General features: G+C 34.2%; 6 protein-coding genes across 6 annotated transcripts; 5 read left to right on the plus strand and 1 right to left on the minus strand.

The window, feature by feature from the left end:
• Window positions 1-30,680: 30,680 nt before the first annotated feature.
• Window positions 30,681-32,250, plus strand: LOC131178599 (secoisolariciresinol dehydrogenase-like). The gene is made up of 2 exons (XM_058143668.1): window positions 30,681-30,811; window positions 31,352-32,250. Exons 1-2 carry the CDS (start codon window positions 30,777-30,779, stop codon window positions 32,139-32,141), a joined length of 825 nt encoding a protein of 274 aa, XP_057999651.1. The 5' UTR covers window positions 30,681-30,776; the 3' UTR covers window positions 32,142-32,250.
• Window positions 32,251-35,122: 2,872 nt separating this feature from the next.
• Window positions 35,123-36,072, plus strand: LOC110639696 (tropinone reductase-like 1). The gene is made up of 3 exons (XM_021790745.2): window positions 35,123-35,157; window positions 35,280-35,671; window positions 35,783-36,072. Exons 1-3 carry the CDS (start codon window positions 35,123-35,125, stop codon window positions 36,070-36,072), a joined length of 717 nt encoding a protein of 238 aa, XP_021646437.2.
• A 1,914-nt stretch (window positions 36,073-37,986) lies between these two features.
• On the minus strand, window positions 37,987-46,076 carry LOC110639700 (short chain aldehyde dehydrogenase 1). Its single transcript, XM_058144752.1, has 2 exons — window positions 45,992-46,076; window positions 37,987-38,886 (listed from the first exon to the last, which is right to left on the minus strand). Exons 1-2 carry the CDS (start codon window positions 46,074-46,076, stop codon window positions 38,036-38,038), a joined length of 936 nt encoding a protein of 311 aa, XP_058000735.1. The 3' UTR covers window positions 37,987-38,035.
• Window positions 46,077-54,128: 8,052 nt separating this feature from the next.
• LOC110639702 (secoisolariciresinol dehydrogenase) lies at window positions 54,129-55,756 on the plus strand. Its single transcript, XM_021790752.2, has 2 exons — window positions 54,129-54,285; window positions 54,846-55,756. The coding sequence occupies exons 1-2, from the start codon at window positions 54,251-54,253 to the stop codon at window positions 55,633-55,635; spliced, it is 825 nt and encodes a 274-aa protein (XP_021646444.2). The 5' UTR covers window positions 54,129-54,250; the 3' UTR covers window positions 55,636-55,756.
• Window positions 55,757-62,156: 6,400 nt separating this feature from the next.
• On the plus strand, window positions 62,157-65,059 carry LOC131178809 (uncharacterized). The gene is made up of 4 exons (XM_058144753.1): window positions 62,157-62,241; window positions 62,367-63,355; window positions 63,554-63,643; window positions 64,100-65,059. The coding sequence occupies exons 1-4, from the start codon at window positions 62,157-62,159 to the stop codon at window positions 65,057-65,059; spliced, it is 2,124 nt and encodes a 707-aa protein (XP_058000736.1).
• Window positions 65,060-67,770: 2,711 nt separating this feature from the next.
• LOC110639697 (short chain aldehyde dehydrogenase 1) lies at window positions 67,771-69,278 on the plus strand. Its single transcript, XM_058143669.1, has 2 exons — window positions 67,771-67,901; window positions 68,378-69,278. Exons 1-2 carry the CDS (start codon window positions 67,864-67,866, stop codon window positions 69,180-69,182), a joined length of 843 nt encoding a protein of 280 aa, XP_057999652.1. The 5' UTR covers window positions 67,771-67,863; the 3' UTR covers window positions 69,183-69,278.
• The last annotated feature ends 2,811 nt before the right edge of the window (window positions 69,279-72,089 follow it).

Below are 72,089 nucleotides of genomic sequence, written 5' to 3' on the forward strand. Positions count from 1 at the left end.
ACATCCTGACTGTCCGGATAGACACTAGTTGCCGGAACAGTAGAATGTATAGACTACTTAATATAGGGGTGTTACAACCTCAACTTTTGTAAACATTTCACATTGTTTTTCTCCTGTTTTCTCATTTTTCCATATTTCCACAATCTTTGGAAGTAGTTATTTTCATAAGATCTTTCCTTTTCGTTATTTCGATATTCAACTTGCTTAGTTGAGTTTGGTGCCCAAAGTAACCTTTAACAGGACTGTTTGGACTGGATACACAGGTTTTACTGGCACTGGACACTCGATGCCTTGGGCTGTCATACCGTCGGACACGTCGGTGCCTGTCGGATATGTAATATAGTGGGCTTAAAAGCCATGGGAATTATCATATTCGACACTCGGTGCCTGCCAATGATTATTTAAAGTAATCATGAATAAGGGATAACCATATCGGACACTTGGTGCTTGCCAATATTATCCGAGCATAAAAGCCATTGGCAATACTGCTAATCTCATCCCTTCTTGGCATGCCATTCTATCCAATCTAGGCACTACTGTCTAGGCATATTCGGGCTAATATATTATCATTAACAATTCAAATTTCTCATTATGTTGTCATCTCATGCATCATGGGAACATAAGTCCCAAATACAAATTTCACATTTTAAGCAATTATGCTTACATCTCATAATTTTCAGATTTGGTACCTCAACTTCCTTAATAGATTTGGCCAAAGTACAGTAGGAATTAGGTCATACCTTTTCCATGAAAATTATAGATCTATGTTTTATGTTTATTTTAGCTTTGGAATCATTTAATTTATATTTGCGAAGCTTGAGTTATGGCCATTTGGCCAAAATTGTTCAGGTGACCAAATGTCAGGTTTCAGGTCATTTTCAGAATCCAGGCAGATTTCTTAACTCATTTTATCAAGCAAATTTAGATAGGATACAGTCATAATTTAGTATTATGGTCTTCATATGAATTGTTCCCCTGTGTCTCAGAATTACACAGATTCAAGAATCACTCAATTTGAAGTTTTGTAGAGTGAGTTATGCTTAATTTAGTGTATACTGTTCATTTAGTCATTTTTCAGGGTTTTAGTTTTGCATTGCCGAATTTCAGCCCTATTTTAAGCATCTTCCAGTCAATTTCAGGTCAAGGGTTCATATGAAAGTTGTTCCTCTATGTCTTAGCTTTCCAACAATGTAAAATTTACCTCATTTGGAATTATATACAATGAGTTATGTCTAAGTAAACGGGACAGGTTCGAATACACTACTATATTAATCGCAGGACAGGTTTTGGGCAATTTTTGGAATCCAGATTTGAGCAAGTTACTATCATAATTTGTCATTATGTTCTTCAGGAAAGTTGTTTCTTCATGTCTTAACTTTTCAAAAAATAAAAAATTACCTAATTTGATGTTTTCTAGAGTGAGTTATAATCATTCTAATCCAGACTGTCCATGGTACCCTGCACCTAGGTTTCAGGTGTCGTAACTCAACTTCTAGCAATTATTTCAAGTATCTACATACAAAATTAGGGAAACTTGTCTTCATGAAAGTTTTAGAATATTGTCTTATCTTTAATTTGCCGTTAGTTTTACATTAATTGGAGTTATGTAGCTCAAGTTATAGGTATTTAACCCCACTGAACTCAAGCTATCCAGAATTTCCACTTAATGCACAATTCCAATTCATTTGATTTCTTCACCATGTCTTTAATGTTTCTCAATAAATACATATCAAATAGTCATAATGTAAACAAAATAGCATTAAATAGGCTTTATATAATAAAAATCCTAATTGTATATAAAAAAACCCTAACTTGATAGTAAAAGCTTTGAAATTTTAAGGGATTTCTTAGCACTAACCTTGATTACAAGCTCTAATCACTTTCAATAAACCTTCAATTCCCCAAAAATTTGATTCTCCTTCTTGGTCTCTCTTTATCAAAATTCCTTCCTTCATTAATCTTCCAAATTTCTTATTTCTTGCTTGCTTTCTTCAATTCAAAGCTCAATCCAAGGTTTTCTCTTGATTTGCTATAAATTTTATGGAGGAATTTAAGGGTTTTGAAGCTTGAAAATGAAGCTTCATTGGTGGATTAGAGAGAGAAGGGGACGGTAAGAGGGAAGAAAAGAAGATGAAGATGATGTTTGTCATCTTTCAATGGATATTTATATTAATTTAATCCCTAATGGCAATGTTATAAATATGTGAAAATGGCAAACTTATAAATATGAGGAAATCTTTAATCATTATGTTTGACTAATTAAATATTTATGTTTAATTTTTCATAATCATGATTAATTAAATTAATCCACTTCATTAACTTAATTACTCACATATTTAGTTAATATTTGACCTTTAAATTTAATTGACCAAATTTTACTCTTACTGAGTTTCTGTTCATCTTTTCCCAGTGAAGTTTCCCATCGCTAGGACTTGTGCTCATTTAACTGATTATACACTTCTTTTATTTGTTCTTCAACCTTACTTGATTTTTATTAATTTAAATTATGACTCCTTACTTAAATTTAAGGATAGTTCCTGACAATTCAGTCTGTCCGGACAGATGTTAGTCGTTGAAACATTAAAATGTACGAACTACCTATAGTGGGGGTGTTACAGACTGGGCGGAGGAGGAAGGTCAACCCGACTCACCTAAATATTATATCAAAAATTTTATCAATATTTACTTAAAACAAAATTTTAAAGAATCAAGGAACAATCCTAAGTTTTATCGAAAATCCGGCAGAGTTTTTTTTATACCTAGGACCTACCTAACCTGCAAAAAAATCTAAATAACACTTTCAAATCACAATTTCCACAACCACATCTCATCAACATTATATGGCCCCTCCTGGGCCCTCCAAAATAGTCAATACTCACAAATTTAGAAAATTATATTTTAGTCCTTATAACTAACATTTTATTATAAATCATTCAAACGAGCTCTAAAATTTTTAAAATTTTGCCCTGCGGTTCTTAGTAATATTATAAAGCTAATATGAAAGGAATTATAATTTTCTAACCTCTCACGAATATTTTATAGATTTTTAATCTAAACCCAGCACTAGATAACTGAAGAAACTATAGGGTTCGAGTTTACTTACGCCAATTCTGACTCTTGGAATGCATCCGGGGCATTTGAAAATAGTGGGTAGCCTATAACTTTGACCTAGTTCCGAAGTGGTTCCAATAACTTATCTGCCGGGCCCGAAATTGTAGATCCGAGTGACGGTCGAATTTCTATGAAACGAAAGTACCTATGAGAAGCCCACAACACCAGGGGTTAGAATAAAATTGTTACAAAATTAAATAAGCTCATTTGAAACTCAAAAAAATACTACGAAATTTGTGGGACCCATTGAAATTTTGGTATCAAAAAATTTTAAAATTTATATTGCCACGAAGCTCTTATCATCTAGAGCATACTGGTACTCTCAAAATCTCCGTGGGGTTCCCGGTTTGTGAGAAATTTAGCCCAAAAGTCAAAATGGGCTAAAATTTCCCGGGCAAAAATTTGATAATCTGCTCAATGAAATCTGTGTTCTTGGTGTCTATGGAAAGCTCTAGAGGTGTAGATGAGTTTTGAGACAAGACCTGGTCTGATTGGTGGCTGGATTGGCCGAATTTTGGCTAAAAAACTCAAGGGTCGCGCACATGAGAGAGAGGAAAAAGACGTGTTTTTTGGCGATCTAGGCAGTGGCTAGCGAGGGAGAGACTCCCAGGTGGGGCACCGGCAAGCTGGGGTGGAGGGGGAGGTGGTTGGCCAGCAAACGGAGGAGGGAGGAGAGAGAAATGGGAGAGGAGGTCGACGCGCAAGAGAAGGAAGGGGGGAAGAAAAAGAGAGCGGTCCGATTCCACTAGTCTGATTCGGTCTGGTTTTATTTGGGATACTCAAAATTGAATTTTTACTCTGCCTTGAGATAAAAAATGAGGCCTAAAAATTAGAGTCTAAATATATTTTTATTTTTGCCACGTGGTCTTTAAATAAATTTTTAAAAATTAATAAAATTTATTATTTCTAAGAAGTCAAACCCGATTCTAAAAATTTAGAAAAATTCCAAATAAATTCTCATAATATTTAATGAAATAAAATATTAATATTTACATATAAAATAATTATTTGAAAATTAGGGATGTTACATTCTTCTCCCCTTAGAGAAAATTCGTCCTCGAATTTTTATACAAGGTAGAATAAAGAATTACACGATTACACAGTGAACAAGTATGGGTACTTGTTGTGCATATTCCGCTCTAACTCTCAATTACACTCTTCCACCGATTGGCTCCTCCACAAAACCTTAACCATAGGGATCTGCTTTGACCTTGATTGCCTCATCTGATAGTCCACTATGGCTACTGGTTATTCCTCTAGAGTCAAGTCTTTATTAAACTCTACAGTATTAGGTTGTAGCACATGGGAAGGATCAGGTATGTACTTCTTAAGCATAGAAATGTAGAATACTGGATGGACATGAGAAAGGCTTGGTGGTAACTCTAATTGATAGGCCACTGCTTCGACTCTATCAGTAATCTCAAAAGGCCCTATGTATCGGGGTGCTAATTTACCTCTCTTCCCAAATCTCATAACTCCCTTCATGTGGGAGACCTTTAAAAATACATAGTCACCCACTGTAAACTCTACATCCTTCTGCCTAGGGTCTACATAACTCTTCTACTTGCTGAAAGTCTTCCCCATCATATACCGCACCAGGTCCACATCATGTACCTTTACCTCTCCAACCTCTATCCAACACAGAGGGGACCTATACTTCCTGCCATATAATGCCTTATAAGATGCCATCCTAATGCTAGAATGATAGTTGTTGTTGTAGGCAAACTCTACTAAGAGCAGCTGATCATCCCATTGTCCCTCAAAGTCCAGGACACACATACGAAGCATATCTTCTAGCGTCTGAATTGTTCTTTCAGACTGCTCATCTATTTGAGGGTGAAAGGTTGTACTAAAGTTTAACTTTGTGCCAAATGCCTCTTGCAGTTATCTCTAAAACTAAGAAGTGAACTGGGCCCCCTGTCATATATTATGGAAGTAGAAACTCCATGTAATATGATTATTTCATGAATATACAACTTAGCATATTGATCAACAGAGTAAGTGGTCCGTACAGGTAAGAAATGAGCCGACTTGGTCAAATGATCCACAATCACCCATATTGAGTCATACCCATGTGTAGTACGAGGTAACCCAGTCACGAAATCTATAGTAATCATTTTCCACTCCCACTTTAGGATAGGGATCTCTTGCAACTTTAGGATAGGGATCTCTTGCACTTGGACATAAAATCTACTATGTCTCTCTTCATACCATTTCACCAATACCTATCCTTCACATCATGGTATATCTTGGTGGAGCCTGGGTGGACATTATAATGTGTGTAGTGTGCCTCTTACATGATCTTAGCTCTATGGTTGTTCATATCTGGCACACATATCCTGGAGCCTTACATAAGAGCACCATCTGCACCAAACCCAAATTCACAATCTTCTCCCTGCTGTACTCTTTCCACAATTCTTGTTAATTGGGGGTCTCAGTGTTGGGAAATTCTAATTCTGTCTCGCAGTTCTAGCCTCACCCTAAAGTGGGCTAGCAAAGCACCCTTATCTGAAATATCCAAAATCAGGCCTTGATCCATCAACTCCTACATCTTCTGAATCAATGGTCTCCTTTTCACTGATATATGGGCCAAACTGCTAGAAGACTTTCTGCTCAAGGCATCTACCATTACATTTGCCTTCCTAGGATGGTACTGAATGGTACAATCATAATTCTTCAGAAGTTCCATCCATCTCCTCTGCCTCAGATTTAAGTCCCTCTGTTGAAAAATGTACTTTAGGCTTTTGTGGTCAGTGTATATCTCACACACTTCACCATACAAATAGTGCCTCTAGATCTTTAATGTCAACACAGGGGCTGTAGTTAGACATTCTTTAAACTTTGGAAGTTTTTCTCACACTTATCTGATCAAAGGAACAGAACATTCTTTCGAGTTAACTTGGTCAATGGGGTTGCTATTTTGGAGAAAATTATCACAAAATGTCTATAGTAGCCTACTAGGCCTAGAAAACTCTGCACCTCAGTGACTGTTATAGGCCTTAGCCAGTCAGTTACCACCTCAATTTTCTTGGGATCCATCTGAATACCTTCACTAGAGACCACATGTCCCAAGAATGAGATACTCTCCAGCTAAAACTCACATTTTGAAAATTTAGCATATAACTGGTGCTCCCTCAAAGTTTGCAACACCATTCTCAGATGCCATACATGCTCTTCCTCAGTCCAAGAATATACCAGAATGTCATTTATGAATACAATGATAAAATAGTCTAGGAATGGCCTAAACACCCTGTTCATCAAGTCCATGAAGGCCGTTGGTGTATTAGTGACTCCAAAAGATATCACCAGGAACTCATAATGACTATACCTAGTCCTAAACGCTGTCTTTGATACATCCTCACTTCGAATTCTCAGCTGGTGATAACCCGACTGCAAGTCTATTTTTGAAAAGTACCTTGCACCTTGTAGCTGCTCCTTCAGTACTTGTTCTTAATTGTCACCTTGTTTAACTTCCTGTAGTCTATTCACAATCTCAAAGATCCATCCTTTGTCCTTACAAACAGAATAGGAGCACTCTAAGGTGAAGTACTTGGCCAGATGAAACCCTTATTCAGAAGCTCTTGTAGCTGCTCCTTCAGTTTCTTTAACTTTACTGGTGCCATTCTGTACAGTGGCAGCGAAATGGGGTTGGTGCCTGGCACAATGTCTATACAGAACTCTATTTCCCTTTCTAGTGGTAACCCTGGAAGCTTCTCAGGAAACACATCTATGAATTCTCTGACAACAGGAACATCGTCTATACTTATACCTTCTGCAAATTTGTCCCTTACTAGTGCCAAATAACCTTGACACCTCAATATTTTCCTGGCGCTAATAACTGACACGAGATTATAAGGAGCAACACTTCTATCACCATTAAAACTAAACTTTTCTACCCCAGGTATATGGAAATACACTTTTTTATTTCTGCAATCTAAGGTGGCATAATGAGTTGACAGCCAATCCATCCCCAAGATTACATGAAAGTCTATTACTGGCAAAGAAACCAAGTCTACCAAAAGGATCTTTCCATCTACTACCATTGGGCTACTCGAAAAAACCATATTTACATCTATGTTGTCCCTAAGAGGAGTAACTATAGACAAAGGACACTCTAGAGCTGTAAGATTCCTACCTAATCTTAGGGCAAAAACAGGGGAAATAAATGAGTGTGTAGCGCCTGAATCTATCAAAACACGTGCCTCAAAAGAATAGACTAGAAGAATACTTGCCACTACTGCATTTGAAGCTTGAGCATCCTGATGAGTCAAAGTGAAAACTCGGGTTTGACCCCTGCCTTAAGCTGCAGAACCCTAAAGTTGACTCCTACCTCCTGATCTATCTCTAAATCCACATTCTCCTTATCCATGGCCTTGTTGGTCACTGTACTGACTACCTGCCATACTGGATGTGCCAGGGTGCATCTGACGGGGCACATTACCAACAAAACCTTGTGACCCCATTACGTGTTCGCTGAACATGGGACATTCCTTGGCAAAGTGGCCCTGTTGGCCACACTTGAAGCATCCTTCAGAGCTTATCAAATAAGGCCCCAGGTATGATCTACCACATTGTGTGCATGGCGCCAAGGAAGAACCTGAGCTAGACCCAAAACTGTTGTAACTTGAACTCTGACCACCGCTTGAACCATAACCTGGTCTAAATCCCTTGGCTCTATGTTTGTGGCCTGGTTTCTTACTCCCCCTAATCCTTTCACTGTGGTGGCTCTGGCTGCCACCCATGGTGTGCATCTGTGGAAAACTGGATGACCCTTCAACTTGGTTTTTCTTTTCTCTGCTTCCCTCATTTCTCATATAGCTAATTTCAATTTGTCTGACCCTGTCCACCACTACATCAAAGGGTTGATTTGACAACATAGCTAGATTTGAATACTTCTTGTCTAGCCCTTTTAGGAATTTCTTTACCTTCATGCTTTCTGCAGCCATGGCTATAAGGGCATACCTGCTCAACTCCAAGAATTCTAAAGCATACTCATCCACAAATCTACCATTTTATTTTAAGGCCTCAAACGCCCACTGCTTTTGGTCTCTGAAGCTTTCTGGTACGAATTTGATGATAAACAATTTTACAAATTGCGTCTAAGATAACCTTTCAATGAGTAGAAGCACATATTCAGACATCCACTGTCTAGGAACGAGCCCCAATACATGTTGTATGTATTCTATTAATCTCCTATCAATTAGCTGCAGCCCCATCCCTGCCTATCTGCAGGAGTCTAAAAATTTATAAGCATCATCTATCACATCATAAGTATCAGGCACTAACTTTTTGAAATTTATAATTTGCTTGTAGTGTTCTACTCTTTGTTCTGTGGGCTACTGTTGTCATGGAGGGTGGATCATGTACTATGCCATCATATCAATGGTCCTCTATAGACCAGCTAAAGTAGTTGTCATTGGATCCATAGGACCCTAGGCCATGAAATACTACTCCTAAACTATTGGTTGCTGCTCTTCTACTTGAGCAGCTCTAGGTCTCTTGCCTTGTCTCCTTGGGGCAGGTGTCTTATCCTGTGCCGACACCTCGTCCGACACTTTCTGTTCTGGTGTTGTGGTAGCTCTTCTACTTCTACGCATATTCCTGAAATTTAGCAGCATTAGTGCACAAAAATCCAAAATAGTATGCTACACATCTCTACAAACACATAATAACACATAGGTATATGAAGTAGAAACTAGATGCAAGGATGATAGTGCAAGAATGAATATGGACCTTATACTTCGCATATGACTCCTAACCAAACTCTTCTTAAGGTCTTAGACATGTATTTCCCTGAATCTAGAGCCTAAGCTCTGATACCATATTTGTCACGACCCAAATTATGGACCAGATCGGCACTAGGACTTGGGTCAGCATAAGGCCCCTAAAGCCCATAGTAAGCCCAACTGATCTCTAACCAGTCCATAAAGCCCATACTTTAGCGCAGTTTCAAAAAATAATCAGACGGAATCCGGCCAAAACATAAACTATTCAATGAGGAGTTCTTAACTCACTCGACCTGTAATCTCAAAAGAAAACTATTTGGGGAGCTCAGCTCACCCTTACAATCATCCACAATTCAATATAAAATAAAATGGGAGTCCAACTCCCTCATCCAACAAGCCATTCATCCACACATTTACACATACATAAATTAATAAGTTTGCAACTCCAAAATAATTAATCTTATAGTCCCAAGCTAAATAAAATGGTTCTACACACGCAGAGGTCTAGAATTCAAATTTAACAATACAAATTATGAAAATAGAAATTAATGGACTTGTGAGGAAGAAAGCAGGTTAAACACAAGAATAAGCTCTCCTGCAACCTAGAAAAATAGGATAAACAGGAGTGAGCATTCGACTCATAGAGTAAGATATTGATTTTAATTACAATTTCTATAACTATCTAAGTCTAGTGCATCCTAAGAGTGAAATGCATCATCTTCACACATTTCCAAGAAATCAAGTCATAATCACATCAAGGGCAATCTGGAGCACTCACACACCTGTGTGTCACGCCTATAATCACACATATATATATGAGAGTTGATCCCCTAGACAGCTCTCTTAGTTTCAACCTCTGCCAGTGAGATCAACTCAAAGCCGCACTTTCTCTTAATATCCAAATGTGGGGGCCAACATGATCAACTCAAAGCCGTGCTTACCCCGACTTAACCATAATAAGAATCGAGTTCCAGTGAGTCAAGCTCCAGCCGTGTTTACCCGTCCTATCCATATCCATATACACATAATATACACACTAACTCACACACACAGCTCCAGATAGCCATAAAACAACAATAACAACAATATAATCTAGAACAAATATAATATAAAGCGTGTCTAATTTTTACTACATACATATATGTATAAGTAATGCATGAGCATGCCTTGAATATATATAATAATATTGAAATTATAAATAAAATCAATATTTACTCACTAATTAATCGATAGTCACTGCGGCAGCTGTGCGGAGGAGGAAGGTTGACCCAGCTCACCTAAATATGATATCAAAAATTTTATCAATATTTACTTAAAATAAAATTTTAAAGAATCAAAGGACAATCCTAAGTTTTGTAAAAAATCCGACAGAGTTTTCTCCATACCTAGGACCTACCAAACCTGCAAAAAGATTCAAATAACACTTTTAAATCATAATTCCCATAACCACATCTCATCAATGTTATATGGCTCCTCCTGAGCCCTCCAAAATAGTCAATACTCACAAATTTGAAAAATTACATTTTAGTCCCTATATCCAACATTTTATTATAAATTATTCAAACGAGCTCTAAAATTTCTAAAATTTTGCTCCGCAGTTCTTAGCAATATTACAAAGCTAATATAAAAGGAATTATAATTTTCTAACCTCCTACGAATATTTTATGGATTTTTAATCTATACCTGGCACTAAATAACTGAAGAAACTTAGGGTTTGAGTTTACCTATGCCAATTCTGATGCTTGGAACGCGTCCGAGGAGTCTAAAAATGGTAGGGTAGCCTATAACTTTGATCTGGTTGCGAAGTGGTTACAGCAGCTTATCTGCTTGGCTCGAAATTGCAGATTTAGGCGACAGTCGAATTTCTACAAAATGAAAGTATCTATGCGAAGCCCACAACATTAGGGGTTAGAATAAAATTATTACAAAAATAAATAAGCTCATTTGAAGCTCGGAAAAATACTGTGAAGTCTGTGGGATCCACAAAAATTTTGATATTGAAAAAATTTGAAATTTATATTGCCACGAAGCTCTCATCGTGTAAAGTACGCTGATACTCTCGGAATCTCCTTAGGGTTCTCGGTTTGGGAGAAATTTAGCCTAAAATTCAAAATGGGCTAAAATTTTTCAGGCAGAAATTAGACAATTCGCTTGATGAAAATTTGTGTTCTTGGTGTCTATGAAAAACTCTCGAGGTGTAGATGAGTTTTGAAACAAGACCCGATGCAATTAGTGGCCGAATCGGCAGGATTTTGGCCGAGAAACTCAAGGGTTGTACGTGCATGAGGGAGAGGAAAAGGGCATGCTTTCTGATGATCCAAGTGGCGGCCGGCGAGGGGGAGACTCGTAGGTGGGGCGCCGGTGAGCTAGGGTGGAGGGGGAGGTGGTCGGCTGCAAGGGGAGGAGAGAGAAGAGAGAAATCAAGAGAAATGGGAGAGGAGGTCGACGCGCAGAAGAAGGGAGGGAGGAAGAAAAAGAGACCGGTCTGATTTGGTCCAGTTCGATTCAACCGGTTCGATTTAGGATACCTAAAATTAAATTTTCATTCTGTCTTGGGATAAAAAACGAGACCCAAAAATTCTAAAAAAAATTTAGAGTCTAAATATATTTTTATTTTTGCTATGTAGTCTTTAAATAAATTTTTAAAAATTAATGAAATTTATTGTTTCAAGGAAGTCAAATCTGATTCTAAAAATTTAGAAAAATTCCAAATAAATTCTCATAATATTTAATGAAATAAAATATTAATATTTACATATAAAATAATTATTTGAAAATTAGGAGTGTTACATTTGCACTTTTGAGCCTTAAAGAAGGGGTCCAAGGAACAAAGCCGTGAGGCCTAGTGGGTCAAAGCAAATAATACTATCCAGTGGGCCAGGAGGGGGCGTTACATATGGTATCAAAGCTGACCTCCCTCAATATGGTGTGGTTCGGGAACAAACCAGGTGGAAGCTGGTGGGCCTGTAACAACCCGTCTCTTCGGGATGACAGTGGTCACGTAGAGAATGTTGCGGTAAAGGACTGGGCATTGCTTGAGGTCTAGGGCAAGGGGTAAGAATGAACCAAGTCCTACATCGAAAAGGGAGGAGAAAGTGAAGGGCCATATAAGTGTCAAGTCTCCTAACTTGCATAGTGCTCTTTTGGGTCTCAAAAAAAGGGTCCAAGGGACAAAACCGTAATGCCCAATAGTTCAAAGCGAATAATACTATCCAGTGGGCCAGGAAATGGCATTACAATATTTTCAAAAAAAATTAAAAATATAGCATTAATTTCTTATAATTGAACTCAACCTTTGAAAATTATAAAAAAATACATCATTATATATATATATATAATTAAAATTAAAAATCATTTATCTATTTATCACATGTATAATTATACAATTTTATTTTGAGAAAGTCAATTATTAAAAAATTTATATTAAAATTTTAAAAGTTAATAAAATTTTGAGTGCACAGTATTTTTTTTTATCTCAATTAATTTTAAATTTTATTAAAAAATATTATAATTAAATTTGTAAGGGATTAACAAATAAAATTATGTATACATAAAAAATATTTTAAAAGAAAAGAGGATCACTTGGCCCCTTTTTTAAGCTACATCCACCAATGATTATTCCTACAAAAGATATGAAAAAAAATAATGTAAAAAAATTATGATAATAATCTATAAATATACATACTTTTTCGTAAGTAAGAAAACTGAGAGAATAGAAATTTTGAACGTGATTTTATCAGGTAAATAATGTACTTTTAACAAATGTACTAAGCTAGGCTAGGTATAAGTAAATACAAACTTGAAAATAATTGACAATAGGAATGCATTTGATTTTTATATTTTTAATCACAGAAGGAGCAAGTGAATATAAAGCCTCATATAGTCTTAAAGGCATTGGCATCCAATTACGAAATAGCAACAGTAGCAGGATACTTGATCTGTTTTTTCAACTTAAAATGTTCCATCATAAAATGGATGTTTTAGAGAAATTTAATGAACAAATCTTAGCCAGATAATACAAGTTATATTTTTCCAGAATATTTTATCAAATAAAATTGAATTGCTTATTTAATAAAATTTAGCAGAAGAGTAGCTCGAATGGAAGGATATCTACAACAAGAAAAGAGTATGGTGTATGCATTCTCTTAACTGTTTTTCCTCTGGTTTTTTATTTTTGTAATTACAAGTATTTAAAAAATGGTATATAAAGCTTTACTCATATCCTTCATCTCAAATTTAAATGATAACCACTCTTTTATTTTTTTTGTTATTATTAGCTATTAGCATATCATTTAAATACAATAATAAAATCAAAAACTTACTTTTTTTGTATATACCCAATGGACTTTATCAATTATATGATAAATTATGAAATCAAATATAGGTTGTTTAAGGCCATAAATTTAAGGATATAATTGTTCTCAGAACTCGCTCCATACCTAATCAATTTCTTTGACCTCGATATTGTGCAAGGTAGGAAGTCCTTTTCCCCACCTCGAATGCACTATTATGATATATTATTATTTTTATTAAAAAGTTAATTTAGTTTTATATATTGGGTATTTAAATATTATAATTAAAAAATATATGTAAATTATTAAAATTATGTTTAAAAATTATGTTTATAACTTAAAATTTATTTTTTAAAGAAATAAAATTATATTTATAATGATATATTGAAATTAAAAAAATAAAATAAAAAAAGAAAAATCCTGCAGGAAACCTTCCCCATCTTGTTCCCCGATAAGAAAGTTCCCGCCTCAGCCTCGATTTTATATAGGGTAGGGATGGGAGAGTGATTCCACCCCCAACTCGTCTTATTGCCATTTCTGCATGATATTGATCTTACAAGTTTGCAAACTTTATGCCCTTAACTAGACAATATTATATAGAGTTCATCTTCTAATTTTCTATTAAGAGTTAATTTGATGTAATTCCAGACATTTGATGTAATTGTAGACCAAACTTGCTACAATAGACAAAATTAGCCTAATTGAGATAAATTTCACATTTAGTGAAAAAATTTCCTCATAAGTAATTCCTTGTCGTTTATACCCTTTAGAGCAACTAGGTGACCTTTGTACCTTTTGATATTACCATTAGCCTTATGTTTGATTTTGAGAACATATTTATTCGCTGTAGCTTTTTAATCTGTCCAATAGATAAATCAATCAATTTTTAAATTTGGTTTGATTTCATCAACTTCATCTTCTTTGCTATTACCTTAATCCTTTTGTTCTTTGCAAGGTATGTGAGAGTCTCATTCACATTTCTAGGCCCTTCTTTATTATGTTAAATAATTATAAATACATTTTCTTCAATCTTATAATAACATTGGAGAATATGCAGATAATGTAACACCCCTAATTTTAAATTTATTATTTTATAAGTAAATATTAATATTTTATTTTATTTTATTTGAATTTTAGGAAATTATTTGAAATTTTTCGGATTTTAGAAATTGGATTCGATTTTTCGAAAATATAAAACTTTGATGATTTTTAAAAATTAATTTAAGATTACGTGGCAAAACTAAAAATATATTTGGACTCTACGAATTTTTCTGAGTTTTCTAGAATTTTTTCGAAATTTTTGGGTTTCGTTTTCGGTCCCAAGGCAGAATAAAAATTCAAAATTTTATATCTTGAATCGGACCGGCCAAATCAAACCGGACCGGATCAGACCGATCGAATAGGACCGGCCTTTCTTTTTCTTCTTCTCCCTTCTGTCGCGCACCCGACCTCTCTTCCTCTCTCTCCCGTTTTCTCTCTCCTCCCTCCTCCCCAGGTCGTGCCACCGCCACCCAGCCTTCCCCACCTCGTCGGCGCACCGCCCCAGTGCCTCCCCACGGCCGGCCGATGCTCCAGGCGGCCAGAAAACGCGCGTGAAGACCCACCTGCGCGCGCGCCGTTTCGACTTTCCAGCCGAAATCCGGCCATCCAGCCATCGATTGGGCCGGGTCTTGTGTCAAACACCATCTACACCTCAAGGGCTTTCCATAGACACCAAGAACACTAAAATCTATTAAGCGGTTTGCTTAATTTTTATCCGGGAAATTTTAGCCCATTTTGACTTTTGGGCTAGATTTCTCGCAAACCATGAATCCCACGAGAAAACCGAGAGTACCTGAGTGCTCTACTCGTCTAGAGCTTCGCGGCAATATAAATTTCAAAATTTTCCTACACCATGTTTTGGTAGGTCCCACGAGACTTTGTAGTGTTTTTCCGAGCATTAAATGAGCTTAGAAAATTTCGTAAAAATTATATACTAACCCCCGAGTTTTGGGCTTCATGTAGGTACCTTCAATTGGCGAAAATTCGATAGTTGCCCCAGTCTGTGAATTTTCAGCCAGACAGACAGGCTACCGAAAAAGTCTCGGAATTGGGTCGAGATTTTGGCTACCCCATAGTTGTCAGATGTTCCGAACGCGTTCCCGAGATCGGAATCGGCATAGGTAAACCTGAACCTTACTTTTTCTTAATTTTCTAGTACTTGAATGGGATTAAAAATCCATAAAATATTCGTAGTAGCTCAGAAAATTATGATTCTTTTTGCATTAGCTTAGTAATATTGCTAAGGACAGCGGGGCAAAGTTTTAAAATTTTTAGAGCTTATTTGGGTAGTTTTTGCAAAAAGGGTAAATTATAAGAACTAAACTGTAATTTTACATATTGTGATTGATGACTGTTTGGATGCGCCTAGGAGGGGCTGTGTGATATGATTGAGTTGTGGGTGTATGGTTTGTGGATACAGAAGTGCGTTTTAAGCGCTTTTGCAGGTTGGGTAGGTCTTAGGTATAAGGGAGACTCTGCCGGATTTTCGGCACGATTTAGGACATCTTTGATCTTTTTCTTAGTTTGTATTAGTCAAATTTATTAAATTATTGTAATAAAATTGTCAGGTGAGCCGGGACAGCCTTCCTCCTCCGCCCAGCCGCCACAATGACTTCGGTTGAGTCTGCGAGTAAAATATTAATTTTAATTGTAGTTTCGATATTATTATATGTTCAAGCATGCCCATGCATCACTTATAAATATGTATCTATGTAGTTAAACTCTAGGCACATTTTATGTTGCATTCACAACTGTTAAAGTGCCATAGATGTTGTTGTGGTAATTTGGAGCAGTGTGCGTGAGTTGGAGTGCGTGTGGTATGGTGTTGGCTATGGACAGAACGGGTAGACACGGCTTGAGATCTTCACTGGGACCTGGTCCTTCGGGGTAGACACGGCTTGAGTTCTTTGCTGGGACCCCGATTTGGTTTATTAAGCGAAAGTCTGGCTTGAGTTCTTCGCTGGCACAGGTTGGATTAAGAGGGCTGTATAGGGGATCAACTCCCATATATGTATTGTTTGACCTTATCGGATGTGTGAGTGCTCCAGATTACCTTTTTGCTGTTATGACGTGAAAATATTGATGATGTTGCATTTCATTCTACAGTGTGCATTAGCTTTAGATAGTTATAGAGATTATAGTTAAAATTGATATTTTACTCTCTGAGTCGAATGCTCACTCCTGTTCATTATTTTTCCAGGCTACAGGAGGATTATTGTTGTGGTTAACCTACTTTTCTTCTTCGCAGGTCGTTTATTTATATTTGTGTAATTCTGGTAACTCCTAGAATTTCCGCATGTGTTAGAAATATTTATTTGATTTGGGTCTATAATATAATTTGCCATGTTAGACATGTAAACTTATTATATGCATGTATGTTGGACTAGATGAGGGAGCTGAGCTCCCATTTGACTTTATGTTATTATGAGTATATGGAGGGTGAGCTGAGCTCCCCAATTGATTATATATTGTGTTTACAGGTCGGATGAGTCAAAAACTCCCCGTTAAAAGGTCCATTTTATGGCTGGACTCTGTCCGGTTGAATTCTTAAAATTGGGCCCAAATGGGCCTTAGATTTGGGTTAAGGAATAGTTAGGCTTACTACGGGCCTCGGGGGCTTTAGGCTTGCCCAAGTCCTAGTGCCGGTCCGGCCCATAGGTTGGGTCTTGACAAATGTGGTATCAGAGCTTAGGCTCCAGATTCATAGGGAATATTTGTCTAAAGTATTGGGAAGAGTCTAATAGGAGTCACATGAGGAAAATAGGGTCCACATTCGTTTTGCATTGTCATCTTTGCTTCTAGTTTCTGCTTCATATATTGTGTGTAAATATGAGTCTATAGAGCTGTGTAATATGCAGTTTTGAAATTTTATGGGCTAATGCTGCTGAATTTCAGGAAAATGCGAAGAAGCAGGAGAGCTACCACTGCACCAGAACCAGATGTGCCTGACGAGGTGTCGGCACAAGATGAGGCACCTGCCCCGAGAAGGCGGGGTAGGAGGCCTAGAGCTGCTCAAGTAGAGGAGCAGCCACCACCAGTTCAGGAACAGTCTTTTGTGGCCCCGGGTTCCATGGACCCAATGGCAGCTACTCTAGCTGGTTTGCAGAGAACCATCGATATGATGGCACAGTATATGGTCCACCCTCCCCAACAGCAACAGTCCATCGCACCAAGGGGGAAACCTTACAAACAGATAATTAATTTCAAGAAATTGGTGCCGGGTACTTATGATGTGTCAGATGATGCTTATCGGTTTTTGGATTCCTGCAAACAGACAGGGATGGAGTTGCAGTTGACTGATAGGAGGCTCATAGAGTGTGTGCAGCATGTCATGGGGCCTATGCCTAGACAATGGATGAATGACTACATATTACCTCGGATGGAAGGTTTGTCATGGACCCAGTTTGTGGAATTATTTATCAACCGGTTTATACCAGAAAGTTTCAGAGATCAAAAGCAGTGGGCCTTTGAGGCCTTAAGGCAGAATGACAGGTCTATAGATGAATATGCTACAGAATTTCTAGAACTGAGCAGATATGCCCCTACAGCTGTAACACCCCTATTTGCATAGGCTGGTATATTTCACTATTCCAGTGACCAGTGTTGGTCCGGATAATTAAGGGGATTAGAATAACATCTAAGACAACTAGATAAGTCCTAAACACAAATAATTAGTAATTGTCAATTAGTTAAGTATAAATAAGAAAAATAGAACATAAGAAGTTAAATGAGCTGAGAGTCACAGCGATGGGTGACCTTCTCGAGAAGGACTGCGAGGTAGATGTAAACTCAAATTTCGAACCATAAAATGTGATGTTGCGGTCCTTAGGACTATTGCGAACACAGTGGAAAAGAGAAAAGCATGAAAAAGAATTGTTAAGCAGGTCAAATAATTAGGTCAGGGATCCGAAAGAAATATTGAATTTTTTACAAACCAGGTCAAATTGGCGAGGGGCAATTTGGTCAATTCACCCCTAGAGCTGACTCCTGACCTAACTGTCAAATAAAATCGGAGAAAAGAAAATTTCGGAATCGGAAATTAAATTAAAGAACTAATGAAAAAATAAATAAAAAAAAGGAAAAAGAAAAAGTGAAAAGTGATGACATCATGCATGACATCATGCATGATGCAATAAACATTATAATTAAAAAAATTAATTTAGGATAATTTGTGGTCTTCCATAAGGGTTAAAATACATAAAAGAAAGAAAAAAAAATCAAAAAGTGTCATCTTCTTCAAGTTTTCCGTGAGCCATCTCTCTCACCTCTCCCTTACCAAAACTCCATTAAAGCTCATCTTTGAGCTTGAAGATAAGAAAATCACACCATAAAAAATTATCCTACCATAACTAAATTTTTTCTTGGGCAATTAGAAAAGAAGATTCAAGAGAAAGAAAGAAGAAAGGAGGAAGTTAAAGAGGAAAGAAAATTCTGCACTAAGGTTAGTGATCCAAACTTGAAACTTTTGGTTTAATTCTTGTGTTTTTAGCGTAATGAACTTAGAAATTAACATAAAATGAAATGAAAATAAGTGTTGGAGGACTTGGGTAATTTCGGCCAGCTAGGGTTTGATATGAGTATGCATGTGTTTTGATTGAATTAAAAGTGTATCTAAGCTTGATTGAGTTGAGGAAGTATGTGTATATGTGTTGAATTGATTAAATGTAACAAATTGATGAATTAGGGTTTGGACCTAGGGTTTGGACCTAGGGTTTTGGAAGACAAAAAATTGGAGAATTGGTCAAATGGTGTGTTTGACCTTGTTTAAGCTGAAAAATGGTCATTTGTGACCAATTGAGGTATGTTGGAAATGTCAAAATTAGGTTTAAATTCGGATTGATTAGATACATGCTGCAGGCAGCATGACCAAGCTCCCTTTTAGGGACCAAAACTGAAAATTTACTAACCCAATTGGTGTGAGGCCAATTGGGAATGAAACTAGACACAAAATGACACATTTTTCATTCAGGAATCATGCCCAAAAAGTGACCATAGCATAGTGAACAAATTGGACAAATCCGGATGTGAGTGTTCTGCCCTGTACAAAAATGACCAAATGATATTTGTTCACTTGGCCATAACTTGGGCTAGGCAAGTCTAAATGACCTGAAATTTTACCAGTAGAAAGCTGAGATATAGACCTAAACTTTCATGAAGAACACAAACCCAAATTATGCCCTTAACTAAGTCATTTAGCCACCCAAAATTGGTGACCTAAAACTACCAGAACCCAAAAATTTACCCAGAAATCTGGGTAAGTCCAATTCAGCAGCCATGATTCAAATAGCTATAACTTGAGCTAAAAAACTCCAAATGGAGTCATTCAAAAAGGAGAATAAAGTTAAGACAATAAGGAACAATTTCTATGAAGAATACTTAGCCAAATTCTAACAGCCAAATGACCAATGGAATAGTGCAACATAAGATACCAAAACTGAAAATTTACAAATTTGCCTAAAAGACTTAGAATTTGAGTAAACAACCAAAACCAATAAATTTAGTAACCAAAATGTAGTATGTGGGTGAAATTAGAATTCCCATACCTATTAAGCCTTAGAAAGTCAACAAATTGACTTGAATAGTGTTATGAATAGTAACCTCGAAACACAAATTTTAAAGAACGTCAATTTTAGCATATTAAAGCTAGGTAAAAGTAAATTTGAAATTATTTTTGGATTTATGATAAGTTATGATACTGAAACACTGTGAAATTGTGTGTTTCAGTGAAGAAGAATACCGGGAAAGAATCCGAGGTGTCGAGTCAAGGCCAAGAGGCGACTCGTATAAGGTTTGTGCACAATATAGAATTTCTGTAAATTTTTTTCTGCACATTGTTTTGAATGAATTGAAATATTACATTGTGATACCATTGTCTTGAAATGTTTATTATGCCTTTGATTTAAATCGTTGAAAGATTAATTGTTTATGTTTGAAATGGCAATAAATGTTTAGTAAATTATTAAGATAGTTTTGAAACCACAGTGTCATGACCATATATTTGAATATCTCACTAGCATGACTAGTGGGGGAAATCAGTTTCGAATTTTGATTCCTTCTCTGATTGAAGTGTTGAGATGTGCGCTAGTAGAAGAAAAAAAAGAATGGGTTCCCATATATTTGTGCTAGCTAGCCTTGTGATGTGACTTCTCCTTAGCCTATGGCTATTGAGATGATATTTGTTTCAAATAGCATGATATAACTGTATGTTTTTATGAAATTTGTTTTGAGGCTTTCGAAATGAAATTGTTTGGATTAAAATCTTATAATCATGTTTTGAATTTATATTTCATGTTCAGTTTAATTTTTGAATAAGTATGATTTAAATTTTGCATAAAGGTTATTTTAGTATGTTGTGCACCACTGAGTCCCAGTACTCAGCGATGGCTGTTATTGCTGTCGCAGATATAGAGACTAGAGGAGCAGCAGAGTGAGCTGCTGAGAATTGAGGAGCTACCTACTCTGAAGGTTATTAGGTATATTTTATACCCTGATTGTAAAAATTATTTTGATGTATGTAATGTATGTAAATGTAGAAAATGGTCATGAGCAGTTGTATAGAATTGTATAAAACTTGTAATAAATTTTAGTTTAGATTTTTCTTAATGTAAATTTTTGTAATGATGTATATAAATTGCTTTATCTTTAATTACATATGAATGAAAATATTTTATTTTAATTTAAATGAAATTAATTAGTAGTATTTTGATGATGTTGAAGTTTGGAATTTGAAAAATGATGTTGAAATTGATTGGGATGGATGTTGAATTGATGAAGTTGTTGAGAAAAATCATTGGAAGTGCTTTTTACAGGTATTTGAAGAACTCTTTTCTCAAAATACAGACAGCACTCCGTCAAAATTTTTATAAAATTTGGGAAAAAATAAAATGGGATAAAAATTTTAACTAGTTTTCAAACTCTAATTAAATGTTTTAATACCTAGTAGAAAATGCTCACCCCTTTTGAAAGTAAGAAAATTGTTTTAAAATCCCTTGTAGGGTACTTAATAAGTTATCGATAGGTGAAGTTCAGTAGTTCATTAGGTATTCTATGGGATCATGTTATGCCTTACAGAGGGGTAAGGTGTGACAACATCAGTGGCTACAGAAAGTATGAAGGTGAAAAGGTTCCTAAAGGGGCTGGACAGGAGGTATGCAAACCTGGCCATGATGTCAGATCAGTCTTTTGATGTGGCAGTTGATCGAACCCGACAGATTGAGATTAGCTACACTGGAGATGACAGTAGAAGAGCAAAGAAAAATAAAGCAGAGGGTTCTTCAGGTGTTCCCCACATGGGTGCTCCGGATAGTGGAGGCCAAAGTAATTACAGAGGAAAAAGTAGGAACAAGAGGAGTGGTTTTAGACACAAATCTAGAGGATTCAGACTAGGGTACGGATCCAGCAATGGTCACAGTTCGGGATACAACAGTTCTGGGTCTGTTCAGGATCCTCCTTGGTACCTTACGCACAGTGTGAAAGAGGACATTCAGGACCTTGTCTGATAGGTACAGGAGTATGTTTCAGGTGTGGCCAACCAGGTCACTTTACTAGGGAATGCCCCATGTTCAGCGAGCCACAGATGGGGTCATAGGGTTCTGTTGCAAATGTTCCTCGTCAGTTGTATCTTGGTGCTTCCAACATGGCAGGCAGTCAGTTTAGTGGCCAATAGGGCCGAGGACAAGGGAGACGTGGATTTAGAGGCAGATCAGGAGGTAGAAGTTAATATCAGAGTTCTGCAATGCAGGGTAGGGGTCAAGCTCGGGTTTTCACCCTGACCCACCAGGATGCTCAGGCTTCCAATGTAGTTGTGGCAGGTATTCTTCTAATCTGTTCCTATGAGGCTCATGTTTTGATAGATCCGAGTGCTACGCACTCCTTTGTCTCCCCAGTGTTTGCCATGAGATTGGGTAAGAACCTTACAACTTTAGAATGTCCTTTGTCTGTAGCTACCCTGCTTAGTGACAACATAGATGTAGATATGGTTTTTTCGGGTAGCCCAGTAGTAGTGGATGGAAAGATTCTCCCAGCAGACTTGGTTCCTCTACCAATAATGGATTTCGATGTAATCTTAGGAATGGATTGGTTGGCAACTCATTATGCCACTTTAAACTGCAGGAACAAAAAGGTGTATTTCCACATATCTGGTGTGGAAGAGTTTAGCTTTAATGGTGACAGGAGCGTGACTCCATATAATTTGGTGTCAGCAATTAGTGCTAAAAAAATGTTGAGGCGTGGATGTCAATGGTATTTGGCATTGGTGAGAGATACATCTATAGAAGGTGTCAACATGGAAAATGTTCCTGTTGTCAGCGAATTCATGGATGTCTTCCCTGAGGAGCTTCCAGGGTTGCCACCAGGAAGGGAAATAGAGTTTTGCATTGATGTTGTTCCGAGTACAAACCCCATATCAATGCCGCCTTACAGGATGGCACCAGCAGAATTGAAAGAGGTAAAAGAGAAACTACAGGAGCTTTTGGATAAGGGTTTCATACGTCCGAGCACTTCACCTTGGGGTGCTCCTATTTTATTTGTGAGAAAGAAAGATGGGTCATTGAGGTTGTGCATTGACTATAGACAGCTGAACAGGGTGATTGTGAAGAACAAGTATCTACTTCCTCGGATCGATGATCTGTTTGATCAGCTCCAAGGAGCTAGATTCTTTTCCAAGATAGACTTGCGAGCAAGCTACCATCAGTTGAGAATCAGGAATGAGGATGTGTCCAAAACAGCATTCAGGACAAGATATGGTCATTATGAGTTCATGGTGATGTCTTTTGGATTCACTAATGCACCAGCAGCCTTTATGGACTTGATGAACAGGGTATTCAGGCCATTCCTGGACCGTTTTGTCATCGTATTCATAGATGAAATTTTGGTATACTCTCGGACCGAGGAAGAATACGTGTGGCATTTGAGGATGGTGTTGCAGACTTTGAGGGAGCACCAGCTATATGCCAAATTTTTAAAATGTGAATTTTGGCTAGAAAGCATCTCATTCTTGGGACACGTGGTTTCTAGTGAAGGCATTCAAGTGGATCCCAAGGAAATTGAGGCTGTAACTAATTGGCTTAGGCCTACAATAGTCACTAAGGTGCGAAGTTTTCTGCGCCTAGCTGGTTACTATAGGCGTTTTATGCAAGATTTTTCCAGGATAGCAGCTCCCCTAACTAAGTTGACTCGGAAGAATGTTCCATTCATTTGGACAGATGATTGTGAGAAGAGTTTCCAGAAGCTTAAGGAGTGTCTAACCACCGCCCCTGTGTTGACACTACCGATGAGTGGTGAAGGATATACCATGTACTGTGACGCCTCCAGAGTTGGCTTAGGGTGTTTTTTAATGCAGAATGGAAAAGTAGCGGCTTATGCTTCAAGACAGCTAAAGAGGCATGAGCAGAACTACCCTACTCATGATTTGGAAATGGTGACTATATTCTTTGCACTAAAGATTTGGAGACATTACCTATATGGTGAAGTGTGCAAGATATACACCGACCACAAGAGCTTGAAGTACATCTTGCAACAGAGGGATTTAAATTTGAGACAGAAGAGATGGATGGAGCTTTTGAAAGACTATGATTGTACCATCCAGTACCACCCTGGGAAGGCCAATGTAGTAGCAGACGCTTTGAGCAGAAAATCTTCTGGCAGCTTGGCGCACATATCAGCAGAGAAGAGACTGTTGATTTAGGAAGTACATGAGTTGATGGATCAAGGTCTGATCTTAGATCTTTCAGATGAGGGGGTATTGTTAGCTCATTTTTCAGTGAGGCCAGACCTGCAAGACAGAGTTAGAGTTTCCCAGCACAGAGACCAACAATTGATGAAGATCATAGAAAAAGTACAATAGGGTGAAGGTGATGAGTTTGGATTTGCCAATGATAGCGCCCTTATGCAAGGTTCCAGGATATGTGTGCCTGATGTGGACAATCTCAAAAATGAAATCATGCGAGAAGCACACTATACACTGTACAATATCCACCCAGGCTCCACCAAGATGTACCATGATGTGAAAGAAAGTTATTGGTGGAATGGCATGAAGAGAGACATAACAGACTTTGTGTCCAAGTGCTTGACTTGTCAAAAGGTAAAATTTGAACATCAGAGGCCGTCAGGGAAGCTGCAAGAGCTCCCTATCCCAGAATGGAAGTGGAAAATGATTACTATGGATTTTGTAACTCGGTTACCTCGTACCACGCGGGGATATAATTCGATATGAGTAATTGTACACCGTCTGACTAAATCAGCTCATTTCTTACCTGTGAAGACAACATATTCTGTGGCATAGTACTCCCGGCTCTATATTCGAGAAATTGTCAGGTTGCATGGAGTTCCTGCTTTCATAATATCTGACAGAGGGCCCCAGTTCACTTCTCGATTTTGGAGGAAGTTGCAGGATGCACTTGGCACACAGTTGAACTTTAGTACCGCTTTCCACCCTCAGACATACAGGCAGTCCGAAAGGACAATCCAAATACTAGAAGACATGCTTCGCACGTGTGTTTTGGATTTTAGAGGTCAATAGGATGATCAGTTACCGTTGGTGGAGTTTGCCTACAACAACAGTTATCATTCCAGCATAGGGATGGCACCCTATGAGGCATTATATGGCAGAAAGTGTAGGTTTCCTCTGTGTTGGACGAAAATGGGAGAAGCGAAGGTGCATGATGTAGACCTAGTGCAGTACACTTCAGAGATAGTTCCTTTAATCAGGGAACTACTGAAAACAACTTTCAGTAGGCAGAAGAGTTATGCAGACCCCAGACGGAGGGATGTAGAGTTTGCAATAGGCGACTATGTATTCCTGAAGGTTTCTCCGATGAAAGGAGTCATGAGATTTGGAAAGAAGGGCAAGTTGGCACCTCGGTATATTGGACCTTTTGAGGTTACTGATAGAGTTGGAGCAGTTGCCTACCGGTTGGAGTTACCACCCAACCTTTCTCATGTTCATCCTGTATTTCACATCTCCATGCTCAGGAAATACATACCTGATCCTTCTCATATGCTATAGCCGGATGTAATAGAGCTGAAAGAAAACCTGACGTTTGAGGAGCAATCTGTAACTATAGTGGACTACCAAGTGAGGCAGCTAAGATTAAAACAGATTCCTATGGTTAAGGTTTTGTGGAGGAGTCAGTCAGTGGAAGAGTGCACCTGGGAGTTAGAGCGGGATATGCGTAGTAAGTACCCTTATCTATTCAATGTGTAATTCTGTATTTTATTCTGCCTTGTGTAAAATTCGAGGACGAATTTTCTGTAGGGGGGAGAATGTAACACCCCTAATTTTAAATTTATTATTTTATGAGTAAATATTAATATTTTATTTTATTTTATTTGAATTTTAGGAAATTATTTTGAAATTTTTCAGATTTTAGAAATCGGGTTCAATTTTTCGAAAATATAAAACTTTGATGATTTTTAAAAATTAATTTAAAGACCACGTGGCAAAACTAAAAATATATTTGGACTCTACGAATTTTTCTAAGTTTTCTAGAATTTTTTCAGAATTTTTGGGCCTCTTTTTCGGTCCCAAGGCAGAGTAAAAATTTAAAATTTTGTATCTTGAATCGGACCGGCTGAATCGATCAGGACCGAATTGGACCGGTCGAATCAGACCGGCCTTTCTTTTTCTTCTTCTCCCTTCCGCCGCGCGCCCGACCTCTCTTCCTCTCTCTCTCGTTTTCTCTCTCCTCCCTCCTCCCTAGGCTGCGCTGCCACCACACAGCCTTCCCCACCTCGCTGGCGCACCGCCACAGTGCCTCCCCACGGCCGGCCAACGCTCCAGGAGGTCGAAAAACTCGCGCGAAGACCCACTTGCGCGCACACACCATTTCAGCTTCCCGACCGAAATTTGGCAGATTCGGCCACCGATTGGGCCGGGTCTTGTGTCAAATACCATCTACACCTTGAGGGCTTTCTATAGACACCAAGAACACCAAAATCCATCGAGCGGTTTGCCTAATTTTTGTCCGGGAATTTTTAACCCATTTTGATTTTTAGGCTAGATTTCTCGCAAACCGTGAACCCCAAGAGAAAACTGAGAGTACCAGAGCGCTCCACTCGTCGAGAGCTTCACGGCAATATAAATTTCAAAATTTTTTGACACCGTTTTTTGATGGGTCCCATGAAATTTTGTAGTGTTTTTCCGAGCATTAAATGAGCTTAGAAAATTTCGTAAAAATTATATACTAACCCCCGTGTTGTGGGCTTCGTGTAGGTACCTTCAATTCGTGGAAATTAGACAGTTGCCCCGGTCTGTAAATTTCCGACCAGACAGATAGGCTATCGAAAAAGTCTCGAAAATTGGATCGAGATTTTGGCTACCCCACCATTGTCAGACGTTCCGAACGCGTTCCCGAGATCAGAATCGGCATAGGTAAACCCGAACCTTACTTTTTCTTAATTTTCTAGTACTTGAATGGAATTAAAAATTTATAAAATATTTGTGGTAGCTCAGAAAATTATGATTCTTTTTGCGTTAGCTTAGTAATATTGCTAAGGCCTGCGGGACAAAGTTTTAGAATTTTTAGAGCTTATTTGGATAGTTTTTGCAAAAAGGGTCAATTATAAGGACTAAACTGTAATTTTACATATTATGATTGATGACTGTTTGGATGGGCCTAGGAGGGGATGTGTGATATGATTGAGTTGTGGGTGTATGGTTTGTGAATATAGAAATGCGTTTTAAGCCCTTTTGCAGGTTGGGTAGATCGTAGGTATAGGGGAGACTCTGCCGGATTTTCGGCACAACTTAGGACATCTTTGATCTTTTTCTGAGTTTGTATTGAGTCAAATTTATTAAATGATTGTAATAAAATTGTCAGGTGAACCGGGACAGCCTTCCTCCTCCACCCAGCCACCACAATGACTTCGATTGAATCTGTGAGTAAAATATTAATTTTAATTGTAATTTCGATATTATTATATGTTCAAGCATGCCCATGCATCACTTATAAATATGTATCTATGTAGTTAAACTCTAGGCACGTTTTAGGTTGCATTCACAACTGTTAAAGTGCCATAGATATTGTTGTGGTAATTTGGAGCAGTGTGCGTGAGTTGGCGTGCGTGTGGTATGGTGTTGGCTATGGACAGGACGGGTAGAGACGGCTTGAGATCTTTGCTGGGACCCGGTCCTTCGGGATAGACACGGCTTGAGTTCTTCTCTGGGACCCGGTCCTTCGGGATAGACACGGCTTGAGTTCTTCGCTGGGACCCCGATTTGGTTTATTAAGCGAAAGTTCGGCTTGAGTTATTCGCTGGCACAGGTTGGATTAAGAGGGCTGTATAGGGGATCAGCTCCCATATATGTATTATTTGACCTTATCGGGTGTGTGAGTGCTCTAGATTACCTTTTTGCTGTTATGACGTGAAAATATTGACGATGTTGCATTTCACTCTACAGGGTGCATTAGCTTTAGATAGTTATAGAGATTATAGTTAAAATTGATATTTTACTCTCTGGGTCGAATGCTCACTCCTGTTCATTATTTTTCCAGGCTAAAGGAGGATTATTGTTGTGGTTAACCTGCTTTTCTTCTTCGCAGGTCATTTATTTATGTTTGTGTAATTCTAGTAACTCCTAGAAATTTTCACATGTGTTAGAAATATTTATTTGATTTGGATTTGTAATATAATTTGTCATGTTGAACCCGTAAACTTATTATATGCATGGATGTTGAACTGGATGAGGGAGTTAAGCTCCCATTTGACTTTATGCTATTATGAGTATGTGGAGGGTGAGCTGAGCTCCCCAATTGATTATATATTGTGTTTACAGGTCGAGTGAGTTAAAAACTCTCCGTTAAAAGGTTCATTTTATGGCCGGACTCTGTCCGATTGAATTCTTGAAATTGGGCCCAAATGGGCCTTAGATTTGGGTTGATGAATAGCTAGGCTTACTACGGGCCTTGGGGGCTTTAGGCTGGCCCAGGTCCTAATGCCGGTCCGGCCCATAAGTTGGGTCCTGACAGATAACTCGCTTGTGTAGCTGAGATTAAGAAATTGATTCATCAATATTTAAGCTACTCTCATTGGAATCAACAATATCTGAAAAATTTACTAAAGAGTGTATCTATATAGCAATTAGAATTAATTCATTATTAGTTACGATAGTTTTATTAGAAAGTAAATTCATTAATTTAAATTTATATAGCAGAATTTTAACCTATCTCACCCTATTTAAGGAAATCATTCTAAAAAAGTATGATATCTCGTTATTTAAATTTAGTTATTATTCTAGTATTTTGCTCACCAATAATTACTTATTCTTTTGATTATATATATATATGTGCTTCTTTTCCTTTAATCCTAATTTTTCATATTTATGGAAAGGTTCATGAGTAAAAGCAGCACACCCTTCATATTTAATAGAGTTGGCCACTTTGCTCCTTTTCTCTTCTTTTGTTCAATTTTTTTCCCGTTTTCTGTCTTGGTTTTATTAATAAAGACTTTGGCCTTTTTGTCAATTTATATATACATGGTCATACTTTCCTTTTTTTTTAATTTAAAAAATAAAAAAAAATTCCATCAAATTGATTCATGTAGGTAATCTGAATTTCCATCATAATGCTATAAAAAAACCAGCCGCATGAAATAAAATTATAATAATAATGAATGAGTTTTAATTTAATGATATTAAAATTATTTTTAAATTATCAAATTTTAAATTTAATTTTAATTAAAATTAAATTAAAAAAATTGTAATAAATTTTGGAGGTTAGAAGAAAACAAATGAGGAATCTCTCATTTTTGTAGGGAGGTGATGTTTTTGGATCCTTCACAGATTGGAAGAGCGAGCCCCAAAGCACATTCGTGAGTGTATATATATCCATGTTACTCCCATTTCTGCATTAAAAAAAAAAAAAAATAGAGGCTGCACAAGCAAAGGTGACACAGTAGCAGCAGTATCACCAACCAATGACAAGAATTTCTTTTTATACAGTTTGTTAAATTAAATTATTATATAATATTTATAAGTGATAATACAGTTAAATTATACAAAATTAATCATGAATACATTAATTGAAATAAATTAAGAGATTTTATTAAACTATTAGGATTGTGATTAATGATCAATAATTTTTTAAAATAAATATTTTTTGAGTTTAATTATCATATAAAATTCAGATTAATTAAGAAAATAATTTTTTTGAACAAATAAGAAAATAGTGTTAATGTCATATGATGAAATCATACACCCACAAAAATGGCCGACCGGACAACTTGTTGGTGCTTTGCTTTTGTCTTATGTAATAATAATGATTCACTTTCATTGAGTGCATAATATAAAAAAATATTATCTAATAAATTAGTTTAATTAATAAATAACCTATTAATGTTTGATTTTCTTGGAGATATCGTTAAATAATTTAAAAATTAGAACTATATAAGATTAATGTAAAAAAATAATTTTTTTTAAGAATGTAAAAAATTAAGTTTACTCTAAAGAGATTTTATCTGCATACAAATAGACATGAGTTTAATTTAGAGTTAAATTGGAGTTGGTCTAATAACTACACATTTGACCAAAATAATTTTAAATCGAATTAGACTAATTTCGCTTTTATTTTATTTTTTATTACCATCATTGAACAAGTAGTTGATTAGTTATTAATTCTAACTGAGACTTACGCTCTGTTTGGGTGGGGTGAGAGAAGGGTAAATAAAGATAAAGAGGGATAAGTAACTGTTATACTCATGTTTGGGACAAAGTGAATTAGTAAAAGATAAGAGTAAGTAAGGGTAAGGCTTACTCTCTCTTACTCCTCAAATCTCAATTTTTCTTACACCCCAAATTGGGATGTAAGCAGGAGGAGGTAAGAGCTGAAAATTACTTTATTTTTTATTTTTCTATTGTATCCTTAATTTTTTATTAAAAATTCAATTATATCCATTAAAAATAAACCTAGCGTACCACTACAAATAAATGTATTCTCTTTCAAATGGCCATACATAGTTTCTCTGCTTTCAATCATTTATTTTTAAATAGTTTACTGTAATTATTATACTTCAATTATTATTTTTTTATTTATTTTTTCAATAGTTTGTTTCAATTATTATATTTTAATTATCATTTTTTTTCTAAATAATCTATTTTTTATTTAATTTTTATTAAATTTATACATTATTATTTTGATTTATTAATTTTATGATTTATTTATAATGAATCATTATTATTTATAAATTTAAAATTTATCATAATAAACTTTTCATTTAATAAATTATCTAATTTTAAAAAAATATTTTTATACTTCTAATAATTATTTATTTTTTTTTATCTATTTTTAAATATTAAAAATATACATTACCTTTCCTTATCTTTTTATTAATTCAACTTTTTTTAAACATAATTTTTTTTTATTATAATCTGCTTCACCTTTTTCCTCCTCTTTTTTTACCCTCCCTTATTCTTCTATTAATCACTCTTCCCCACCCATCCAAATAAATCATTAGATGCACGCAACCCAACACTATTTTTAATATTAAAAAAAAAAACAAAAAAGAAAGTTGTCTTCCATTATTAAATTAAATGCTTGGCATTTTCGATCTAATATATGTTCTTCACTAAGCTCCTTCTCTCTATGTATGAGTGTGAGAGAGAGAGTTATCTATGGCGGCTTCATTAATCTCTGCAGTTGCAAAAAGGTAAGTCACTTTAAACTTCATCATCTCATGTTTCTTTTTCTTCTCCTTTCATTTTTTTCTTTCCTTGATGATGATTGTGGCACTCGCGGCTGGTGGCTTAACCACCTATGTACACCGCCTCCCGCGGTGGTTGTTTCTGATGAATCTTTTACGAGTCTGTTATTGAATCGATGATCATTTGTGTTCTTTCAATCTGTTAATTGCTATGAAATCTATTTAGTTACTAGATCAGTGCTTTCAATCTGTTAATTGCTATGAAATCTGTTTAGTTACTAGATCAGTGCCTTATATATATATATATATAGCAAAAAATTGGAAAAAATAAATAGAAAGAAAAAAAAAAAGTGTATATATTTATATATATAATTAAATAAAATAGCTTATTAAATATATTTAGATATATTTTTATTAAATAAATAGAGGGAAACGACTAGAGTTTTTTTTTATTAATTCTTAAATTATAAATAAATATTTAATTTTTGAATTAATTCCACAAGAACTCGTATATTTTTTTGTATTTTGATATACATGTTGATGCAGGCTAGAGGGGAAAGTAGCCCTAATCACAGGAGGTGCAAGTGGAATAGGTGAATGCGCCGCCAAAGTCTTTGCCCGCAACGGAGCCAAAGTTGTGATTGCAGACATCCAAGACGAATTAGGCCATGCGGCGGCTCAAGCCCTAGGCCCATCAAACTCCACCTACATCCACTGCGATGTTACCGATGAGGCCCATATTAAAAATGCAGTAGACAAAGCAGTTGCTACCTATGGCAAGCTTGACATAATGTTCAACAATGCAGGCATTGCTGATGAGAACAAACCTCGAATAATCGACAATGAAAAGGCCGATTTCGAGCGCGTTCTTAGCATTAATGTGACTGGAGTTTTCCTTGGTATTAAACACGCCGCCCGTGTCATGATTCCGGCACGTAGAGGCAGCATTATTTCCACGGCTAGTGTGAGCTCAAGTGTAGGTGCTGCGGCCTCTCATGCATACTGTTGCTCAAAGCATGCTGTTTTAGGGCTTACAAGAAATGCAGCAGTTGAACTTGGGCAATTTGGGATCAGAGTGAATTGCTTGTCCCCTTATGGGGTTGCTACGCCTTTAGCCAAAAAATTTGTTGGGCTTGACGACGAGGGACTAGAGAATGTGATGAATTCACTTAGTAACTTGAAGGGTGTGACGCTTAAGGCAGAAGACGTTGCCAATGCTGCACTATATCTAGCTAGTGATGAGGGTAGATATGTTAGTGGGCATAATCTTTTTATTGATGGGGGATTTACCATTCATAACCCATCATTCCACATGTTCCAGTACCCAGATTCTTAATTTACCATAGCTTATTCTTCTTATTGAAGAGATGTACAACACTATTTCAATCTGTTGCCCTTCGGCTTTCAAGTTCTCCTTGATAGAAATAACACATGGTATTTTGAGATTGGTTATGTTATATATGCACGATTCTTAAGCTTATGAGTTAAGGCACATACATAATTACACAATCATATAATATATTAAACAAAAGAAAAATAACACATTTATTATTTAAAAAATTATTTTCTTTTTCTACTCTGTTGGTTATTGCATATTGAAAATTATTTTTTTCATTGATTTAATTTCTCGAGACGGTTCCTTCTTTCAACCATACTCATAATTTACATTAGCATATACAGTTATATAAATAAATAGTCTTTTTTAGAGAATATAAATATCACATTAAAGAGATAAATTCAATCTCCAACTAATCTCACATAAATAATATCATGCATATTCCAAGGGAACTCAATTCAATAATATCTAATTTAATATAATATTTATAAGTAGGAACTTGCTCCAGGGGTGGTCACGGTCCAGTTTTGAACTGGAACCGAACTGAAACTAGTCAAAACCAGAACCGACTTCGAATTGGACTGAAACTGTCTTTCTACGGTTTGGTTTGGTTCATATTTTTTAGAAACCGTGAACTGTCGGTTTCAAACCGGATTAAATCGACGGTTTTGAACCGGGGCAAACCAGCGATTTAAATATAAAAAATTTTAATAAATGCCTCACTTCACTACTAATTCATATATATATATATATATATATATATATCATTAATTCTCTACACAATTATTCTCTACACTCTCTTTAATTCTTAATACTCTTTTAATTTCTCTCAAATTTTCTAAATAATTATTTTCTTCACTCCTTTTAATTCTTAGTACTTTTACAATTCTCCTACTTTATTATTTTATATGCTCACTGAAATTTTTAATACTATCTCAATAACTCTATTATTATTTTATATTTTCAATAAAATTTTCAATACCCTCTATTCTGATTTTTTTTCTTTTATATTTTTTAATTATCAATTATCATATAATTTTTTAAAAAATGACAAGTAATACTCAATTCAACTCAACTCAACTAAACTTTTATTCCAAAAATTTATTGAGATCGGCTATATGGATTCTTTTTTTTCACTCTAAACGATTTTGGGTTAAATCCTCAGAAATGTGTAATACTTCTAGGTCATGTTGTACTATTCTCTTCCAAGTCAGTTTAGGTCAACCTATTCTTTTCTTTCTATCCTTTAACCCAATATGCTCTACTTATCTAACTGGAGCTTTTCTATGTCTACGCTTCACATGACCAAACCACCTCAATCTCTTTTCTCTCAACTTATAATTGAAAATTTTGATTCATCTAAGTCCTAAAGGGATACATAGGCAAAATTAAGTTTATGCACATTTTTCTAATTTTTTTTAAATTAATTTCATCTCTAATTTTTTAATAAATTCAAGTATTTGCTTATTAAATTTTTCTTAAAAATAAGTTATTTTTATTCTTTTTTTTCTTATTTTATTTTGATTGAAAGATTTCTAAGAAAAATTAAAATATTTTTACAAATATAAATTAAATTCTAAATCAATAAGATTTTTTCCTTTAAGTCGCTCTTAAACCTCCCCTAAACCGCTTTCAAAACGTCCTCTAAACCGTCTTGAACTGTCATTTTTCGAACCGTCCTTTAAACCGTTTTAAACCAGGGCTCGAACCGGAACCTGCGGTTCAGGATCCGTCTTCCAAATCGTCCCATGGCGGTTTAGTTCAGGTTCATGATTTCATTGAACCTGAACCAGCGGTTTAGAAACCGTAACCGGCGGTTCCTGAACCGTGGCCACCCCTAACTTACTCAACCCTCTAATCCAGTATAATATTCTCCTTTGGCCTTTCTACTTTAGAAGACATGGAAATCGGTCTTTAATTGCTACTTTTCAGACTTGTCTCTCATGTTCAAGCATCCAATTTGAACATCAACATTCCATTACATAAGCATATATAAACACAAACAAAAATTAAAGAAGGCAAAACTCCAAGAACCAAATTAAAGAATATAGATACATATATAAAGAATATTCTGTAAGTGGGGATATAAACTATTAACCAAGAATTTAAGTACAATGGTCCCTTATACAGGAGGCACAAAATAGACGGCAATCACTCCTTTTTTCAAGATTTTCGAGGTGGGGGATAACAAATTATCTTGCATATAAAAAAAAATTGTGTAAAAAAAAAAAATTTCGTTGATCTTAGGTGGAGGATAATAAATTACCGGATTTTTTTTTTTGATGAAAAATTTTCTGGTGAAAATCGATGCGAGCAACTACTAAGGAAGTTGCTAATTATTAATTAGGTTAGCTCAACTTTCTGATGATAAATCTTTTGAATTTTTGTGTTAAATGATAAAAATTAGGTGTTCAGAACTGTACTCGAGTATTCATACTGTTTAGTTCCTATAATTTTAACTATCCATACAAAATAATCCTTTTAAATAAGGTTAAAATGAATTGATTAAAGTTTTATTTGACAAAAATCTAACAGAAGGACTAATAAAAGTTTGTCTTTACAAAATATATGATATTTTATTGAGTTTTTAAAAAATATGAACTAAATTCTTTTTGGCATTCTTATTCTATGTTGCCTGTTTATAGATCTTGGAATCTTTTTATAACTTTTTAACTCTTTTAACCTTGACACCTGAATTTTAAGATTGGACTTAAATTTCTAACATGGCATCATAGTCTAATCTCTCACGATGCCTGCTTTTAAGGTTATACTTAGATTTCTAATATAGTTAATTTTGACAAAATGCAGGGACATGATAGTAAGTTATCCTAATAATAATAATTTCTTTGCAAATTGCGCAATCTCTATCCTATAAATTCCAATGCTAGTTAAGGGAAAAGCACAATCCACGAATCAAGCCTTAGTTTTGTTTTTTCCCCCTATTATTCTTGATGGAATCCAGGTTCACAACGTACGAAAAGATGGGTGAGTCTTCTGAGGTAGTGTCTCACAAGAGGTAATTAATTACCAATAATTACATCATTATTCATACGTGAAATTAGTTCAATTTGAAATGTGTTTGGATTGCTCCACTAATTAACTTCTGATAAGACTTGAGGGATGATATTCTATTTTCAGGTTAGAAGGCAAGGTGACAATTATCACCGGTGGTGCTAGTGGAATTGGAGCAGCCACGGTGCAGCTTTTCCATGAACATGGAGCCAGGGTCGTCGTTGCAGATATCAAAGACAAACAAGGCAAAGTAATAGCTGATAAGCTTGGAGAAAATGTCACCTTCATCCACTGTGATGTATCAGATGAAGATGATGTGATCAACCTTATTGACACTACTGTATCATTACATGGAAAGCTGGATATTATGTATGATAATGCAGGGGTCATGGACCGTTCTTTGGGAAGTATTTTAGACACCAAAAAATCAGACCTTGACTTGATGCTTAAGGTTAACTTGGGGGGTGCTTTTCTTGGAGCCAAACATGCAGCGAGAGTCATGATTCCCCAGCATAAAGGTTGCATACTCTTCACTGCCAGTGCCTGCACTGCAATTGCTGGACTTTCTACCCATTCTTATGCAGCTGCCAAGTGTGGAATATGGGGTTTTGCTAGGAACTTGGCATCAGAGCTCGGTGAATACAGTATAAGAGTGAACTGCATCTCACCTTATGGTGTGGTTACAGGCATGACTACCATTACAGACGCTTCGATGATACCAATGGTAGAAGAAATATTAAGCAAGGCAGGTAATCTCCAGGGACAAACTTTGAGGGCAGATGGTATTGCTAAGGCTGCACTGTACTTGGCTAGTGATGATGCATACTATGTGAGTGGATTAAACCTTGTGGTGGATGGAGGGTTCAGCATTGTGAATCCTACCGTAATTCAGAAGACACCAAACCATAATTACGATTAGAGGTGGAACTAAAAATTTATCATTGAGGGGTAAAAATAAATATTAAAAAAAGTTAAATGAAATTTTGATAAAAATATCTATATGTATTGTACTTGTGCTTGTGTATTGATCAATAAAATTGTTTATGGATATGGAATTTTAATACACCATGAAATGTAAGCTTGCTTATTTAATTGGATTTGCGTTCAATTATATAAATCCAAGTTGTACAATGTTAGCATGGAACTCACTTCTTATTCTTTTGGGAATTTTATAATTGAGATCCCAAACTTTAATCTTTGTTTGTTTGTTTCTTTTTTTTTTTTCACTTTCATTATTGAAAAGGTTCATGATTTAATTATAAATGCGGTTTGTTAGTGAATAAAATCCTTACATATCATTAATTATTGAATTATTGAATGCAAGTATCAAAGTCTATAAAGTCTTTAATTCAGTACTATTGGAACTATTTATAAATTATGAAGTTTTAAATTTGAATATTAATTGAAATTAATTAAAAAAATAATCTATTTAAATATACAAGTTTTGAATGTGGAATATTATAAATTTAGATTTATACTATAATTTTTAAGTAAAAAAAATTATAAAATTATAATTTTAAATCTACAATCTCAAAAATCTTGTTGGTAGAGCCATTCTCTCACACACAATAAGCCAACCTAACCAATTCGTCTGGACTTCTATACATGAAGGTTTTCTAATTAGTGTTGTATGCAATCAAGTAAAACAAAATGAACAAGGGATGAGTTGGGAAGTCGCATAGGAGAAATTTTTTGAAAAGAGGGAAGAAAACAAACAGAGAGCTAATGAATAACACAGTATCCATGAGCATAGAATGGCCGAACTGTTGATTCCAGCCGGCGGCACTTTCGAAAGATGAGTACCCATAAGCATAGAATGACCAAGATGCGCTAACGAAGAAGCATAGGAGAAACTAAGAGTAAACAATTCTAATTGAGATTGTTTCCCCATGGCAGGTGATGAATGCAAGGCAGATGTATCTTAGTAACCCGGCTAGTAGACTTGTAGATGTAACTAGGCCTTCGGCCCTTGGGCCTTTCGTATGAATATTATATTTTAATTTTATAATATTTTATATTATTTACTTTTTTTATATGCTGATTCGAAATAGGACGGCAAATAAAAAACTTCCATGACCACCAAAGAAAACCCATTATTATTATTATTATTATTTTAATGATCTGACTGTGTGTAATTGTCGTTCCTTCGCTGTATTTTTATGCAAATGAGATCTTGGAGCTCTCTGAGGCTGGTTATCTCTGGGACTTTAAGCACCTTGAAAGGTTTTTCCGTCTCTCGATGGCTGCAAGAGAATGAGACTATCTACAAGATCTGCCAAGCCTCCTTTGTGGTCTCTGCCATTTCCATGGTCGTGAGCTTATCTTGCTTCTGTTTCCTAGCTCCTTGTTCGTCATGCTCAAAGACTCTGGGTGATGCTTGTTAAGGAGCCTTCTTGGTTAAAGTAGATGGTGCAGCTCTGTTTTAGCTGAATCTTCCTCTGATTCTGGAGATCTTGCTCTTGCTAGGGTTTCAATTGTAATGGGCTTGGGTTCTTTTGCTGTTGGGTTAGTTGCTATCTGCAGTCTAGCTAGGTTCCTCTGTTTTTGGACCTTGGCTTCTTGTAGCTTGCTGGATTTGTATTCCTACCCTGTGGGCCTTGTAATTCGACTCTTAATAATGAAATCTTATTTATCTTTGAAAAAAGATATTAAAAAAGACCATTCTTGAAACCACTCTCCGGCCCACAATGTCAACCGCTTCTACATAGACACCAACCAAGGACAAACACTAAAATTAAGAATCTTGAAAGTGAAAATTAAGGACAAAAAGTAAAATTTCACTTATTGAAGTGGTTTGGCCCTTTAAAAAAAAAAAAAAAAAGAAGAAACCATGGAAATTAAGAATCTTGAGCAACATAGCACACAGATTCAACACAATCTTATTAAGAAAACAGGCTTTTCATTGCCATTGAAAACGATGGGTTAGTAAGACTGTAACCTCCATCAACAGCCAAATTGATCCCACTGATATACTTGGACTCGTCACTTGCAAGATACAAGGCTGCCTGCGCAATATCATCAGCTTCCAACACCACCCCTTTCAAGGTCGCTGCTGATGAAACAAGTTCCTCAATTTCCTTCTTCCCCAAAATTCCAAAAGCACTTTTCACCATCGGGGTTGCAACCCCAAATGGTGAAATACTATTAACCCTAATCCCATACTGTCCTAACTCCACGCATAAATTCTTGGCAACTCCCACCACAGCATATTTTGATGCTATGTATGCATATGGACAATCCGTGCAACATACAGAAACTATACTTGATGTGAAAAGTATGCACCCTTTCTTGGCTGGGATCATTACTCTAGCAGCATGTTTTGCACCCAAGAACGCACCAAAAATATTCACATCAAGCACCTTCTTGAAATCTTCATTCTCTGTAGCTAAGATTTTTTCTTCCGGTTTGCCTGAAATTCCAGCATTGTTGAACATTATATCGAGCTTTCCATACCTGGAAACGGCAGTATCCACAGCGTTTTGAACATCAGAGTCACAAGTAACATCGCAGTGGACATAAGAGATGGTCTCTTGGGAGTCAAATTCTAGGCAGATTGACTGGCCAAGATCATCTTGAACGTCTGCGATGAGTACCTTGGCTCCATGTTTGACAAATAGCCTAGCAGTGCTCTCACCTATTCCACTGGCTCCACCATTTATTAATGCTACCTTGCCTTCTAGCCTGCAAAAGGGTATTTTGAATTTATATATATATATATATATATATATTTGGTCTACAAAATAAGAGTTTAGGAGCTAGTCATTTTACCTTTTAGTAGCTGAAGTTGCTGAAAGAGCAGAACTCATGTTTTCCCAGTAACTGATTAGAAAATTTCGCCGGAAATTAAGAAGTAAGAAGGGCTTGTTGACCCCACAAGCTCAAAGGAGCATAGATTTTGATGATACCAAAACTCAACTAGAATCAAACTAACATTGTATTGAGTGTTGTGCTTCTCAAAGAAAAAGACACAAGGATTTCATGATGGATTCGTGCTTCTGAAGAAAGGATGATATTCTAAAGATAACACAGGACGGATCAAAGGAGATAAAAGAAGAAAAGGTTACATTCTAAGGCTGCATTGAAAATCAGAATTGAAGGTACATATGGTATAGAAGTTAAGTTTTATTTTTAGGATTACTTGTGAAAAGAATTGAGGAGTAAAAGTCAATGATATTTATTTTCAATCCCTCAAAAGATTTTTCTTTTAAACATCATTATTGGCCTAAAAAGTGTTTGACTATGATTTGGTGTAAAGTTTTATAGCTTTGAAAGTTATGCAGAAAAGTTTTCCTGGTATGCTAACTGGTTTGCTACTTATTTTAGTATGTTAACTGGTTTGCTATTTTCTCAAGTATGCTAACTGTCTCAACTCTGCACAACATCGAAAAAAACGATAAAATAACGGCTATTTTCTTGAAATTCGTATCTGTAACGTTCAAATGAGTTCTCCAACGGTAAAAAATGTTCCAAAGCTATAAATACACCTTCCTTTGGCCATTTTGCACTTAATGAAAGTCTCTCCACTATTCAAAATCATAAAAGCTTTCATTCAAAGTGCTCAAACTGTTTTATTGCTCATCATTGGCTTATTTACTCAACTCTTCTTTATAGCTTCTGTTGTATTGAGTGAGGGTGAGTTTTAAACACATTATTATCATTTATGAGAGGTCATTCAAGCACCTATTGAAGCTTGGTTGTGAAAAGTGTTTGGGAAAACACTTGGTAGAAGTGTGAAGCTACTTGTAAAAGCTTTGGTGAGAAGATTTGTAAAAGGCTTTTTGTCTCTTGCCTTTAAAAGAGAAGAATAGTGAAGTAAAGACTCAAAGTGGGATCTTTGAGAGAGTGGATGTAGGCTAGTTGAGCCGAACCACTATAAAAATTTCAGTGTTCATTTTCTCAATCCTTGCTCTTTACATTTATGCATTTTACCTTTATGATTGATATGCTTTTGCTGATATGAAAGTTGATACCATTTACTGTTAACCTTGCTGCAAACTGAGAAAATTAGTTTACTGCTAAATTTGCTGATATCTGATATAATTTGCTTGTTGTTTGATCTGCTGTCAGTTAGTATATATGGTATACTGCTCTAGTTGCTGTGTTAAAAACGTATCCAGAATACTGATATCTCTGCTGAATACTGATATAATTTGTTAGATCAGTATACTGATTGCATATAGCCTAACTTTGAATCAACTTGTCAATAGAGCTGTATTGTTATATTTCACATTAGTCAATTGAGTTGAACCTAGCTGCAATTTTCAAAGGTTTTGAGCAAGAACCGAAAATTGTTTTTAAAGTCCAATTCACCCCTCTCTTGGACATATTTTGGGACATCAATTTGGTATCAGAGCTTGTCTCTCTTGCTTGAGGATTAAACGCCTTAGAGTGATCCATACACATGGCTAGTTCATCTAGAAACTCTGCTGGTATACCTGCCCCCTTAGCTGAAGGTTATTCCATCACTAGACCACCACTTTTTAATGGCACAAATTACTCCTTTTGGAAAACTAGAATGAGAAACTTTATACAATCTATTGACATTGATGCTTGGAGGATAATTAAAGATGGTCCTTATATTCCTTATAAAACCAGTGAAGGAACAGTACAAATTCCTAAAGCTGAAATTGAATTTGATGATAATGATTGGAAGAAAATTTCTACAAATGACAAGGCTATTAACATTCTTCATTGTGCTCTTGATATTAATGAGTATAATCGTGTTTCAGGATGCCAAACTGCAGAATAAATATGGGGCAAACTAGAAGTCACATATGAAGGAACTGATGTGGTAAAAGAGTCAAAGGCAAACCTCCTCATCCGTGATTATGAGTTATTTGAGATGAAACCTGGTGAAACTATTGCTGAGATGAGTACCAGATTTACAGATCTTGTCAATCTACTTAAAGCTCTTGGAAAGAGATTTGAGAAACAAGAACTTGTAAAGAAAATTCTGAGATCTCTTCCAAAGTCATGGGAAGCAAAGACTACTGTTATTCAAGACACCAAGGATTTCAGAAAATACACATATGATGAGCTAATTGGTTCTCTCATTGCACATGAGATGATTTATAAGAAAGATGAGAAAGAAGGTGATCAAAAGAAAAAGAAAGGTATAGCTTTCATATCTGAAAAGGTAGATGAGAAAAAGAAAAGTGTTGCTCTTAAAGCTAGTTCAAGTGATGATTCAAGTGCTTCAAGTGATGATAATGAAGATATGGCTATGATAGTCAAAAGATTCAAAAGAGCATTTAGAAAAGGTGGAAGCAAATACAAGAAGTTCACAAAGAAATATGCTCCAAAGACTCCAAATCATTCAAGTGAAATAGTTTGTTATGACTGTAACAAACCAGGCCACATTAAGGCAAAGTGTCCTACATTGAAGAAGAAAAACAAGTTTAGAAAGGATAAAAGCAAAAAGGCAATGGCAGCAACATGGAGTGATAGTGACTCTTCATCAAATGATGAAACAAGTGACAAAGAAGCGGCAAACACTTGTATGATGGCAATTGAAGAAAAAGGTGAAAGCTCACACATTGAAGATAGTGAAAATGAGGTAAATCTTGAACTTTCTAATGTTGATGAATTAGAACTTGCATTTGTGAAGACATATGATAAATATAGAACTTTTAAAAAGAAATGCAAAATTTTAGTTCATGAAAATTGTGCTTTAAAATCAGAAAATATTTCCTTGAGTATGGCTTCAAAGGAAAATGAATTTTACAAATCTCAAATGAAATTATTTAAGGAAGTTAATGATGAGCTTCAAAGATCAAAAGAAGTGTGTAAACAACTTCTTGAGAAAAACAAAATTCTTGAGGCAAAAGTTGAATCTTTGACAAGAGATTTAACTAAATTTACAAAAGGAAAAGAAATACTTGATATACTTCTTGGGAATCAAAGATCCACAAATGAAAAATCTGGAATTGGTTATGATGGATTTATGAAATACGGAAAATACAAATAATTTTTTGTTAAAGCTACATCCTTTTCTCAACCAAGTATTACATGCTTTTATTGTAATCATAATGGTCATGTGATCAATGCTTGTCCTATTAGGAAAGGAACCTTTAAGGCAAAGAAAGTATGGGTGCCTAAAGGAACCCTACCTAATGTTACTAACACTCAAGGACCCAAAGTTGCTTGGGTACCTAAGAACAGTTAATCGATTTCGTGTCCGCTAAGGAGTATCTTGGAAATGTAACATTGGTACATTGATAGTGGCTGCTCTAGGCACATGACAGGAAATAAAGGCAAGTTTTCCTCTCTTACTTTAAAAGAAGAAGGTTATGTCAAATTTGGTGATAAAAGTAAAGCTAAAATTATTGGATGTGGAACTATTGGTAAAAATCCTTGCATTGAGAATGTTGCATTAGTTCAAGGATTAAAGTATAATCTTTTAAGTGTTAGTCAACTCTGTGATAATGGTTTTAAAGTCATTTTTACTTCTACACATTGTGAGATTCATGGAAACAATGTTATGTTTGCTGGTGCTAGAATAGATAATATTTACCTACTTGATTTAACAATTCTTGAAGAAAATTATGAAACATGCTTTATGACTTCAGATGATAGTGCATGGTTATGGCATAGAAAATTAGGACATGCTAGCATGAGTACAATTGCTAAACTCTCTAGAAGGAACCTTGTTAGAGGACTTCCTAAGTTAAAATTTGAAAAAGAATTTCAATGCAAAGCTTGTGCACTTGGTAAGCATACAAAATCATCTTTTAAATCAAAAAATGTTGTAACTACATCTAGACCATTGGAATTATTACATCTTGATCTTTTTGGTCCAATCACACCTAGAAGTCTAGGAGGCAAGGCATATACTTTTGTAATTGTTGATGATTTTTCAAGATTTACATGGACTTTCTTTCTTGCTCATAAAGATGAAACCTTTGATATATTTGAAGCTTTTTGCAAAAGAACTCAAAATGAAAAAGGATATTGCATTACATCTTTGAGGAGTGATCATGGAAAAGAATTTGAAAATAATCTGTTTGAAAATTTCTGCTCTCAAAATGGTATTTATTATACATTTTCAGCTCCTAAAACTCCACAACAAAATGGAGTTGTTGAAAGGAAAAATAGATCTTTGCAAGAAATGGCAAGAACAATGCTGAATGAAAACAGTTTGCCAAAATATTTCTGGGCAGAAGCTGTAAATACAGCATGCTATATTTTGAACAGAGTTTCCATTAGAGCTATTTTAAAGAAAACTCCTTATGAACTATGGAAAGGAAGAAAACCCAATATTGCATATTTTCATGTCTTTGGTTGGAAATGTTACATTTTGAATAACAAAGACAGCAATCTCAAGAAATTTGATGCTAAATCTTGTGAAGGAATATTTCTAGGCTATTCAACAAATAGCAAAGCATATAAGATTTTCAATAGAAAAACATTGACCATGGAAGAATCAATGCATATACTTTTTGATGATGCTAACACTTCCTTGCAAAGGAAAGATTCTTGTGATGATGAAATTGAGCAGATTCTAAATTCAAAGAATTCAAATAAAGATGAGCTTGATTCAAAAGAACCAGTGGAGGATGATCAAAATGACAAAGAAGAAGAACTTCCTTGCTCCACAAATGTTGAAATTCAAGAAGACTCCCAACCAAATGTGGAAGAACTACAAATTGAGGAACCTCAACATCAAGATATTCCACAAGAATGGAGGTACCATAGAAATCATTCCAAAGATGACATTCTTGATAGTCCATCACAAAGAATGATGACAAGAGCTCAACTTAGAAGATATTTTGGTAATGTTGCTTTTGTTTCTCAATTTGAACCCAAAACATATGATGATGCTCAAAATGATGAAAATTGGCCTTTTGCTATGCAAGAGGAATTAAATCAATTTGAAAGAAAAAAAGTGTGGACACTTGTTCCTAAACCTAAAAAGCACTCTGTTATTGGAACTAAATGGGTATTTAGGAATAAGATGGATGAAAAAGGACATGTAATTAGAAATAAAGCTAGACTAGTAGCTCAAGGATACAACCAAGAGGAAGGTATTGATTTTGATGAAACCTTTGCTCCGGTTGCTAGAATTGAAGCTATTAGAATATTGTGTGCATTTGCATGTTTTAAGAATTTCATGCTTTATCAAATGGATGTTAAAAGTGCATTCTTAAATGGATACATTGATGAAGAAGTTTATGTAGCTCAACCTCCTGGTTTTGAAGACCCTCACTTTCCAAATCATGTTTACAAGCTTACTAAAGCTCTCTATGGTTTAAAGCAAGCTCCTAGAGCATGGTATGAGAGACTTAGTAAATTCTTGCTTCAAAATGATTTTAAAAGAGGAAAAGTGGATACTACTCTTTTCATTAAGAAACTAGGAAAAGACATGCTTATTGTGCAAATCTATGTAGATGATATTATTTTTGGTGCTACTAACCATTCTCTTTGTAAGAAATTTTCCAACATGATGAAAAGTGAATTTGAAATGAATATGATGGGTGAACTTACTTTCTTCCTTGGATTGCAAATTAAGCAAATGAGAGATGGAATTTTTATAAATCAGTCCAAGTATATAAAGGATATGCTAAAGAAGTTCAAAATGGAAGATATGAAAAGTATCGGAACTCCCATGAGCTCAACAGTTAAATTGGAGAAAGATGAAAAAGGTAAAGAAGTAGATAACAAACTTTATAGAGGTATGATTGGTTCTTTACTCTACTTAACAGCATCTAGACCAGACATTCATTTTAGTGTATGTTTATGTGCAAGATTTCAATCATGTCCAAAAGAATCTCATCTTATAGCTATTAAAAGAATTTTTAAGTACCTCATTGGCACTCACAACATTGGCTTGTGGTATCCAAAATGTGAATCATTTGATCTTATTGGTTATAGTGATTCAGATTTTGCTGGTAGTAGGCTGGACAGAAAAAGCACTTCTGGAACTTGTTAATTTCTAGGTCATGCATTAGTTTCATGGCACAAGAAAAGCAAACTTACTTGCACTTTCTACTGCGGAAGCTGAATATATTGCAGCTGGAAGTTGTGTTGCACAGATTTTGTGGATGAAACAACAGCTTGAAGACTTTGAAATTAAATTTGATCACATTCCCATAAGATGTGACAATACTAGTGCTATAAACCTATCAAAAAATCCTATTCAACACTCTAGAAGCAAGCATATTGAAATTAGACATCATTTTATTAGGGATCATGTTCAAAATGGTGAGATTCAAATTGAATTTGTCCCTTCTGAAAAATAGCTTGCTGACATCTTTACAAAGCCACTTAATGAGGAAATTTTCTGCAAAATAAGAAGAGAACTTGGTATGATTGATGCTCTTGATTAAGTTTTGATGCATTCTCATGTTTCTATATGAAAATGAAGTGATATGTGTTGGTTTGTAGTGTTAAAAATGCATTCTGATATTTTTGGTGCAATTTGAAAAATTCTGGGTCTTATCATATATGAACAGTAATCTGCAGAATTTGATCACAGTGCTAATTTTCTTGTTTGCTAAATGCTTTACCATTGCTCCTACTTTTTCGTTAGCAAACTGGAAGTCAGGTTTGACTGTACTAAAACTCTAAAATTATTTTTTTTCTCGAGCGCCTATTTTGCATGTTTAAAGAGCATATTACTTAAATGGCCCTCTATTTAGAGTATTGCGTCTCTATGCATTTTAAGGGCAAAACAGACTTTTAACACATTAATTAGCGCGGGACTCAAATTTTTTTTTTTCTAAACCATCAATCTTCTCACTGCTTCTCCACTGATACACGGTACCCATTCTCTGCAAATGTCTCCATTTATGTCTTTTCAGTTTTAAAATTCAAAATCCCTTCTCTCTTCGTTGCATCGCCTTCCAAAAACCCGAATGAGTGAATTTTCTCTCCACTTGCAAACCCATTTCGTTCGCAACCTTCCAAACCATCATCTCCCTTCATCGTTCTTAAATATTTCCGAAACCCATTGGCTGTGAATCGATTAAAACGATTGTTTCAAGATAGAAAATCCCCAAAATTTTTTATTTCCGTTATTTGTCTAAATCTGCCGAAAGAAAACATTTCTTGTTGGATTAGTTTTTTGGTTTTTGACGCGCTTGGTAACGATTCACACTCTCTGTCTCTGCAAATCTCAGGTATAAAATCTAAAACTTTAATGGAATTGTGTTTTACATTTTATTTGTGCTTGTTATGTTTGTTTTGATTTCGCAATGTGCTGTTGGATTTTTTTTTGGGCATTAACATTTCGTAAAAAATGTGGTATATAACAAAATCATGAATCGGTTGCCATTGATTCTTAAGAACCCGAGTATCTCTTACTGTCTGTTCTATTTTTATGACATTGTGCTAAGTTGTGCTAGAAATATATTGATGTGCTTCAAATAGTTATATATATTAACTGCTCACATCATTAAATTTGTGAACCCAGTTTTCACTGTCCTTACGGCCTAATTTGCTTCTGAGTTGGTCATGGCGCGGGAAAAAGGAAAAGGCAAAGCCAAAATCACCACATATTCATCGTCTTCGGACTCCACTGATGCAAGTGTTCCTGCATCTCCTCCTCCACAAAAAGATGCTCCTCTGGTAATTGGAAAATCAAAAGAAACACCCAAGAAAAGAACCAGTGAGCCTGTCCAAGAAAAAGGAACAAAAAGAAAAAGACTTCAAAAGCTCCAGTTATACATATGGAAAGGGCCATTCATGAACCCAGGTATATCCACTGGCCTGCTTTTACTGAAGTTTCTGTTCCTTTACAATCTTTGTTTGAATATCAAAAATAGGACAAATTGTGCTCTGACACTGAAGGAGTATATGTGGACTTAGTTCAAGAATTCTATAAGAATTTAAGGGTTGATGATTCTGACAGAGATGAATCTTTTAAGGTGAAAATGAAAGGGAAAGTCTATGAAGTGACGGTTGATAGATTAGCCAAAGCCCTAGGAAGCCCAAACAGTGGGAATAAAATCTGTTCTCACAAAGAAGTTTTTGCTGTTGGTGGATTTAATAAAAGAGATTTTGAGGTTGAAGTGTTTAAAGGGGAAGTAAAGGATAAGACTAGCATTACCCATGCTCATCAACACATCAAAATTCTTCATAGTTTTATCATCTATGTGTTGAATCCTAGAACTGGCAGTCCAAATTATTTAAGTACCCTTGATCTTTGCATAATTTGGCATATTGTGAATCAAATTGAATTTAATCTTGCCTACTTTATGCTGAAGCAAATTATGAAATGGAAACCACCTTACAAGTTACCCTATGCCCATCTTCTTAATGGTTTGTTTAGAGACTTTGGGATACCTTTGGAAACTAAGAAACTTAGGACAAATATGATCCCAATCACAAGTCTACAAAAAGATGATGATGGTAGAAAGCTTAGATTTGAACAAGGTGCTAGTTCCAAGGATAGTGCAAGCAGTACTCTAAATGTTGAAGGAATTCTGGAAGAAGTAAACAACTTAAGAGAATTTGTTGAAATTGAACTTGGAGAGCTACAGAAATTTAGAGGTTTTCAAACTGTTCTTATGAATGCTCTTGATTCTAAAGTTGATGGCACTTTGATGTTAATGTATAAAATTGTGGAAGAATTATTTAAAATCAAAGTTCATCTGGGTATTTCAAGTATCGAGGGAGAAACCAAGAAAGTCACATCGGTTCTGCTCTCAAACAGAGAAAGAAAAAGAAAAAGAGGAAGAAAAAGAAGAAGAGGAAGAACAGGAAACAGAAGAAGAAGAAGAGGAATCAGAAAAAGAAGAAGAGGAAGAGGAAGAAAAAGAAACAGAAGAAGAAGAGAAAGAGGAAGAAAAGGAAGAAGATGAAACTGAAAAAGATGATTCTGATGATGGAAATGGTAATGGAGGCAGCAAAGAAGGAAGTGGGAAGGATATGAGTGACTCAGAATCTGAGGCAGAACCACAGACCCCTGCTCCTGCTGCTCCTGCAAAAGACAAGGCAAAAATAGCTCAAAAGGAACAAAGAAGGAAGCAAAAAGAGGAAACTGGTAAACCATCTGGCAAAAAGGCTAAAGCGGCAAAAGTTGATGTGAGACCGTACTATCACAGAATCGAGTTACACCGCCATGTTATTCCCTTGACACCAGGAACTGAAATGGCTGCTGAAATTCTTCAAACCTTGAGTGATAAACCCGTCAAGCCAAAAAAGTTGAAGATGGCTGCTCCTAAACCAATCAGACGAAGCTCTAGGCTGAAAGGATAAACAATCATACTGCATGTTTACTGATTGAATTTTGTCTAACAGTCTGTTTCTTAATTTGCTACTTAATTTGCTACTTTTAGTTTTTCTGAACTTTAAATTAGTCTGCTATATCAGTTACTGTTTTGACTGTTTATTCACTGCACTTAAACTGGATTTTGATTCATACACATGTGCATGATTTCTCCCATTATCTTTTGATGCTGACAAAAAGGGGGAGAAAATGAATGTGCATATTGTTGATATAACTTGTGAATGATATACAGTTTGTATTGTGCATATTTAGTTAGTATCTTTAGTCACACTTGACTCCTTAAGAAAATGCTTATGAATATTTCATTGAAATTATTAAGGGGGAGTTATTTGTGATTAATTGTTGATATAAGCACATACATAGGGGGAGTTATTCTCACATATACTTTCATATATACATACTCACACTTATTAATATTTACATGGTGATTCAATTAAGTTTTGTCATCATCAAAAAGGGGGAGATTGTTGACCCCACAAGCTCAAAGGAGCATAGATTTTGATGATACCAAAACTCAACTAGAATCAAACTAACATTGTATTGAGTGTTGTGCATCTCAAAGAAAAAGACACAAGGATTTCATGATGGATTCGTGCTTCTGAAGAAAGGATGATATTCTAAAGATAACACAGGACGAATCAAAGGAGATAAAAGAAGAAAAGGTTACCTTCTAAGGCTGCATTGAAAATCAGAATTGAAGGTACATATGGTATAGAAGTTAAGTTTTATTTTTAGGATTACTTGTGAAAAGAATTGAGGAGTAAAAGTCAATGATACTTATTTTTAATCCCTCAAAAGATTTTTCTTTTAAACATCATTATTGGCCTAAAAAGTGTTTGACTATGATTTGGTGTAAAGTTTTATAGCTTTGAAAGTTATGCAGAAAAGTTTTCCTAGTATGCTAACTGGTTTGCTACTTATTTTAGTATGCTAACTGGTTTGCTATTTTCTCAAGTATGCTAACTGTCTCAACTCTGCACAACATCGCAAAAAACGACAAAATAATGGCTATTTTCTTGAAATTCGTATCTGTAACGTTCAAATGAGTTCTCCAATGGTAAAAAACGTTCCAAAGCTATAAATACACCTTCCTTTGGCCATTTTGCACTTAATGAAAGTCTCTCCACTGTTCAAAATCATAAAAGCTTTCATTCAAAGTGCTCAAACTGTTTTATTGCTCGTCATTGGCTTATTTACTCAACTCTTCTTTGTAGCTTCTGTTGTATTGAGTGAGAGTGAGTTTTAAACACATTATTATCATTTATGAGAGGTCATTCAAGCACCTATTGAAGCTTGGTTGTGAAAAGTGTTTGGGAAAACACTTGGTAGAAGTATGAAGCTACTTGTAAAAGCTTTGGTGAGAAGATTTGTAAAAGGCTTTTTGTCTCTTGCCTTTAAAAGAGAAGAATAGTGAAGTGAAGACTCAAAGTGGGATCTTTGAGAGAGTGGATGTAGGCTAGTTGAGCCGAACCACTATAAAAATTTCAGTGTTCATTTTCTCAACCCTTGCTCTTTACATTTATGCATTTTAACTTTATGATTGATATGCTTTTGCTGATATGAAAGTTGATACCATTTACTGTTAACCTTGCTGCAAACTGAGAAAATTAGTTTACTGCTAAATTTGCTGATATCTGATATAATTTGCTTGTTGTTTGATCTCGCCGCTAGTATATATGGTATAACGCTCTGGTTCTTTGTGTTAAAAACGATCCGTGATACTGATATCTCTGTTGAATGCTGATATAATTTGTTAGATCAGTATACTGATTGCATATAGCCTAACTTTGAATCAACTTGTCAATAGAGCTGTATTGTTCATATTTCACATTAGTCAATTGAGTTGAACCTAGCTGCAATTTTCAAAGGTTTTGAGCAAGAACCGAAAATTATTTTTAAAGTCCAATTCACCTCCCTCTTGGACATATTCTGGGACATCAGGGCTTTTCTGTGCGCTTGTGAATAATCTTCCTTCATTGCATCACCTTTATAAACAGTTAACAGTTGGTGTCCCTACATATCGTTTATAAAAGATAGATGCAAGTATTTCAAATACATGATAATGATGTCCCTACATATCGTTTCCTTGCATCCGTCGACTTTTACACATTCAAACTTGTGATGCTGATAATGATGTCCTTACATATCGTTTCCTTGCATCCGTCGACTTTTACACATTCAAACTTGTGATGCTGATAATGATGTCCCTACATATCGTTTCCTTGCATCCGTCGACTTGTACACATTCAAACTTGTGATGCACCTATGTGAGGGTCTATTATAGAAAACAGGGCAGACGCATGATTTAATATAGATGAATTAAAATTTAAATAATTATATAGTTATTAAAATTAACAAAAATTTATAAATTTTATTTTTATTAAGTAATAATTATTAATATTATTTATTTTTTTATAAATCATATATATATATATATTAAAATAAGCTATATAAATTTTAATAAATATCTAAATAATTAATTTTTAAAAATATTTAATCAACATAAATTTAATAATTTTTATATAAATAAACCACCACCAAAGCTTTTTGGGAACTTCCATCAAACCTCACAGAAGATTTTACAATTTAATTATTTTAATAATAGAGTGATTATCACTGGGAGTCATAAGTGAGAAAATGCCCGTCAAACTGGATTTTGAATAACATTTATTTAAACTTTTTTATTATTTTATTTTATTTGAAAATAAATAAATTTAATTCTTTGTCTAATAATTCAATTCTAGATTCACTTAGTTTTTTAATATAACAAGAAATTCTCTGCAGGGTCCAATCAAGACTTGAGAAAAAACGTCATTGATAATATTGGTTGGTTTGGTCATTTCAATCAATCAATTTACAAATAGCAATGGAAATTAATGGCCTATTGAATAAGCTTCAAGTCACTAACGCCTTTCAATTCTCATAATACTATTTTTATCAATTTGATTTTGATTAATCTTTGGCTTGGACAATCAATAGATTCCATACATGTGTATTAATTTGTTTCATCAAAGCCTCAACATTACATTTCACCATGGTATCATAAATCCAGGTATAGGAAATCACATGGATTTGCAATGCAGTCTGTTAAAGGCAAGAACTTCTAAAGATGCCATTAGGGTTATTACTTAACTATATTACTCAACTTTAATTTTTTTAAATTATTCAATTTTAATTTAAATATTATTAAAATTATTGTAATTGATATTTCAGTTTTTCAAATTAATATAGACTAATTTTCATTCACAATTATTCAACTTTACCTATAATTGTAGATTTACATATTATCATAAATAAAAAAAATATTTCTCTCTCTTTGCATCTTTTCAAATTGCATATTTTCTAATAAAAAATTAAAATTTTTAAATATTTTCACTAAGAATGATATAATTACACTAACCATATCATGTAATACCCTAAAAATTCAAGAATTATATATTTATTAATTTAATTATTATAACGTTTTTAATATATTTTGAGATTTATTTTAAAAGTTTTAAATTTAAATTTTTACTATTGAATTTGAATGTATTTAGTGTAATACTATTTATTTGTAATTTGAAGGTAAATTTAAATAATTATATTTTTTTATAATTTTAAATATATTGTTATTAGTGTAAATATATTATTGTTAATGTAAATATTTAGAATTCATTAAATTTTTATTAAAAGAAGTAAAATTAGGATTTAGGAGAGAGAAATAATTTTTTATTTGTTGAGGGAGTTTTAAGAAAAAAAAATTAAAGTTAAGTGACAGTATTAAAAAAATACCAAAATTCAAATTACTATGAGTGAAAATTAGCCATATTAACTTGAAACTTTGTAATATCTTATTACAATGACTTTAATGTTATCTAAATTGAAATTAAATGATTTAAAAAACATAAAATAAAATTAAGAGAATTTAATGAAATTAGCCGTAAAATTTAAAGACATTGAGTGATAATAACCGGACGCCATTATCCATTATGTTTGATTTTGAGAACATATTTATTCGCTGTAGCTTTTTAATCTGTCCAATAGATAAATCAATCAATTTTAAAATTTGGTTTGATTTCATCAACTTCATCATCTTTTCTATTACCTTAACCCTTTTGTTCTTTGCAAGGTATGTGAGAGGCTCACTCACATTTCTAGGCCCTTCTTTATTATGTGAAATAATTATAAATACATTTTCTTCAATCTTATAATAAAATTGGAGAATATGCAGATAACTAGCTTGAGTAACTGAGATTACGAAATTGATTCATCAATATTTAAGTTACTATTATTGAAATCAACAATATCTGAAAAATTTACTAAAAAGTGTATCTATATAGCCATTAGAATTAATTCATTATTAGTTACGATAGTTTTATTAGAAAGTAAATTCATTAATTTAAATTTATATAGCAGAATTTTAACCTATCTCATCCTATTTAAGAAAATCATTCTAAAAAATATGATATCTCGTGATTTAAATTTAATTATTATTCTAGTATTTTGCTAAACAATAAGTACTTATTCTTTTGATTATATATATATATATATATATATATATATATATATATATATATATATATGCTTCCTTCCCTTTAATCCTAATTTTTCATATTTATGGAAAGGTTCATGAGTAAAAGCAGCACACCCTTCATATTTAATAAAGTTGGCCACTTTGCTCCTTTGGCCTTTTTGTCAATTAATATATACATGGTCATACTTTCCTTTTTTTTTTAATTTTAAAAATAAAAAAAAATTCCATCGAATTGATTCATATAGGTAATATGAATTTCCATCATAATCCTATAAAAAAACTAGCCACATGAAATAAAATTATAATAATAATGAATGAGTTTTAATTTAATAATATTAAAATTATTTTTAAATTATAAAATTTTAAATTTAATTTTAATTAAAATTAAATAAGAAAAAATTATAATAAATTTTAGAGGTTAGAAGAAAACAAATGAGGAATCTCTCATTTTTGCAGGGAGGTGATGTTTTTGGATCCTTCACAGATTGGAAGAGCAAGCCCCAAAGCACATTCGTGAGTGTATATATATCCATGTTACTCCCATTTCTGCATTAAAAAAAAAAAAAAATAGAGGCTGCACAAGCAAAGGTGACACAGTAGCAGCAGTATCACCAACCAATGACAAGAATTTCTTTTTATACAGTTTGTTAAATTAAATTATTATATAATATTTATAAGTGATAATACAGTTAAATTATACAAAATTAATCATGAATACATTAATTGAAATAAATTAAGAGATTTTATTAAACTATTAGGATTGTGATTAATGATCAATAATTTTTTAAAATAAATATTTTGTGAGTTTAATTATCATATAAAATTCAGATTAATTAAGAAAATAATTTTTTTGAACAAATAAGAAAATAGTGTTAATGTCATATGATGTAATCATACACCCGCAAAAATGGCCGACCGGACAACTTGTTGACGCTTTGCTTTTGTCTTTACTTTTGGGTGCATAATATAAAAAAATATTATCTAATAAATTAGTTTAATTAATAAATAACCTATTAATGTTTGATTTTCTTGGAGATATCGTTAAATAATTTACAAATTAGAACTATATAAGATTAATGGAAAAAAATAATTTTTTTTTTAAGAAAGTAAAAAATTAAGTTTACTCTACAGAGATTTTATCTCCATACACATAGACATGAGTTGATTAGTTGTCAATTTCGATTGAGACTTAGATGCACGCAACCGAACACTATTTTTAATATTTAAAAAAAAAAAACAAAAAAGAAAGTTGTCTTACATTATTAAATTAAATGCTTGGCATTTTCGATCTAATATATGTTCTTCACTAAGCTCCTTCTGTCTGTGTATGAGTGAGAGAGAGAGAGAGAGTTATCTATGGCGGCTTCATTAATCTCTGCAGTTGCAAAACGGTAAGTCACTTTAAACTTCATCATCTCATGTTTCTTTTTCTTCTCCTTTTATTTTTTTCTTTCCTTGATGATGATTGTGGCACTCGCGGCTGGTGGCTTAACCACCTATGAACACCGCCTCCCGCGGTGGTTGTTTTCTGATGAATCGTTTACGAGTCTGTTATTGAATCGATGATCATTTGTGTTCTTTCAATCTGTTAATTGCTATGAAATCTATTTTGTTACTAGATCAGTGCTTTCAATCTGTTAATTGCTATGGAATCTGTTTAGTTACTAGATCAGTGCCTTACATATATATATATATATATATATATATATATAGCAAAAAATTGGAAAAAATAAATAGAAAGAAAAAAAATAAAGTGTATATATTTATATATATAATTAAATAAAATAGCTTATTAAATATATTTAGATATATTTTTATTAAATAAATAGAGGGAAACGACTAGAGTATTTTTTTTTATTAATTCTTAAATTATAAATAAATATTTAATTTTTGAATTAATGCCACAAGAACTCGTATATTTTTTTGTATTTTGATATACATGTTGATGAAGGCTAGAGGGAAAAGTAGCCCTAGTCACAGGAGGTGCAAGTGGAATTGGCGAATGCACCGCCAAAGTCTTTGCCCATCACGGAGCCAAAGTTGTGATTGCAGACATCCAAGACGAATTAGGCCATGCGGTGGCTCAAGCCCTAGGCCCATCAAACTCCACCTACACCCACTGCGATGTTACCGATGAGGCCCATATTAAAAATGCAGTAGACAAAGCAGTTGCTACCTATGGCAAGCTTGACATAATGTTCAACAATGCAGGCATTGCTGATGAGAACAAACCTCGAATAATCGACAATGAAAAGGCCGATTTCGAGCGCGTTCTTAGCATTAATGTGACTGGAGTTTTCCTCGGTATTAAACACGCCGCCCGTGTCATGATTCCGGCACGTAGAGGCAGCATTATTTCCACGGCTAGTGTGAGCTCAAGTGTAGGTGCTACAGCCTCTCATGCATACTGTTGCTCAAAGCATGCTGTTTTAGGGCTTACAAGAAATGCAGCAGTTGAACTTGGGCAATTTGGGATCAGAGTGAATTGCTTGTCCCCTTATGGGTTTGCTACGCCTTTAGCCACAAAATTTGCTGGGCTTGACGACGAGGGACTAGAGAATGTGATGAATTCAGTTAGTAACTTGAAGGGTGTGACGCTTAAGGCAGAAGACGTTGCCAATGCTGCACTATATCTAGCTAGTGATGAGGGTAGATATGTTAGTGGGCATAATCTTTTTATTGATGGGGGATTTACCATTCATAACCCATCATTCCACATGTTCCAGTACCCAGATTCTTAATTTACCATAGCTTATTCTTCTTATTGAAGAGATGTACAACACTATTTCAATCTGCTGCCCTCTGGCTTTCAAGTTCTCCTTGATAGAAATAACACATGGTATTTTGAGATTGGTTATGTTATATATGTACGATTCTTAAGCTTACGAGTTAAGGCACATACATAATTATACAATCATATAATATATAAAACAAAAGAAAAATAACACATTTATTATTTATGAAATTATTTTCTTTTTCTACTCTGTTAGTTATTACATATTGAAAATTATTTTTTTCATTGATTTAATTTCTCGAGATGGTCCCTTCTTTCAACCATACTCATAATTTACATTAGCATATATAGTTATATAAATAAATAGTCTTTTTTAGAGAATATAAATATCACGTTCAAGAGATAAATTCAATCTCCAACTAATCTCACATAAATAATATCATGCATATTCCAAGGGAACTCAATTCAATAATATCTAATTCAATATAATATTTATAAGTAGGAACTTAATCTAGGGATGGCCACGATTCGGTTTCGAACTGGAACCGAACTGAAACCGGTCAAAACCGGAACCGGCTTCGAACTGGACCGAAATCATCCTTCTACGGTTTGGTTCAGGTTCATATTTTTTAGAAACCGTGAACCGGTGGTTCCAAACCGGATTGAACCGTCATTTTTCGAACCGTCCTTTAAACCGTTTTAAACCGGGGCTCGAACTGAAACCGACGGTTTAGGAACCGTCTTCCTTATCATCCCATGACGATTTAGTTCAGGTTCATGATTTCATTAAACTTAAACTGGCGGTTCAGAAACTGTAACCAATGCTTCCTAAACTGTGGCCACCCCGAACTTACTCAACCCTCTAATCCAGTATAATATTCTCCTTTGGCCTTTCTACTTTAGAAGACATGGAAATCGGTGTTTAATTGCCACTTTTCAGACTTGTCTCTCATGTTCAAGCATCCATTTGAACATCAACATTCCATTACATAAGCATATATATACACAAACAAAAATTAAAGAAGGCAAACCTCCAAGAACCAAATTAAAGAATATAGATACATATATAAATAATATTCTGTAAGTGGGGATATAAACTATTAACCAAGAATTTAAGTACAATGGTCCCTTATACAGGAGGCACAAAATAGACGGCAATCACTCTTTTTTTCAAGATTTTCCAGGTGGGGGATAACAAATTATCTTGCACATAAAAAAAAATTTGTGTCAAAGAAAAATATTTCGTTGATCTTAGGTGGAGGTTAATAAATTACCGGACTTTTTTTTTTTTGATGAAAAATTTCTGGTGAAAATCGATGCGAGCAACTACTAAGGAAGTTGCTAATTATTAATTAGGTTAGTTCAACTTTCTGATGATAAATCTTTTGAATTTTTGTGTTAAATGATAAAAATTAGGTGTTCAAAAATGTACTCGAGTATTCATACTGTTTAGTTCCTATAATTTTAATTATCCATACAAAATAATCCTTTTAAATAAGGTTAAAATGAATTGATTAAAGTTTTATTTGACAAAAATCTAACAGAAGGACTAACAAATGTAACACCCCAAAATTTTAAATTTTATTATTTTATGAGCATTATTGGTATTTTAATTTTATTTAAATTTTAGGAAATTTTTTTGAGATTTTTCGGATTTTAAAAATCGGGTTCGATTTTCCAAAAATAGAAACTTTGATGATTTTTAAAAATTAAATTAAAGACCACGTGGTAAAACTAAAAATATATTTGGAGTCTACAAATTTTTCTAAGTTTTCTGAAATTTTTTCAGAATTTTTGGACCTCGTTTTCGGTCCCGAGGCAGAGTAAAAATTTAAAATTTTGTATTCTGAATCGAACCGATCGAATCGAACCGGATCAGATCTGACCGGTCGGATCGGACCGGCCTTTTCTTTTTCTTCTTCCCTTCCCCGTGTGCGTCCGACCTCCTCCCCTTCTCTCTCTCTCTTTTCACTCTCCTCCCTCCTCCCCTTGCCGCGCCGCCACCTCCCCTGCCTCCCCACCTCGCCGGCGCGCCACCTCAGTCCTCCTCCACGGCCGGCCGCCGCCTGGAACGCCGGAAAAAGGCTCCAGAAGCAACGCGCACCGCGCGCGCGACCGTTCACCTTCCCTGCCAAAATCCGACCGATCCGACCACCAATCGGACCGGATATTGTGTCTAAACTCATCTACTCGTCGAGAGCTTTCCATAGACACCAAGAACACTGAAATCCATCCAGTTTGTACAATTTTTGCCCGGGAAGTTTTAGCCCATTTTGACTTTCGGGCTAGATTTCTCGCAAACCGTGAATCCCACGAGAAAACTGAGAGTACCAGAGCGCTCCACTCGTCGAGAGCTTCGCGGCGACATAAATTTCGAATTTTTCCGACACCGTTTTTCGGTGGGCCCCATGGAACTTCGTAGTGTCTTTTCGAGCATTAAATGAGCTTAGAAAATTCTGAAAAATTTATGTACTAACCCCCGTGTTATGGGTTTCGTGTAGGTATCCTCAATTCGCGAAAATTCGACAGTTGACCAGGTCTGTGAATTTCTGACCAGACAGACCTGTTACCGGAAAAGTCTCCGAATTGGACCGAGGTTTTGGCTACCCCCCCATTGTCAGACGTCCCGAGCGCGTTTCCAAAGTCGGAATTGGAAAAGGTAAACCCAAACCTTACTTTTTCGTAATTTTCGTAATTTTCGTAATTTTAATTTGAATATTATTAAAATTATTGTAATTGATATTTCAGTTTTTCAAATTAATATAGACTAATTTTCATTCACAATTATTCAACTTTACCTATAATTGTAGATTTACATATTATCATAAATAAAAAAAAATATTTCTCTCTCTTTGCATCTTTTCAAATTGCATATTTTCTAATAAAAAATTAAAATTTTTAAATATTTTCACTAAGAATGATATAATTACACTAACCATATCATGTAATACCCTAAAAATTCAAGAATTATATATTTATTAATTTAATTATTATAACGTTTTTAATATATTTTTAGATTTATTTTAAAAGTTTTAAATTTAAATTTTTACTATTGAATTTGGATGTATTTAGTGTAATACTATTTATTTGTAATTTGAAGGTAAATTTAAATAATTATATTTTTTATAATTTTAAATATATTGTTACTATGTAAATATATTATTGTTAATGTAAATATTTAGAATTCATTAAATTTTTATTAAAAGAAGTAAAATTAGGATTTAGGAGAGAGAAATAATTTTTTATTTGTTGAGAGAGTTTTAAGAAAAAAAAATTAAAGTTTAGTTACAGTACTAAAAAAAATACCCAAATTCAAATTACTACGAGTAAAAATTAACTATATTAACTTGAAAATTTGTAATATCTTATTACAATGACTTTAATTTTATCTAAATTGAAATTAAATGATTTAAAAAAAATAAAATTAAATTAAGAGAATTTAATGAAATAAGCTGTAAAATTTAAGGACATTGAGTGATAATAACCGGACGCCATTAATATGAACCTATCGAGCCACCATCGCCATCAACTGTGTATTAAGCCGATGGGAGACCAAAGAAGAAGAGAATGAAGGACAATGATGAACCCAAAAAGCTGGAGGGATGAAGGGGAATGGACATGAAATGCAGTGTTTGTGGGCAAGTGGGGCACAAAAAGACCTTTCAAGGGAAACAACACTGAGGTGAATTTAATTTACCTATATTTATATTTCAATAAGTTCTTTTAAAAAGGATGTTGGTGATTGATATACATAACTTCATATAGATTGACATTGAGATAGTGGAGGAATTTCACTATTTGAACGAGTCACAAAATTAAAAAATAGTTCATTAATTATATATATATAATATTTTTATTTATACATAATTATATAAATAAAATATTTATTGTTATATCACTTATTGCACGTTACGAATCCATGTAAATTATAAAAAAAATATAAATGCATAAGATACTAATATTTACGTTATTTATCCAATATACTTATTACTTTAATTATATTATACACATTCTTGAAGGACAAAAGTCATTCTTTACAATAAGTAAGAGCCCCAGTGGACAAAGGCCACTTCTCAACAATTAGGAAAACCACTTATTCCATGAGATAAAAGTCAAATAACCTTTTTATGATATTGATATTTATAGTGTTAATCAAATCAATTCCAATTTAATTAGAAATTTCATTCAATTTAAGAATAATATTTAAATAGAAGTTTTCTTCCACTCAAATTAGTAAAAATTTAATCCAAATCGTACTAAAATTTTGAGTCACAAATTCTAACATAAAACTTAATGTGAAGGGCAGACAAATTAAATACTTCAGTTTTATGTGAAAATAATCTTTATCTAATTATTTGGTTTGTTATGTAAAAATCATCGATTGTTACTCTTTATATTGGAATATATTGAATAATATCAATTTAATTTTATATATAAAAATCATGAAAATATTTAGAATTGAAACAGAACCAAGGAAAATTCTTCGAATTTTTGTCAAGAAATTATAGACTCAACCATGCTTGTGGAAAAGGCTACCTCTATTGTCTGTTGATTTTGCATTTCCACTTACCACTTAATTCCATTGAAATTTCATTATTAGTTTTTTATTTGCCTAATTACTTAAAAGATTCTAAACTTTTATTTTTCTTTTTTAATTCTAACCTATATATTTTTTTGCTTTTTATCAATTAACTATATAAAATTTTAACCTAAAGAATAAATCATATAAATTTATACGTTCCGTTTATTTTATGAAAAATAACTTGTATATGAAAAATATTTTTTATAAAAAATATTTTTAAAAAATATTTTCTAAATATTAAAAAAAATTAAAATATTTTTTCTTATTTAATTGTGATTTTAAACTAATGATATATATTTATATTATATATGTGTATTTTCACATAGGGGTGTGCAAACGGTCGGTTTGGTTCCGAACCGAACCGAACCGATAAAACCGAAAATCGAAAATAAAAAATAAAAAATTTTAAAAACCGGACCGAACCGATTGATAAGAGAAAATCGAACCGAATCGAACTGATAAATATCGGTTCGGTTCGATTTTAAACCGATCAAATCGAAATTTATAAAATCTCATATTTTTAACATTAAATCTAAATAATAAAAACATAAAAACAAAAAAAATTAGAAATCAAAACTCAAAAATCTTAAGGTTCGGTCGGTTTTCTTTGATTTCGGTTCGGTTCGATTCAATTTGATTTGATTTTTTTGATTTCCTATATATATTAATAATTTCGGTTCGGTTCGGTTTTTTTTTATTTTTTAATGAAAATAACCGAACCGAACCGATTAATCAAAATTATCAAAATTATAAACCGAACCGAATCGATTGAACCGAATTAATCGATTCGGTTCGATTTTTCGATTTAAATCGAAAACTGCTCTCCCCTATTTTCATATTTTAAGAAGATTATTAAAATTTAAAAAATAAAAAATAACTTTATTTTTTACTTTGATCAGGAAAATATTTTTCGTTAATTCATTTTTCTGGGTGTCCCTAATGCTAAGAAGGGAAAAATATTTTATAACAAAATATTTTATATGAAACAAACATAGCCTCACCCGTATGTATACGTGTTCTATATTTTCTAATATTGGCATTAGTCAAATAACTTTGGTTGTTGAGTTATCGAGTTTCCGAGATGTTGCTCACTATTAATTTGTTTTTCTTATAAGCTGATTTTATTTATAAAATAATAAGATAAAAAAAAACTTTGTATGGGACTCATTCTAAACTCCAATAAATAAATTTTTATATATAAATTAATCTAGAGGAGATTATGCTAAGTAAATAAAACCTAACGAAATAAAATATAAATACCAAGAGCCTAAGGAAACAGCAGCTTCCAACATAAGCCACAAAAAATAAAAATCAAAATCCCAAATCAGGCCAAACGATTCTTGCTTCACCATTCATTATAATAGATCTTATTATTATATATGGTTATAATAAAGTTATTATATTTTTTTTAATGAGTGCAATATTATCTTTGTCAATATTTATTAAATATATTTATATATTTATTTATTAATCACAAAAATTATATTTTTGTATGATATGAGTATGCATATGATTATTATATTTTAAAATCTCTCCCACACTTTGGAATGTGGTTAGAGAAAGGTGATATATAAGTGAAACAATTTCAAGCATCATGCTGTGGTCAGTAAAGATTGCACAAAGTGGTTGGCTAGTCAGTACTACTGCATGTGTGAACTTCATCAATGTTTTTGGGGAAGGGAACTAGTGTGCTGAGATCATATTGAAAATGCAGCAGTTAGCTGCTACTCATTTTGTATTTATTTAGGACATTTGTTTAGGAATTTTTGTGTACATATCTGTTCTTATTTTTTGTTGTATGATTCTGATACAATTTTGGTAGTTTAGCTTGATTAGGAACTTATTTGTTAGCAATAATTTTTTATATATATCTTTGATTTCTGGAGCAATAAAGATCAGAATTCTTATTCCAAAATTTCTTAGTTCTTTTACATGGTATCAGAGCTATGGCTGATGAAAAGAAAAATAAGAGTTTTGGATCAGGGAAGAAAACTTCTAGTTCTTACACACTGAATTCGAATGACAACCCAGGTAACTTGATTACCCAAGTTTAGTTGAAAGGCGAGAATTACGAAGAATGGGCACGAGCTATGCATACTGCATTGCGGGCCAAAAAAAATATGGTTTTATTGATTGATCTGTCAAGCAATCAGCAGATGACTCACTGGAACTCGAAGATTGGTGGACGGTTAACTCTATGCTGGTTTCTTGGGTGTTTAACACCATTGAACCGATGCTTCGCTCGACCATCTCTCACATGGAGAACATAAAGGATCTGTGGGAGGATATTAAAAAGAGGTTCTCGATTGGGAATGGTCCACGAATGCAGCAACTGAGATCGAATCTGGTGAATTGTAGACAGGAAGGTCAACCGATCGTGTTTTGTTTTGGAAGACTCAAAACGTTATGGGATGAAATAAACAACTATGATCAGATACCAGTGTGTATCTGTGCAGGCTGCAGATGCAATCTTACCATTGAATTGGAAAGAAAGCGTGAAGAAGAGAGAGTTCATCAGTTTTTGATGGGCTTGGATGAAGAAGGATGCGGAACAATGAGCTCTAATATTTTGAGCACTGAACCCTTGCCCAATTTGAATTGTGCCTATGCTATGGTTGTTCAACAAGAGCGGGTGCAAACTATGACACGAACCAAGGAAGAAAGAGGTAATCCTATGAGTTTTGCAATTCGAGCAGGTAGTAGAAATTCAGGGGGAGATAAAGACAAATCCTCAATTTGTTCTAATTGCAACCGAGAGGGACATGATGGTGAAAGTTGTTTCCAGCTGATAGGTTATCCAGAATGGTGGGGTAATAGACCACGTGGAACTTCTGCTGGACGAGGAGGTAGTCAAAAGCGTGGCAATGGAGCAGGACGTAGCAAGGGAGGAGTTGCTCATGCCAACGCCACACAAGCAATTGGAGTTGATGGTGGGCGTGGAATTGTGATAGATTCAGATCGAAAGGGTCTTAGTGGATTAAATGAAGAGCAGTGGGCTGCTTTGCTAGGCATGTTGAATTCTTGTCAGAATGGTGGCAATGAGAGGCTGACAGGTATGCAGAGGATATTTCCTTGGATTATTGACACAGGAGCTTCCCATCATATGACAGGAATGTTGGCATTTTTGAGTGAATTGCGTGATATTGTGCCATGCTCAGTCGGGTTACCTAATGGAGAAAAGACCTTGGCGGTGAAAAAAGGAACTGTGTTGCTTGGAGGAGACTTGAAATTACAACGAGTCCTTTATGTGCCAAATTTGAATTGCAATCTGATCTCTGTATCACAACTACTTAATGATTCAAATTTGGTTATTCAACTCACTAACAAAATTTGTGCTATACAGGACCTAAATTCGAGGAACCTGATTGGAGCGGGTGAGCAACACAATGGGCTGTACTTTCTCAAGGGAGTGACATCGGTACATGCTTGCAAGGTAACTGATGTGGGGTCTTTTGAGATTTGACATAAGAGAATGAGTCATCCTTTTTATAAGGTGGTAGAGTTAATTCCAGAAGCTGATAGTATTGGTAGGAAAACTAATAAAACTTGTGAAGTTTGTTTTACAGCAAAGCAAACAAGAGAGATTTTCTTTTCTAGTGACAATAAAGCTGATGGTTGTTTTGAATTGATACATTGTGATTTGTAGGGACCTTATAGAGTCCCAACTTCTTGTGGAGCAATTTACTTCTTAACAATTGTTAATGATTACTCTCGTGCTATTTGGATATATTTGCTGAATGGAAAACAAGAAGTAGCTTGTGTTCTTAAGAAATTTGTTGTGATGGTTAAACGCCAATTTGAAAAAAATGTGAAAATTGTCAGAAGTGATAACAGAAGTGAATTTATGTGCTTGAAAGAATATTTTGATGAACAAGGGATGTTGCATCAGACTTCCTGTGTAGGAATACCTCAACAAAATGGCCGAGTGAAAAGAAAATATCGCTATATTCTTAATATGGCAAGAGCTTTGCATTTCCAAGCAAATTTACCCATAGAATTTTGGGGAGAATGTGTACTTGCAGCCAGGTATTTGATTAATAGGACTCCATCTATGTTATTAAATGGTAAAACCCCATATGAGATGCTCTTTGGGAAAGTACCTTCTTACAAACACGTTCGGATTTTCGATTGTTTGTGCTATGCGCATAATCTAAATCGAGATAAAGATAAATTTGGTAGTAGAAGTCGTAGGTGTATTTTTGTTGGGTATCCATTTGAAAAGAAGGGATGGAGATTGTATGATTTTGAAACTAAAGAATACTTTGTATCAAGAGACGTGGTATTCGTTGAAACAGAATTTCCATATGCAAATGAGAAAACAATGGGTGATAAACTCATTAAAAATGGAGTTGAGGAGTTGGGTGATGAAGTTGATGGTTTAGAGAACAACTTGGGAAAGAAGCACGATGAAAGTGTGGGTAGAGAAAGTGAGGTGAATCCTGAAATGGGAGAATTGATCCATGAAAACAGTGAGGGAGTGGATAGAGGTGAAGTTGTTAAAGGGCAACTAGATAGGGGACAAAGGGCCAAGCAACCTAGTGATCGTTTGAAGGATTATGTGACAAACGCCATCAAAACAAGCCCCTTGGTATGCTTACCTTACCAATCTGATTCCTCAGGTACGCCTTACTCTATAACACATTATGTGGGTTATGATAAATTCTCTGCACAACAACGATGTTTATTGGTAGCCATTACTACAGGACATAAACCAAGCTCTTATGCAGAAGCAATTAAGGATGAACGGTGGAGAGCGGCTATGAGAAAAGAAATACAGGCTTTGGAGGATAATGGTACATGGACAGTTGAAAATCTGCCATTTGGGAAGAAAGCAATAGGAAACAAGTAGGTATACAAAATTAAATACAATTCTGATGGAAGTGTTGAACGATACAAGGCGCGGTTAGTGATATTGGGAAATAATCAAGTTGAAGGCATAGATTATCAGGAGACTTTTACTCCTACAGCAAAAATGGTTAGTGTGCGCACCTTTCTTGCCGTTGCGGCTGCAAAGAATTGGGAACTCCATCAGATGGATGTCCAAAATGCTTTCTTACACGGTGATTTGGAGGAAGAGGTTTACATGAAGATGACGCCTGTATTTGCTTCTCAATCACCAGGGAAGGTTTGTAAACTCCGGAAATCTCTATACGGTTTGCGGCAAGCACCTAGATGTTGGTTTACGAAATTGGCTACATCTCTGAAAGCTTATGGATTTCAGCAATCATATTCAGATTACTCTTTGTTCACTTTTCGAGCTGGGACTGTTCAATTGAATGTGCTTATTTATGTGGATGACCTTATTATCTCCAGTACTGATGTTTCCGCGGTACAAAAATTCAAGAACTATTTGAGTCGTTGCTTTCATAAGAAAGACTTGGGGAAGCTGAAATTTTTCTTAGGGATTAAAGTAGCCAGAAACTCTAATGGTATTTTCTTGTATCAACGTAAGTATGCGTTGGATGTAATTTCAGAAGCTAGATTACTGGGTTGCAAGCTGATTAAAACTCCTCTTGAACAAAATCACAAGCTGACCCTTACCGAGAGTGATGATGTGGATGACCCTGCTCAGTATAGGCGTCTGGTGGGACGGTTTATTTATCTAACAATAACTCGGCCCGAGTTGTCTTATTGTGTGTATATTCTTGCTCAGTTCATGCAACAACCGAAGAAAGCTCATAGGGAGGCAGCTGTTAGAGTTGTGCATTATTTGAAAGGAAATCCAGGTCAGGGTATACTACTGCATGCCAATTGTGATATCAAATTGTCTGCTTACTGTGATTCTGATTGGGCTAGTTGTCCTTTGACGAGACGGTCTTTGACCGATTATTTTGTTCTTTTGGGTGAATCCCCTATCTCGTGGAAGACTAAAAAGTAACAGACAATGTCTCGCTCATTCGCTGAAGCTGAATATCGGTCTATGAGTACTACAACTTGTGAACTTAAATGGTTGAAAGGATTATTGAATTCACTTGGTGTGGCGCATACTGAACCTATGAATTTGTATTGTGATAGTCAGGCAGCTCTGCATATAGCTGTTAATCCTATCTATCATGAACGTACCAAGAATATTGAAGTAGACTGTCATTTTATCCGTGATGAGATATTGAATGGTAACATTCGAACAGATTATGTACGTAGTTCAATACAACCTACGGATATCTTCACAAAGGCGTTGGGAAAGGATCAGTTTGACTTTCTTCTTCGCAAGTTGGGCATTCGAGATCTCCATGCTCCAACTTGAGGAGGGGTATTGGAAAGGCAGTTGTTAGTTGCCACTTATTTTGTATTTATTTAGGGCATTTGTTTAGGAATTTTTGTGTACATATCTGTTCTTACCTTTTGTTGTATAATTCTGATATAATTTTGGTAATTTAGCTTAATTAGGAACTTATTTGTTAGCTGTAATTTTTTATATATATCTTTGATTTCTGGGACAATAAAGATCAGAATTCTTATTTCAAAATTTCTTAGTTCTTTTACAGATCACCTGGCCAGCCTTGGCCGGCATACTTATGCTCATGATTAATTTAATTTTCTTTGATACTCCTGATATACACGACTTCAAATCCCTTATGATTTTGATTTCAATTTTAAAGTAATTTTAGTTATAAAACGAGTTGAAACATTTAAATCATTAAAATATTTTTTATTTAAATAGTAACATGAAAAATTAGATCAGACCGTTAAATTTAATAATATTTTTAATCTGATCATATTGAAAGTTTTAATAAGGAAGAGATCGTAATTAGTTTTTCCTAAAGCAGTTTCAATTCGAGTCAAACCTATAAATCATTGGCCGATTTCAATCTTGGGATTCATTTAATTAAATATGAGTTTAACTAAACGGTAATTTTACATAACTTCCTTTTAGAGTGAAGGCAGAAAGAGAGAAGCTCTACGTTCATCTTCTCATCAAATTTTTCTCTCCTTTCTCCTGACCTCCCTCTAATCTCCTCTATTGGGTAGATCAATGCCTTAGTGGCAACATTTCTCCTTCATTTTTTTTTCAATTTTTTTAATAACTCGTAAATTTATCTCAATTTAGAACAAATTTTAAGCATATCTTATTAAATTTATCCCTGTTATTATATATTAACTGTATAATTTTATTGTTTTTCTTTATTAATGGAGCATGCATTTTTGTTAATAAGTTATTGTTATTTTTTTAAGAATAGTGTTCTAAGAGATAAAAATTAGTTCTTTAGTAGAATATATGAATTTAGAGATTATCTGATGTGATACATAAAAAGATAATACAACTAAAAAGTAGGGCACACAACTCCCCTATTGCTAATTTACATGATCCATCAATACTATTAGATGTTCATAATTCTAATTTCATTCATATAGAAATATTAAATGTTAGATTTTTACTTTAATTTTATACTTTATTTCCAGTTAATGAATTTTTTAATTCTATAAAAAAATATATATAATTTTAAAAAAGTAATTTTAATATTATTTAGAATAATTTATTAGTAGGAAAAAAGAATAGAAGACTTATCTAGAACAATGCGTACGGTTGACCACAAAATTGGCATGTACAATGAAGTAATTTCACAAGCTGGCAAGCCTGACAGGACTGACAAGCATAAAAGGATCTATTGCTTCAGTCATTTACAAGTGCCAGTTAATCAACTCGTGGAGAAGATGAGTTCCAGCCATTCACCAACATCCATCACTAGAAGGTAAGTTATATCATCCCTCAATTTCTGTTTATGCATGAAATCTCTCACTGATCACCTTTCTCATAGCTTAGAAATGCGCCCATATGTATTCCGAAGCAACCTATTGGAAAACTTGCTATATCTATCAATTGTTTACTTAACAATTATGTCAGTGATTCATGAAAATTTTAGTGGGTTTACTTGCCTAAGACTTCAGGTTTACGTGGTGTTTAAGAGTGGATATATCTGTTGCAGAAGTCTTCTTTAAAGTTATGAGATTTTGGGTTGGAATCCTTATTTTACCCAAAAAAGAAAAAGTCTTGCATTCTAATTCTCTTGCCCTTTGATCTGTTTGATAAAATTTCTTTTAGCAGTTGTTTGTTTAAATGTTTATATTGTGACCTTGCTGTTTCCTTTATCAGACTATCGTCATTCCTAGGCAGTAACTCAATAAGTGTTTTTCCACATATCTTAATTTACACCTGCCTTTTTTGCAGGCTAGAAGGGAAGGTAGCATTGATAACCGGTGGCGCCAGTGGAATAGGTGAGAGCACCGCCAGGCTATTTGTCCAACATGGAGCCAAGGTACTCATTGCTGACGTCCAAGATGATCTTGGGAAATCACTTTGTCAAGAATTTGGCTCTCCAAAAGAAAGCAATATTTCTTATGTACATTGCGATGTAACTTCTGACTCCGATGTCCAAAACGCTGTGGATAAGGCTGTCTCCAGGTATGGAAAGCTTGATATAATGTTCAACAATGCTGGAATTGGGGGTGCTGCAGAATCCGGAATCTTGGATTGTACTAAAGAAAATTTCAAGAGAGTATTTGATGTGAATGTGTATGGTGCCTTCTTGGGTGCCAAGCATGCCGCCAGGGTGATGATTCCAGCCAAGAAAGGCTGCATACTATTCACTGCAAGTCTTGCTTCAGTATGTTGCGTGGATTCCTCATTGCATGCCTATACGACATCAAAACATGCAGTTGTGGGGCTAGCCAAGAACTTGTGCGTGGAGTTAGGACAGTATGGGATAAGGGTTAATAGTATTTCCCCATATGCTCTTGCTACCCCGATGACAAGAATTGGTTTGAAGATGGGGAAGATGGAGGCAGAAGAGTTAATTTCATCAACTGCTGTTCTGAAAGAAGCAATATTGGAACCAGAAGATATTGCACAGGCAGCCTTGTACCTTGCGAGTGAGGAGTCCAAGTATGTCAGTGGGATCAACTTGGTGGTTGATGGAGGCTATGGTCTCACCAACCCCTCCTTTGGAATGGCAATGAAAAGCCTATTTGCTTAAGATAGCTGGTATTTTATCCATGAAATTCCAAATAATTAAGATGGGCTCTTTCTGCTGTTCTTTTGCTTTATAACGAATCAGTTTATTTATGAGACATATCGTCCTTTCTTCGTGACAAAATAATTATAATGGAGACTGCAAGTTGGTTGGTGCCAGTAAATAAGGTCTTGTTTCCATGGTCATCAATTTACATCTATTAACAGTCATTGAAGAGAATTAATTATTGTGTGTTTCATAGGAAAAAAAAAAGTCAACAAGGTAAGTCAAGGCGCACTGGTAAAATTATACCAAACCAAAATGTTCAATGCATGCTTTGAAAGCTGGTGAAAAGAACAAAAGCAAACGTGACTTTCGTAATTAGTGTGTCGAGCCAAGAATTTAATTTTCCCTCACATATGCTAGTTTGTTTGATTATGATAGCTAGAATTGTGAATAAGTACTTTATTGTAAATAATTGTTTCCAAGTTAGAATCAATAGACACCTTCTCATAAAAAATGAAAAATCTAAAAAAGAATTTAAATTTAAAATTTTCAGAAAAGCTTAAAAATCCATTTTCCTTCTCCTTTCCTCTAATAGCTATCGGCATTTATGGGCAACGAGGCTAGTCGGATATAAAAGCCAGGAGTAAGGAAAATTTGGTGCAGCGCAGAATCGTGCTTGTCCAATATAGAGAAAGGTCAAAATGACCCTCCGCAGCTGCTACCTCTCTTTTCCTGCATTTTTCTCCATTGTCGTGACCCAATTTTGCATTTCATTTCTTTTAATTAATATTAAAATGACATTTAATTAAAATAAATGCTAATATTTTTAATTAATATTTTAAAATTTCTATTTTTTAAAAAATACTTATTAAAGGTTATTATTAAACAGTTGATTCATGTAAATTTTAACACGTCAGCGTGATTGCATAGCATGCTTTCTATTTGGAAGAAGTAAGTTTCACTTAATTTATTTTTTTTTTTAAATTAAAATGTGAAATAAAAAATAATGAAAAAATTTACAAATAAAATAAAATATTAAAAATAAATTTATTAATTGAGAAATGTTGTACGTTATTAAATTACATTAATCGTAAGTAAAATAAACGTTACAATAAAAATGAAAAAAATATAATAAAAAAATTACAATTAATTTTTTAAAATAAGGAAAAAAAATTGAATTGAAACTTAATTTTGTAATAATTAAGCTACCTATGTCTTGGAATTAAAATAATCAAAACTCTTATAATTCATTTATCTTAAAAAAAAATCATATCTTATTTTTTGTTAGTCTCAAAGGTGTCTGAACTTGTAAATTATCAATTTTATTCATTATTTATTAATATTTTTTTGTTTTTAGTTATTTAGAATTTATATTAAATTAGTGTTCATTTAATTCGTCCACCAAAATTCATCAGATCTGCTAATAATTCTTTTGATCATTTATGCCAAAATTGAAAATATTAATTCATGAAATTTCCAATGATAAAAGATGGAATGACTATTATTTTGAAAATAGAAAAAGAAATTGCCGCCAGCCACATATGGCTCTTCACCAAGCTCCATCCCTAAGTTTATGGTTGGCGTGCTTCAATATTGCTTTTTTCAATACGCAATAAAAGGAACGAAACAACCCCTTTCTTTCCCTAATCAATCCAACATTCTTATAATTGGGTTATTAAAAAAAATTATGTATTTATCACCGAATGTTTGATATAAATAGTTCAACACTTTTATCCCTTAAATGAGATAGAGTGTTTGATCTTTGTGAATAAAAAAAATATTCATTGAAAACGTTTTACCTCTTAATGAATTAATTTGATGCGAATAGATTAATCATAATCTATTAGATTGGGATACTTGTAGAATATAAAAAAAAATAATATATACATTTCTTGACCTAATTAAGAAATATGACTAGAGAATCATTCTCACCTTATATTTTTATTATTATTCTTGGCTAGAAAAAAATTTTATTTTTTAAGAAAAGTTATATAACATTTCATTAATAATATATAGGTGAGAAGATCATGAAATCCAATCAACTCCATCCACCCATCTAATTATAATTTTATTATAATCCTGTAATTGAGCTGGAAAGCAAAATGAGTTTTGGTTGAATTCTTGAACGAGTGACTATGGGCAGCCTAGCTAGCCACTGTCTACGTCACATGTGGTTCTCTTTCTTTGACTATAAAAATCTTATGGGGATAAAAGACAAGAAAGAGGCAGAGGAATTCAATTGGGAACTTGAAGACAGTGAAGTAGGAACCAGAAGATATTGCCGACGCAACTCTGTATCTAGCAAGTGATGAATCCAAGTATGTGAGCAGGATCAACTTGGTGGTCGATGGAGGGTATCATGTCACCAATCCATCGTTTGCAATTGCAATGAAAAACTTGTGTTCTTAAGATAGCGTCTCATTTTTTAGATGGCAGTGCTTAATTTCTTCAGCTTTTCTTTTTTTTTTTCTCCGCTTTACATGATTAAATCATTATAGAAATATTGAATAAATATAAAATTTTTGATCAAAAAATTTACAGTCAAATTATATTAAAAAAATAAAAAAATTAATCAATTTTCTTTCAATATTTTTAGCTTGACACTTTTTTTTTTGAAAAATTTTAACTTGTCATTAATAAAGAGTACAATAATATTAAACATATGATATTTGAGAAATGTAAATGGAGATGTAAATGAGTTTTTTTTTAATCGTCAAGAATTTTTTATACCGTTTATAAGAGAAAATAAATCGATGGAATATCTTTAATGTAATAAATTGATAAAAAAATTATTATTATATATTTATTTAAAAATTTATTTCTTATGATTAATATTGTTATATAGTTAGCCATATTTAAATATTTTTAAGTTTTTCAAAATTTTAATTTAAATACCTTCAAAATAAATAAAAAAAATATGGTCAA

Source organism: Hevea brasiliensis, chromosome 3, assembly GCF_030052815.1.
Source record: "Hevea brasiliensis isolate MT/VB/25A 57/8 chromosome 3, ASM3005281v1, whole genome shotgun sequence".
In the NCBI taxonomy this organism is placed as follows: Eukaryota; Viridiplantae; Streptophyta; class Magnoliopsida; order Malpighiales; family Euphorbiaceae; genus Hevea; species Hevea brasiliensis.

What these genes read in the sequence shown, in the direction of transcription:
- LOC110639696 (XM_021790745.2), top strand. Translation starts at nt 35,123, where the DNA reads ATGGGTGAGTCTTCTGAGGTAGTGTCTCACAAGAG. An exon ending in GAGGTAGTGTCTCACAAGAG is followed by an intron (nt 35,158 to 35,279) that starts GTAATTAATTAC and finishes TTCTATTTTCAG; the next exon opens with GTTAGAAGGCAAGGTGACAA. An exon ending in CATGATTCCCCAGCATAAAG is followed by an intron (nt 35,672 to 35,782) that starts GTTGCATACTCT and finishes ACTTGGCATCAG; the next exon opens with AGCTCGGTGAATACAGTATA.
- LOC110639697 (XM_058143669.1), top strand. Translation starts at nt 67,864, where the DNA reads ATGAGTTCCAGCCATTCACCAACATCCATCACTAGAAG. An exon ending in CCAACATCCATCACTAGAAG is followed by an intron (nt 67,902 to 68,377) that starts GTAAGTTATATC and finishes CCTTTTTTGCAG; the next exon opens with GCTAGAAGGGAAGGTAGCAT.
- LOC131178599 (XM_058143668.1), top strand. Translation starts at nt 30,777, where the DNA reads ATGGCGGCTTCATTAATCTCTGCAGTTGCAAAAAG. An exon ending in ATCTCTGCAGTTGCAAAAAG is followed by an intron (nt 30,812 to 31,351) that starts GTAAGTCACTTT and finishes ATGTTGATGCAG; the next exon opens with GCTAGAGGGGAAAGTAGCCC.
- LOC110639702 (XM_021790752.2), top strand. Translation starts at nt 54,251, where the DNA reads ATGGCGGCTTCATTAATCTCTGCAGTTGCAAAACG. An exon ending in ATCTCTGCAGTTGCAAAACG is followed by an intron (nt 54,286 to 54,845) that starts GTAAGTCACTTT and finishes ATGTTGATGAAG; the next exon opens with GCTAGAGGGAAAAGTAGCCC.
- LOC110639700 (XM_058144752.1), bottom strand. Translation starts at nt 46,076, where the DNA reads ATGAAGGGAGATGATGGTTTGGAAGGTTGCGAACGAAATGGGTTTGCA. An exon ending in CTCATTCGGGTTTTTGGAAG is followed by an intron (nt 38,887 to 45,991) that starts GCGATGCAACGA and finishes CTTATTTTGTAG; the next exon opens with ACCAAATATATATATATATA.
- LOC131178809 (XM_058144753.1), top strand. Translation starts at nt 62,157, where the DNA reads ATGGCTGATGAAAAGAAAAATAAGAGTTTTGGATCAGGGAAGAAAACT. An exon ending in GAATTCGAATGACAACCCAG is followed by an intron (nt 62,242 to 62,366) that starts GTAACTTGATTA and finishes AGCAATCAGCAG; the next exon opens with ATGACTCACTGGAACTCGAA. An exon ending in CATCGGTACATGCTTGCAAG is followed by an intron (nt 63,644 to 64,099) that starts GTAACTGATGTG and finishes ATGTTGCATCAG; the next exon opens with ACTTCCTGTGTAGGAATACC.